Below are 72,089 nucleotides of genomic sequence, written 5' to 3' on the forward strand. Positions count from 1 at the left end.
GTGTTAACAGCATTGGGTTGGCTGACCAATCAGTGAATAGATTTTGAAAGGACAGAGATCCTCCATGTGCCAAGTTCAGCACACCTAATATAAAACAGCTACAAAGCTTAACATTTCCGCCTTCCATCAGTTATAGAGCATAAGGCATATTCACAACATACTTAACGATCTTTCCTAGAAGAAACTTTCTGAGTAGTTGAACCCATTGTAAACATATACAAACCTTTCAATAGCACAATGGCAGTCCTCCGTGTCTTCAATTTAAATTGAAAACAGATTATAGATAGATGGACTAGAATATTTAAATGCACCCATATCTGATCCAAGAACAAGGCTATGACAAGGAGAAAGGAGAGCAAATAAAGCTAATAGAGAGGCAGCCATGTGTTGTAGAAAAGGAGGAAATAACTCAAATAGAAAATCCACTTGAATAGGTGAAAGAGTAGGCCATGGAAAGAGCAACAGCTTAGCTCAGAACAGGAGCAGAAGTTTGAAATTAAGAGAAAAAAATATTAGAGATTGAACAGATGCAGAACATATGGCGATGTTATACATTACACATTCAAAACGTGAGAAAGGCTTCAGATTAGAAGATGACAATTTTCTTCTATTTTTTTCTTAAAGAAAACAGATTATAACATTCATAAGTTTCACATCCAGTTTAGAAAATTAATAAATTCAAATCTTATGTGTTTACCCCTGAGAAGATCCTTTAAAGTATAATTTATTGACTGGCACTTAGCTGAACCAGCTTTCAAGTATCTGTAATTGGTCTACATGGAGACCAAAGAATAAAACTATACTCTTACCCAGACGTTGATCAATAGAAAGGGATAAAAAATAAAGGCAAAGGAAAAATCAAGGGTTTAAAATATAAGAAAAATCGGAAAAGAGTTCTTTGAACCAGTAGTAGAGCTTTGAAATCTTGAAGAAAGGAAATTAAAAAAGAATGCAAGAGGAATTGTGAGAAAACAATCAAGAGATTAGAAGATCATACTTGCAAGAAATTACTTGGCTTGAAGTATTTGAGAGAAACAGGAACCATCAGTGGAGTCAACATTCTTTATTAACAGGTTATCATACCAGATAAAATATGAAATTATAAATCCATAAATATGGTAGAATTTACAACCCTACACAGAAAGAAAAAAAAACAGAAAGAAATCAAGTCCTGATTCTGAAAGCAATTACAACTCCAGATTGAAGCAAAAAGGGGATAGAAGCAAAAAGTATAAATTATCTACAGGTAAGATTTTCATGAGCAAAATAATATGAAGCAATATACCAGATCAGTGGATACCTTCATATTGGCACATTAGTCCGGGACAAAGTTAAGGTGGGGCTAGATAATTACTTTCAGCAAAATCATGCAATGTGCGATGTGCCCGGGCCCCCCTCATGACCACCCCTGCTAAGTTCTTGCTTCAAGGTCCTTCTAAGTTCATCAGAGTCCTGTAGAAACACTTTGAAAGCAACAATAAATAACTCTAAAATGCAACCCCTCAAAACAAAAATTAAAGCCATTATAGTATAGACCTGTAAAAGTAGCATCATCTGCTTTCAATGGTACCACGCATTGCCAAAGTTTCAACATAAATGGGTCGTGTAGCCCCCATGCGATGAGCACGACTGATTACTTGTTCCTCCATGCTGATCAAATGCAGCATACTGAGTTAGACTTCTTAGGGATAAGAACATTACTGAGTTTAAGAATGAAAAAAGAATAGATTGAGATGCCTTTCAACATAAAGATATGGTATGTTGAATTAGCACATGACCAAACAAAACTGAAACAACATCATATACATGGTAAAACAAGTATACCCAATGACATTTTTACCTTCTGTCCCAGATAGGTTCCATCAAAAATACATGTGTCACAAAACTCAAGTCAAGGCCTAAGGCTGCACTGCCATCCATAAGCAGAGCCATGCAATCTGGATCATGCTGAAAAGTAGTGAGAGACTTCAACTGCAGCAGGAGAAAGAGAATTCAATTCATGAAGACTAAGATAATAAAATAAATAATGAATGAAATACACCAAGACCTTGTTACTTAAATGCATTGGACTGTACATTCCAGCATATTTTATACCAGCACCTGTTAACTGCAGACATCAAATGGTAATCAATGCTTTAATTTTGGAAGCAACATGCAAATTTTTTTTCTCTCTCCCATTTTTAAAGGGGGGGGGGGGGGGGGGGGGGGATTGTTCGGGTGGTACCTGTTGTTCAATTAAATGTATATGCTCAAGAAACTGAGAAATATAACTGGTAGTATCCCATGTGATTTATCACTTGACTCAGAATTGACCTGATGGTGCGCTAGGATATTCTGAATGGCCTTTTTGGTATGACAAAAGAACCTCATCAAGGGGGATCACATTTTCATATCCATCCAGGTAATAACCTAGCTTCTTATTAACCTCTTGTAGAGCCTTCAACTTTTCCACAAGGTATGCAACTTTACTGCTAGAAGTTGCATGCCAATCTGGATCCCAGTTATCCTGAGAAATAACAAAATAACCAGATTAATATCGAAATAAAAGCATTTTCACTCGTACATGTCCACACACGTGTTTTTTTGTGTGAACTGAGTGAGAGATTAGTGAGATCAATGCATGCCTGTTTGTAAGATGGCTGTAATTCTATTAGATCCATGGGAACAGGCCACTTTGGATTAGGGTTTTCTGGATATGGCAATGTATCAGGGTTTCTGCATTTCATAAGGATTACCACAGCCAGGGAGAGTGCATCTTTCACTGTCAAGAGCAACACAATCAAGGCATAAAAGATGCCTACAGGGTGTGATAACTGGTAAACGGCACCATTCTTGGCACCTGAACCCAAAACACATAAACAAGTCATGTCATATTCACACAGAAAATAACTTAACCATAGCACAGAAACAAGGAATTTCAATTTCCACCTGAAGCAGTCACCTCCATTCAAAAGAGAATACTTGATGAAAACATACTCTTCAGAAGCAGGGTCCAGCCCTTGTTCCACTAAAATATCCATTGTTTCCTGGATATCTCGACCAGCAGTTGTCATTTTAATATGTCCAGCCACACAACAAGATAATCTCACATTCCTAATTGTATTACTCCTGAATCTCCATTGTTTTGGGTTCAGAAGTGATTCAACATGAGAGGGATCATTCCAGTCAGCCATCAAAATATTGCGATGAAACTGTAACTACCAGCTCGTTGTAAGTTTTTGCATGTTGTTCGGTAAAATCAAGAAAAATCACATTCTCTATACAAGGAGGAATAGATTGCACATCGATTTTCCTTGCACTAATCATGCATCTACGAAGTAGCTGCAGGAGACGAGCTCTTCCTTCTTCCATCTCTGCTTCAAAAGGCCTGAGGATACCAGCCTCCCCACAATTTTGGTCTTGTCCATAGGCCTGTTCATGAAGAAACTTAAGCATGGGTTGTAGATGAGATACTTGACTGTTGGGCGTATTTGGAGTAGGAGTTCCAGTCAATAGCCACCTATTGGTAGCTGCTAAAGAAATTGCCATCTTCAATTTCTTTGCCAAGCTAAGACTAAAACGAAGTGGTGTGACCTTCATCTAGAATTACTCTAAGCCAGTGGACTTGCATCAGTGGGCTATTCATTTGGGAGCCCCACTCTGCACCTAAACGATTAAAGGTAACGATGACAACATCAAAATCCCAAGCAAAGGTTAGGAGCAGGTGGTTCCATTAGATCAGTCCAAATAAAAATTCGCAGCTGCCCAGGTCTGACATGTTTCACAAAATTTGGTTTCTCCAGTGATCCACTAAATTTGCAGGAACCACTATAAGAGTTGCTCTTTGACAAATATAACCTGGATACATCCAGTGGCTTAGTTAGAGCAATTTGAAGTGCAGTTGTATCGAATGCCAAGCTCCCAGAAAGAGTAGATGGATAGTACCATCTACTTGTACTCCCTTTCAGCCTTTCCAACAAGGCCAAAAGCCTCAAAGATTTTACGGTATCCATAAAAATTTCCAGTCAAACCAGCATCTACCACCGGGAGTCTTAGCCCAACGACTTGCATTTCTGCAAGCTTTTCATTTGAAAGAGTAGCCAACCATGTTAAAGCCTTCTTAGCTTCAGAGTTTATGAGTGTGAAGTGCTTTTTCAGCACATTTCGAAAAAAAACTACGTTGTGCTCCTTACCCTGTGGCATGCCCTTAGTACCAAATCCTGGCAAATCAGTTATGGATCTTTTGTGATCTGAGGATTCCTGAGGAACATAGCAACTCTGATGTAAAAGATCAGCATTCATGCTGCAGAACCATGCAGCAGTAGCATCTAGAAGAATTCCATCAGAGAGCTTTCTCCACTTGCCACATGCATCACACTGCACCCAACTTTCATTTGACTCGGAAAAACCAGAAGTAGCCTCTTTGGATTTCATGTAACTATTGGACAGGCCAGAGAATAAATCAACTTGCTTTCTCATAGAAGCACAAACAAGGCTGCCAGATTTGGAAGTGTGTAGCACCATTTGCTCTTACCTTCTTTTTGTTTGCCGGCAAGGAATTTCTCCCAAAAGCATTCAATAGATCTCTCTTCACACCACTCAAGCTCCTTGTACATCGCATTACATGGGTTGCTGATAATTGATCAGTAAGAGGAGTATGTGTTGATCCATGATATAGTCCAAAGGCTATCCTTCCTCTTTTAAATAAGAAAGTTTCTGATTTATCAGCAGAACTAACTTCTGGTGAGAGCTTGTCATGAGAAAAATTTCCCTGCCCATGCAGACCGATAATTCTCTTCCATGGTGATAAACAGCTACCTCCAGTAAATTTGTCAGAACTAATTTCATAGTAGCCACATTTTTTGTCAGAATGATGTGTATAACACAACCCATCTGCTCCCTCAGGTGGGTCTGCTAACATCCCTTGTGTTTTCAGAATAAGAGAGAGGGTGGTTATTGTCTTCCCTAAACCTGGTTCGTCACAAAACATCCCACCCCGAAAATCAGTGACAGTTGGAACCACTCCAGTTGATATTTCCCCTGAAACAGCATTTAAGTAGAAATTGCATCCGTCTTCAGTTAAAAATTCCATGTACAGAGGATGAGGCAGAACCTCAGGGTTACGTTCCCGATGTAGCATCCACTCAACTGCTGCTTGCTGGTGAGGGTAGAGCTTAAGCTTCATACCTGGCATGATTGGTCTAGCCAAACACCTGAAATGGCAACAAGTGGCAGCCACTCTGAGAAGATCCCGAGGACTAAGTAAGGTGAGCACATTATCCAACACATCATCAGAGAGATCCCAAATACCAGAACCCAAAGAAGGATTTGCAGGATTGATTATGGTAGTATATGTCTTTCCTTCCTTACCAATAGCACGAAAGCTCTTAAAAATTTCATAAAGTTCAAACAACTTTCTTTTAATGGGGTCTGACATACTGCAGTGTGTAGTGCATCCAAGAACATGACAATCAGGATGCTTCCAAATGCTATCATCTCCATGATCCGGTTTCTTCTGATCATGGCAACACGCCAGCAATGAGTTCCGCTCTTTCCAGTCACAACTGCAATTAAAAGTAAGGCATAGAAACACTTTTAGTAGTTGACATTATATGTAAAATACTTCTTGTTTTTTAGAAATTACAAGCTGTTTACAGCTTGGGTGCAGTTATTGTCTCGAGCTTCAAGGTACAAGGGAAAGGGAATTCCCATGACGTCAAAGAAACTAAAATAACATACATCCATAATAAATGCGGTTGATACCATCAATACACTGAAGAATATTGGCATGGATCTAAAATAACAATGCATTACCAATGTTATTCGTGCAATTTCTAACTTGTTCTAGAGAAAACTTACTGCCTTGGTGATGCCACCAAAATGAGCAAAGCCATGAAGATGCCAGCTATGTAATGTTGAAAATAAATAAACAAATGCCAACACTTTAATTGTTTTCTCTACGTTCAACATTTTGGTGCTATTTGAACTATACACTGGTCAGAAATTACCACCAATGGATCTTTTAGCCTGTCTGCAGATCATCCACCCACCTACTCACCTATCCAACCATCCATTAATCCATCTACTATCTATCAATCTATCAACTATCTATCTATTTATCAACTACCTATCTATTTATCAACTACCTATCTTTTAGAGTATAACCAGTATTCAAGCATACTTGATGACCCTCGTTTTAAGTAATTAATTGAGGGTTACCACGGTAACTCAGAATGCTGTGCTCTAAATAAGACAATGAAGAGGTTGAGATTCCTCAAGCTCAAAAACTCATTCAAAATCTTCTCACTTTCTACTCCCTCTCCTTTCAATCAATTTTATTCTCAGGAGTTCTCTCCTCTCTTCTTCTCTTTATTGCAGAATGTAGAGTCTTTACTTTTCCTCTTTTTGACATATGAGATGTAACAAAACTTGGGTAAGAAGGCCCTAGATTTATAATACTATCTATCTCTCCCAATTCATCCACTAATTAAGTCATAAGAGCAAGAACCTATCTTTGTAAGTAAAAATCAGAGAACATAAGCATGCATTCAAATCAATAAATAGAATTTCCACCAATTTAACAGCAACTATCAAGCTTATCCACATATTCTGAAGCTCAAGTTAACTGAAATACAAACCTAAAAACTAAAAACACTCTCAAGAAATGGCAGAGTACATGTTCCCCATACAAGGAACACGCTGCTCAGGAGATAACCAGCACTCTCATTTTGAAAAATAAAAGAAAAAGAAAATAGACTACTAGCAGACAAGAATAGCATTTGGATGAAAATGAGTAATGCACCAATTTATCATTTCACACAGAAAGTGAGGTTCTTATAGCCAAAAGCATCCATTTAAGAAAATTGGGGTCTCTTTCAATGGCTAACAAACACACATGGCTAGGATTCTACAGTCTGCAGGGCAATTTATCACAAAAATACAAGTAAAGATAACAATGAGTCAACCACATTCGTTTTCTGCTGGAATAAAGTGGAGGCACACAATTATGCAAGCCACAATATTCTCAACTACTTTTGTGGATGCTCTTTTGTTCAGTTTAGTTGCCTAGCGTGGATGGGTAATGCATACTGATAAAGTTATCTCCTGTGAATGACTTCAATAGCAGATTGCAAGTTGGAATCTCTTGAAGCAAACCCCATGTTTGGACTGTGTCAAACAATATCAATCATACTAGAAACTGTAAGATAATTATAGTCTATGATCATATCACTGCTCCTATTGCTACTCCAGATCTGTACATGAGATCTCTGCTTCATATGCCTCCCAGATGCCACAAATAATTTCAGGACCGAATCAGTATTATCCAGTCTTGCTTTTCTTTTATGTTTTTTTGGAGGAGGGAAGGGGGGAGGATTGGGTCCATGCATCAGAGTGTAGTTTCCTTCAACTAGTGAGAATCAAAAGTTTTAGATAATTACTTTTCATTCTTCTAATTGGATCTCACCTCTATTTTTCCTAAAAGTCTTCTGATTAGTTCTCAGTAATTCTCTATCAAGAGGAGGGAAAAGTGTTTTCTTCCTTTCGCTAATTAGACGTACACAAAGGAATTGTTAAAGTTTTTCTTCTGGAACGATTTATTTTATCACAACTTTGGAAGTCATTTAAAAGGTCAAAAAGAGTGGGGATTCAGAACCTGCTCCACATACTCTTGCCAACCAATTTGCATCTGTTGATGATTGTCATTCTTAGATATGCCAATTTAATCTTTTAAAATAATTGCGTGGTGAGCATAATCCATATTATATCTCTAGCGTATTAATTCGCAAGAGAAACGCACAATAGGGTAAATAAGTACCAGTCCACATTCTAAATATTTGAAGTATAAAAAAGCAGCACATTACCTTAAATGCCGGAACAAGGAGGCAGCTATCTGTCCAGCTTTAGGAAATTGCCATCCGGACCAGACTGCTATTGGTAGAAACACATCGACCAATATCACAGCTCTTGCTTCCGCATTTCGAAGCAGAACCTCAACGACTCTTGCCTCAATTTCCAGACACTTATTCAACTTCAAAGCGTGAATTTGATGCACGACGCTCAAGCTGTCGCCTACTAGCCCCATTGCCCTCTGCCTATTCCTTGAACCACCCGAAACTCGACTTCTGCTTAAACCGGAGTTGGAGAGAGCAGAAGAATAACGGCCTGCATTCACTTCCTGACCGTTGTCAGGTGTGGCATTATCCCTGGCTTTGATAGGCATGAGCGAGTATAGGCCGTCCTCGGAGCGAAAGCCGACAACAGAACCTTCCCGGAAGAGTGACAAGCGGCTCCCAGCAGTCAAAGCCTCAGAGACGGAATTTCCTAGAATTTGCAGGGGATTCACAGAAAGCACGGCACGAAGGAAGCCACAAAGCTTGTGGTGCTGAAGCTGAAGGTCATGATTCTCAGCCATAGCCTACAGGAGAAACCGAATTTTCTTAGAAATAAGGCTTTCAGGTAATTAATTGGCAACAGCAGGCGATTTTCTTAGAAATAGGGCTTTCAGGTAATTGGCAACAGCAGGATAAGCAAACGCTGTTAGAAAGGAAGAGGCATGGGCGAGGAAGAGCGCGGCTCTGTGACGAAAAAGCGGTTCGACTTCGACACGCTCGATCGTCGATACAAAAGGAGGACGGAAAGCGGGAGTGAGAGTGGAAACGACCAGAACGGCGGCATTGGCATGTGATAGAGCACGACGACTACCTATTACATAGCCGTTCATGTACGAACGTACAATTCGGCGGATGCAAGATTATTAGGTCCAATGAGTAAAGTCAAGGATCCATGGGCGGGTGAATTTCTCATAAAAAATGCAATTCAATCCTCAACATATGCGATATGTACTTGAGAAGAAGAAAAAAAAGTGTCCCAAAGGATTTGTAATGGTCCATAATCCTAAAACAAGTTATTAATTCATTCTCAAAGTTGTTCAATCTACTCTAGTTAAATGAGACTTATGTCAAACCCACAAAGGTCCAAATATAACTCAATTCTACAAAAGTCATTATAAATAGCTAATTCTCTAATAGCCTTTTTGTTTTCAAGTTCTATCTCTAAAGTAAAAAAGAGATTGTGAGTCATGGTGGACCATAACAACATTTGGTGGTAACTTAGTCGAGCCAAAAATCATTAAATAGATAGTTTCTAACGGTAAAAAAATTAGTCATCTGATCAGAAAATGAACCTTTTCTCCCTTAGCAAATGTTGATGAAAACTACGTTAAACAATTATGAGAAAATATTTTAAAAAAAAATTAACTATTGATTACAATGGTAGATCACTTACGTTGTTTAATAGCCTAATCAAACTTGATCGAAACTCAAAAAATAGTTTTCCAAATTTCTATCTAGCATCACTCGATGTATGTTGCTTACAAGTGTGTTTTTGTTGGCTCAAGTTCCAATGTTGTTTTGCTGGCTTGGGCATTCGAACATCGATTGACATCTTGATGCTAGAAATTCTCCAAACTATCATTTCTAGCATTCAAATTTCGATGGGCATTCGAATGTCTAAAAATTTGTAAGTGTGTTTTAAGGCTTCACCATTTGAATGCCATTTGGATATTAGAATGCCCACTAATTTAGGGGTGTCATCGAATCGAGTCAAACCCGAACTTGCCTATGTTCAAGGTGGCATTGATTTAAATATTTCGAACTCAAGCTCGAGTCGAGCCCAGCCTCAAACCTAGCTCGAGCCGAGTTCGAGCTCCAACTTTAGGATTTGGTTTTAATTTAACTGAAATTTATATAGTTGGAGTCCTATATATCTATCTATCTATCTATCTATCTATATATATATATATTGGGAATTACTCTATTTAATAAGTTGGATGGCTTCCATATAGGTCATTTTGACCTTCACAACAATACAAATACAACTCCCTTCTCATAGGGAAATCGTTTTGACCAAATCTGTAAGTGATTAACATTATTCATTCACATCTCTATCATATGTAAAAAAAAAAAATCATAATTTTCCTTTTTTACAAAGATTCTTTTAAGTCAATTCCACCACAAAACAAACAGTTCACTCTTGTTTAAGACAATTTAAGAACTGATAAAGGTATTGTCCAAAGTCAATTCCAACACAAAACAAATAGTTCACACTGTTTTTGCATGAACACTAAATTCTAAAAGACAATTTAATTGATAGAGGACTGCTTACAGTTACAGGCAAGGGTAGCTTCGAACCGAGCTGGCTCGAACTCGGCTTGATTCTGGCTCGGTTCGATTCAGGATACCCAAATCTCGAGCCAAGTTCAAGATCCGGGATCGGCTCGTTTAAATTAACGAGCCGAGCTCGACCGAATCAAGGTTCGACTCAAAATCTAGAGAGTCGACTCGTTAATTTAACGAGCGGCGCAGGATTCGGGGGAGTCGGAACAGAGGAGCGGGACTGGAGCACCGAGCGGAGCGGGAGCGAGAACGAGGGGGGGTGGAAATTCTTCCTCCCCTCGTCACTGTTGAGCCCCTCCGACCGCTGTTGTGGCCGCCTCTGTCGTCGTCGACAGCTGCCTTCTGCCTTTCTATCGCCGCCGCTCGATTTCTTCCCCTTCGTCTGCCTTCGCTTTTGTTTCTGTCGTCGCCACCTCCGTCGCAACCCCCCCATAAAGTGAAAAAAAAAATTCTTAAACTCTCCTTCTTTATGGCTCTTGAAGAAATTAAAAATACATTTTAGTAGAAATAAGTTTATAGGGACTATTAGTGTCTCATTTTTTTGTAAACATTTTTCTAATTGAAAATTCTTTTTAAAAATATCATATAATTTTCTAAGTAAGATTTTCTTGCCAAGATTGGCTAGAAAACCGTATAGAAAATTTTTGAATAAGTATTTGACAGTTGATGTTGTAATACTTTTAGCATGAGGCAATTTTCATAGCAATTTTGTGTTAGACATTTTATTTGATTAAAAATGTATCGATAAGTATAGTAATATATTAGATTGATTATTAACTTTTATTTATTTCCCTAGAAGAGGCAATAAGAAGTCCATTTAACTTTCCCAAGAAAATTTTAAAATATTTCTTGTAATTTTCCAATAAGTCACTAATAGTAATAGGATTTTATTTAAAGGTTTTTTTTGGAAATATGTATAATAGGAAAAACATTTCTAGTTTTTCCTAGAATATAAATTTTCAACTAGCGGCACTAAGGAGGCCATAGTAAATTTATGGCTAGATTCAAAAATTACAAAATAAGCTAGACAACATTTGGAGTAAAAAAATTTAATATTGGTGCGTTCTAATCTATTATTGAAATTTAATTGTGAACCTCCCCTGTAATTCTTTTTTTAAAATGTATGCATAATTTTATATATAATTTATCTGACATATATAGAGTATTAAATGTAGGTTAAGCTCGAACTCAGTTAGAGCTCGATCTCAAACTCGGTTAAAATTATTATGCTTGAGTTCAATTATAATTTTAGGTTCGAGACTAGGGTCGGCTGAGCTCAAGTTCAAAATATTTTAATCATTCGATGCCACCCTTATGCCCAATTTTAAGTAAAGGTCATTCCCAATTTGATGTCAAATGTATGCATAATTTTATATACAATTTATTTGACATGTATTTTTTAAAAAAATTTAAATGTATGTTGGAGCACAAACTCGAGACTTATATTTTTTGAAAAGTTTTAAATGAATGTTGAAGCTCGAGCTCGGCTCGAACTCGGTTAAAATTATTAGGTTCGAGCTTGATAACAATTTTAGGCTCGAGCTCGAGTTCAAAATATTTAAATCAAGCTCGGTTCGAACATAGGCAGGTTCGGACTCGGCTAGTCTCGATGCCACCCCTAGTTACAGGACATATTAGTTTTATGGGGTTAAGAATTACAAAAAAATTGTCGGTTAATTTCAGCGACTAACTAACCAATAGAAAATAAACTTATACCTGCTAAAATAAAATCTCTGACTTCTATTTAATAATCAAACACAAAAAAAAAATCATTGAAATAACGTACCTACTAAAATAGAAGTTGAAATAACTTTCAATTATGCAAAAAACTCTAACAACTTTACGAAATAAATAGAGCTCGAGCCAGATATGAGCCACTAGCCTTACTGTCCTTCTTCTAATTAGTGTTGTTGTCCAAAACCAGCCTTTATTTTATCTGTCTTCATCGTTAGATCATCGTCATCGAACATCAAAATCCCCAAATGTCCATTTAGGGACCACCAAACTGACCAAACCTTTGATCTGAGAGATTGTCAAAAGATGACCACCGTCTTGATCAATGGATTGTTTGGATAAAAAATGGCGGTCGCCCTCGTTCAGGCATCCATAACCCATTAGTGGGTGGCTTTCATTTTGGAAGAAAAGTCAGTGATTTAGCTTGGGAAGACAATAATGAATCTTATCTTGCTTTGCCAGAATGACTTTTCTAGTTTTCTAACTCTTTATCTTTCAGTAGAAAGGAGATAATTATTCCAACTTTTTGTACCTCTAGATTGTGGATTTATTGACTCTCGTGCATGAATTCCGGCCCATCTTCCTCTTCGAAACTTGAACCTCACTTTCTTTTCTTACAATGTGAAGAATATGAATGTCATTTTGATGATTGTTGTGTAAACACAAGCAACAGAATTGGAATTGGGAATCAAGAGCACTGTAAGCGGAAGGAAGAAGATGAGAGAGGAAGAAATCAGAGAAGAACATCGAAGAAAAAGATATAAAATAGACTTAAAAACAAAAAGTTACCTAAACAAGCAGATTTTGGTTCGATTTTTCTCGCCAAGAGCAACTGATTTTCCTCCAATCTTCCTGAGCCCGAAATCCCCATTTCCCTGATTCCCGAGCTCGAAATTGCTGATGTCTACTGCATATCTCCTGCATCGCTGGTTTTTCTTGGGCCCTTGTTAAGTTAATGAATTGGCATGTGAGCTTTTGAACCGAACAATGGTTCGCTCGAGCTTTGTTTGTTAACTTAAACGAGCCCAAACTCGATCTCTAATTCAATTTGAGATCGAGATAAATCGAACCGAACCGAGCCGGAACTGAGCCGATCTCAAGCAGTTGGTGAACCGGCTCGGTTCAATTCCACTCCTACCCACTATTGTTGGGGCACTGCGTTAACTAAAAAGTTTGTCTAAACTCCATTTAAACTACTTGGTTAGTTTACTTGTTTGTTGTTGTCAAAATTAGGTAAAGGGGGGATCTTAAGAGCAACTCATCTAACATTTCTCTTTCTTTTTTTTTTATGATGGCAAACATATTTAAAATTTTAAGCTCATGGTGAAATATGCATGCAATGAATAATCCTATTCTTCTCCTTGAGTATAAACCACTTTAAGCAATTAGATTTCTTTAATTTCTACATAGACTTTACTACTTGGCTCTTTATCCTAATTTTATTTATTTTGCCAAGTGTTAAGTCCACTGAGGAACAAATCTAGAGGAGTGAATAGGTGTGTTAACTTTGTTACTAATTTTTTATTTCTTTTTATTTGAGTTGTGTGTTTTCTCCCTTTTTATGTTTTCTAACTTGCAATCTAGATTTCACTTTCAATACCTATACTAAAAGATAAATCATATAACGTAGGACTTCATAGTAGTTCACAACTCTCTCTGCGGAGTGTTAACCCATTTCCTAGTTGTCTACACCTCAGAGTTAATAGACTATGTTCGAGTTGTCAATTGATATCTATAGTAGATATAGTAGATCACAGTTCAGCCCAATTACAATTTTTCCCATACAAAAACTTAGGCATTCAATTAATTACTACAGACAATTTACAATAGCATACTCTTACATAGATTTACAACTGCAAACTAAACACATCATAGACCCACATAAGGATTTGTAGTAGCTCACTAAGCTACATGCATAGACCCGCATAGGGATTTTGTTAGTAACCAACCAAGTAATTCAGCTTAGACCCACAAAAAGGGTTGTTTAGTAGCTAGACCTTAGCCACAAAGGCTTTTCTCAATAATGTGAGATGAGAAAAGATCTTGACTACACAAGGTTCAATCGATGCTTGCAAGGATTACTTACAATTTAATACAAATAAAATTCTTATTAGATTGAGTTTACAACACAAGCACAACTGAAATGTAGAACCGCTCCTATGTACCTAATTCATATAATAGCCACTAAATAGGTCTTTGTATGAGTGAATTTCAAAATTCAATCTCAAAATAAATATTGGATTGGTTTTTCAAGTTGGAGAAACACATGTAGCTCAATGCAAATGTTGTTTTCATAATTCAAACCCAAAAAACAACTCTAAACAAGGCAATTGGATTTCACAGTAAGAGAGCTCTAATTCAGAGATATTTGACTCAATATGATCAATTGATTTCAAAATACTTGCACATAGATACTTGGATTTTAAAATTTCAGCCACAAATATTTAAAATGATTTAAATACTACTTCAAATCCACCTGCTAAAATGGATAATATGATTTCAAAATAAGAGGAATATTTTGGCAATGATTAAGGTAAAGTAAATAAAGATTTCAAAGTAATAACTTAGAGAGAAAACTTAAATAACAAAAAAAAAAAAAGGTTTACAGAGAAAATTAGTGGTTGTTTGACTTACTAAGGATAATCTAAGTGCATGACAACCATTTAACCCAATAAGAGGGAGAAAGCTTTCTATTTATATTTGTCCACTCCATATGTTCAAATGACCATGACAATGAAGGTCATAAGAGAAAAAAAAAAAAAAAAGGAAATCCTTGCACTATCAAGAGGACCCTTCAACCAAATATACACCATCCAATTGCTTGAGAGAGTGAAAGCTCTCTTTTAGAGTTGTTCACTCAAATGCTTAAACAACTAGCTTAATGAAGGTAAAAAAATTTGAGAAAACAAGCCCCGCCAAAAAGATTGTTAAACCATATAGATAACATATGAATGAACATGAGAGAGAAATGACTCTATTAGAATTCATCTAGCTAACCATCCGAAGGGATTAAAGGAAAGGAAAAAGGGCAATGCAGGAAAACTATGCAGATAGTTAGAAAGTGTTCAAACAGATTAGTCTAGAAAATGTCATGGGAGAAAATTTAAAACTTTGATTCGACCACTACAGGTCTCCAAGATTTATAACTGACCTGTAATTGTGACTACTAGTGCAAAATGTTAATTTTATTTGCTTAGCTTAATCATTTCTCCTTTTCTTGGGCTACCCTTTTCATTTTTGACACCAAAATCAATGATTGAACATGGTTAGGATGAAGCGCACAGTGAGGAAAGATCCTCCTCCAAGTGAAGAAGAGTTTTGTGAAGAAATGCCTAAGTGGAGAGATCATTTCCGGTCAAGGAATCAAATTAGTAAGTTCTTAAAGTCTTTTGCTTCCAAGGGTATGGTTGAGCCCATTGGGCTCGACCTTGGATTTTGAAGTAGAGAGGTATGAAGTTTTGAGGAGGCCTTTAGGCCATATATGAATCTATTTGAGTGTTAAAGCCCAATGTATCCTGTTGGAAGATAGGGCCCAAGCCCACATGACCAAGGAATGCCCATATATCCAAGTGTATTAGAAGATGGGCCCAAACCCATATGACCAAAGAAGACCCATGCATCCAAGAGATATAGAAGATGGGCCCAAGGCCCATAGATCAAAGAGAAGGCCCATAGGCCCACATACAATGATGTCATGATGGTAAATAAAGGGTCATCTCATACAGATGGCATTGATATAATTAGGTTAAAGTTCCAAGGTTAAACCCTAAACCCTAAGTTTAGGGGCATTATTGTAATACAATAGTTTCATTAATCTATAAATAGAGCTTCAGGGAGAGGGTTAGGAAATCAAGTCCATAACCTTTTCTTCCTCTGGTTTTCTCCTAATGGGTCTCTCTCCCTTTTTCTCCATGAACTAATTCATGGAGTTCTGAAAATCAATATATCCCACATTGGTAAAAGTTTTATACTCAAATTTGGAATTTGAAGAAACTTCACTAGGAACCCTCATGATCACCTCCTATGAGAAGAAGATTCCCATTGCCATCTATTTAGAAGACATCAATTGGATGTTTTGGGAATCTCCACCGATGGACTGAAGATATCAAGGAGATTTGTTGACAAGATATGCCACTTGACTATCCTCAAAACATCCAGGATGTCATCTCCTTGGTATTTTGCTAGATAGTCATAAATTCCTACAAGATCAAAATTAAGGATCTCAACATGGAACTACGATTTTTTTATAGAAATTATGACCTATATCCTCAATCTGATGAAGAGCACATTCTCCCGACTAACAATGACTGATACCTTTTGGTTGTGAGCGATCATGCACCACATGACAATCGACTTTGGGTACTTCATGGGTTATAGGATGTCAGCCATATCATGAAGCACTTAGGTCGATCGGTTTCCATTTAGGCAATAGATCACCATCATTCTTCATATCTTCGGGGTTGACTTTACTGATGAAGAGAGTGTAGATACTATGAAGAAGATGAGCATTTGAGAAAGAAAGGTTGGAAATTTTGGGTTTTCCAAGTGAAGAAGTGGATGGGTTCCCAAGGATACCATTGGAAAACTTCAACTCACGAAGAAGGCTCAGAAGATGAACCAAGCTTGGATTGGTCTCAAGGAGAGCAACATGAATTTGTCAGGAGGAAGAGGATTGATGCTACTTCCTCATCCAATTGACTCCAAAGGCAAGAGGATGTCATAGAAGAATTCAAGGTTAGGCAGCAAGAGCTAAAGGAGGGCCAACTTGAGCTTTTGTCCTTTCTTCATATCATCCTCAGCCACCTTGCACCTCCTCCACCAGAGTATTAGGTTGACCTAGAGTTGATTTATGTAATTTTTTACTTATTTATATGTAATCAACTCAATTTTGTACTAAATTGATTATTTAAGAAATGAATGGTCTAGAGCCATTTTCGCTTCACTTTGTATATCTTTTTGTTTATGACTAAAAGGGGGAGAAATAACGAAAAAAAAATTTGAGGGGAGCTAGCTAAAAATTTAATTCAATCACTTGAATAATTTTAATGGCCCTGACACATATAGTAAATGTTATTTTTAGTTTTTCCTATGTTAGGTTTTGTCATTATAAAAAAAGGGGAGATTGTTGACCTAGAGTTGACTCACATCCATATTTTGATGATAACATAACTTAATGTTGCTAACAATTATAAATTTAGCATTTCAAATGATTTTCTTTCAAGAGATAAAAAATCGGAGTCTTTATAAAAGAACCAACATATGCATCTCAAGACCTTAAGCTCTATCGATGCGTCAAGTCATCTTGAAGAAGCACTTACACGTGAATGTGTAACAAAGCAAACCCAAAAATTCAAATTTGATGTGCAAATGACATTTTTTGAGCTTCAGGGCATATTTCATCCACATCATTGTTTTATCGATGCATATCAAAGTTCTAAACATGTTAGAATCACTTAGGAAAGTTTTTTATCATGCTTTGAAGACTAGATTAGAAAACTAGCACTGGCATGAACAATCTTACCTGCTAATGAGTGATCATCCAGAATGCAACCTGACAAACATATAAAGCATGATCGATCAATCATGGTGTTTCATCAATCAAACAAAACTTTGCTAGAATGCACTATAGAGCATAGTAAGTCATACCTATAGTCTTGATTGACCATCCAGAAGTGTGCCAAAGAGGGAAACAAAGCATGATCGATCATACACAATTTATTGATCGATCATACTTAAGTTTGCATAGCTAGAGCGTCAATGCAAAATCAATCGGTCGGGGTAGACTTATTGATCAACTTAAGTTTTCTAATAAGCCAGATAGGCATTGATCGATCAATTAGCCTATTGTTTGACAAAAATATAGTTATTACATAAGATTGATTGATCATACTTTCACATTAATTGATCATTGTGCTATCAACTTTTTTGCAAATAGCCAAATAACTACTAGTTTGGCTTAGGAAAGTTATAAATGCCCCCACTAAACGTGCCTTAGAGATATTATCAAGCATTTATTTACAAACTTATTGTATTCGTGCTTCAAAGTTGGAGGCTTGGAAATTCCAAAGGAGAAGGTTGTGTCTCCATCAAAATCAAGGGTATAAGTTTTTTTTTATTAGTACTTTTATCTTTTATTTCATAGGTTGGTATAGAGCCTTTAATTATAGATAGAAGAGTTTGCTAGAGCTAGAATCTAGATCATAAATCTCAAGTCAGATTGTTGTAATTGTGTATTTGAGCATAAACGTGGCTTAAAAGAAAGCCAAAATTTCTTTTGTACAAATTCTAGCTAATAGAGCTAATTAGTGGAATTTTCCAAGTAAGGGCCCTTGGGTGGTGAATACAACTAAGGGAACATTGATAACAAAACATCTTTGTGTTATTTTGTGGTGTGTGTATTTTTATTTTTCATATTTTCTTTAATTTTAAATTGGCACACTAAGTTTAAATTTGTAAAAACTAAACTCGATCTCTCCCCCCTCTTGAGAGGCCACCTGGGCCAACAAGAAGATTACCCATTAATTATTCTAAGGTGATAGTCTAGACTATTCTAATGTCATTAATGGTTGTCATCTAGGGCATCCATTCCTTAATCTAAGGACTTAGTCCACTTTTTGTTTCCCAATGTATGTAGACTCAAGTAGAGCAAGTCTACTCACAATTATTTTAAATCTCTCACTCATACTCTCCATGGACTCACCAAGTTTTACCTTAGAGTTTCTATATTCACTAAGGATAATGTTCACCAAAGTTGCTTTCTCTTTAAAGGTACCCTCATGGGTTACTTCAAGTTTGTCTCACACTTGATTGACACTAGATGCACCAATTGCTCTTGAATACTTTGTAGCTCTCAAGGAGAACTAAAGCATATTCAATGCTTTGTGATTTAAAGACACCTTTTCTTCATCAATGTACACACAAACTTCTTTCTGTACTTCCTTTTATCCTTATTTCTTCACAGGAATGAAGGGTCCTTTGGGGGTGAGTTCTCAAAGGTAAAAGTCAAATCTTAGTAGAAAATGTTTATCCTATATTTCCACTAGGTATAATTGTTTTCATCAAGCAAGGGAAGTGGTAGAAATGTTGACGTGAAAAGGCTTGGAAGTTTCTTGAGCTATCCATAAGTGGATCTTTAATACTCAACTTGAAACCATGCAAATCGGAGTATACATTCTCTTATACCACTTGATAGATCCTATAAGGAAAAACTTTGTACAAGGGGCGGGGGAGGGAGGGTGTGGATAGGTTTATCAAATTTTATTGGCTAATTCAAAATTTTACTCTAACAGTCAACACGCAAGTAAATGAACCATGCAATGAAATAAACTATCTACTGATGCATCCAAAAGAATCACAACTATTTTAATAATGGTTCACAACTTTCTATTCAGATTGGTCATCCACTCTAAAGGTGTTTGAACATTAGAGTTAATTTATTATGTTCAATAGCATAATGACATCTACAACAACAAACCACAAAGGTCTAATTATAGCATTTGATCACTCTTGGAACCGATGGTCAGTAGCAACAAGGCACAACCACCTAGACCCACATTTTGATTTTTAACTACCTATCAACTAATCCAAACTTAATTGATAGGTTTACACATGCAAATATTACTAGCGAGTTGGACTTACAATTTCAAAAGCCATTGACCAAAGAGCAAAATATTTATTATGTTTTTACTTTGGAATCTTATATGCTTAACATGATTCTTGCTAGATTCTCATGGCATTGCTTTGATATCATCAAATTTGTTCTAGCAAGTAAATTTGAGTGGCATTTGTATGATTTGAAACTGTTTGGGGCATTTAAAAAGGGGCTACTGCACAAAATTGATTGGTTGGGGGGTGGGGGGGGGGGGGGGGGGGGGGGGGGGGGAGGGGGGGAGGGATTTTCAAAATTTGTTCATCATTGAAATTATATTTTTGTAATATTCTGATTGGGCTTGATCTAGTAAATCTAAATACTAAAATTTAGATCGTTGACTAGTGTGGTTGTATTGTGACATCATATTTAGTTCAGGTGCCTAGTTTGATATTCTCACATTTGACCCCATCCATTTTATCGAGTTTTGTAGAATTTAGGACTCCTTCATAACGATCTCGAGCCAAAGAGGGAGAGGAGGAGGAGGAGGAGAAAAAGAGAAGAAGAGAGAAAGGTGAGAGTTTAGATATCAACTTCCAAGAGAAGGGAGAGGAGAGTTTGGACGAATTTGAGAAGAGAGGAGAAAACTTTATGCTCTACCTCTTAGCCAAGGGCTTCTATTTATAGTTTTTTTACAATGCCTTTAGGGCTACAACATTATAAGAGAAGAGAATAAATAAATAAGTAAATACATCTTCATGCCATCTTTATGAAAAATCTTCTTATTTACCAATATGCCACCTCTTGGATGTGGGGGCTTAAGACCCCCTTCTAACACTCCCCCTCAACTTGGAGGAAAAAAATATCATAAATACCCAACTTGCCACATATAAAAGATAGGATCTTAGACGTAACCAGTTTAGTAAGAATATTCGCTACTTGCTCTTGTGAGGAAACATGTTTAAGGGAGATTATACCCGCTTGAAATTTCTCTCATATAAAGTGGCAGTCTACCTCAATGTGTTTGGTCCTTTCATGGAAGACTAAATTCGAAGTGATATGAATAACTGCTTGGTTATCACAATATAAACCCATAGAATCTCCTTTAGAAAATCCTATTTCGGTAAAAAGGGACCTGATCCATAGGACTTCACTGACTGTGTGAGACAAAACCCTATATTCTACTTTTGCATTAGATCTCGCAACCACATTTTTCTTCTTGCTTCTCCATGTAACCAGGTTCTCTCCAATAAGAGTGCAATATCCAAAAGTGGACTTCCTGTCATCAGGTGATCCAGCCCAATCTGCTTGTAAGAAACCTTCTAAGTTGAAGTGGCCATTTTTCTGATAAAGCAATCCTCTTCTTAGGGCTCCTTTTAAGTATCGTAATAAACTTTCCAAGGCTTGACAATGGGTAAGTTGTGGTTTATGATGTACTGACTCACCATACTTACAGTATATGATATGTCTGTTCAAGTTACCGTGAGGTAGATAAGTTTGCCCACAAGTCTTTGATATTTGCCAATAACAATATCTTCTCCAGAACTTGCACATAATTTAATATTCACATCCATAGGTGTGTCAGCTAGGTGGCACCCCATCATTCCTATTTCTTCGAGGAAGTCCAAGACATACTTCCTCTAAGATAATATTATCCCATACTTGGACTGAAGAACTTTTATGCCTAGAAAATAATTTAGAAGTCCAAGATCTTTAGTTTTAAATTCATAATATTTCATGTTTTTTACTTCTTGTATGCTATTCACATCATTGCCAGTTAAAACAATATCATCAACATACACAACCAATAATATCTTTCATTTTGAGGTATATTTAATAAATATTGAATGATCCATTGAGCGCCGACGAAATCCAAACCGTAGTAGTGCTTGGCTAAATTTATCAAACCAGACCCAAGGGGGCTGTTTAAGCCCAAATAAGGATTTCTTTAAGTGGCGTACAGACTCCCCCTCAACCACAAAACCAGGTGGTTGAATCATATAAATTTTCTCGCATATAACACCATTTAAGAAATCATTTTGACATCGAGTTGATAAAAGGGCCATGAAGAGTTAGTGGTAAGCGATAATAGGATATGTACCGAATTTAACTTGGCAACAGGAGAGAAAGTTTCCTCATAATCCACTCCATAACATTGAGTGTACCCTTTAGCAACGAGGCGGGCTTTAAGGCGAGCAACAGACCCATCCGAATTATGTTTGATGACAAAAACCCATTTAAGACCCACCGGTTTCTTACTTGTGAGAAGCGGTGCTAAGTTCCATGTGTGATTTTCATATAAGGCTTGCATTTCCTCATCCATAGCCATCTTCTATCCTAGATATATTAGGGCCTCCAAATAGGATTACGGAATATAGATGGAAGAAAGAGATGCAAGGAATTGATAACATGCGGAAGACAAATGATGGTGAGACATAAAGTTGGATATAGGATGAGAAGTATTACAAGTATGAGGTTTTTTTCTTATAGCAATGGGTTGAGTATCAAACTGTGGACCAAATGGAATAGGGGAAGGACTTACCTCGATAGGCTCCGAAACCACAGGTGTGGTGTCGGTCGATACTTCAGGGGACGGAGTAATATCGGCATTAAAGGGCACAAATGGACAAGGAGTGATAGGAGGCAACGACAAACTCGAATGAGCTTCATTCGAGGAATAGAATGTAGTGTTTTAAAAAAATGGTCACATCGCTAGACACTAGTAACCGTTGATGGGTAGGATTGTTATAGACATAATCTTTTTGGGTGCGAGAGTAACCCATGAAAATGCACTTCGTAGAGCTAGGAGAAAATTTAATTTTCTGAGGAAATGTGATATGGACAAAACAATCAAACCCAAAAACCTTTTCGGGAAGATAAAATGGGTCTTCCCTAGGAAATAATACAGAATATGAAGTCTTATGACTACCTTCCTCTATTATAAATAGAGGTTCATGTACTCTGATTAGAACAAGCCAATAAAATATTTTTCTTTTCCATAAATTCAACATGGTATCGGAGCAGTTCTATGAGTTGACATGGTCAACCCACAAAGGTAATGTGATCCTTTTCTCTAAACCGTAAACCCTACGTCTAGGTTCGTAGTTATTTTTTTAATCCCTACATCTGTAGTTATCTTTGTGATTTTCACCTATATACTGAGATTTTAATATTACAATTTATATATTGACGAAAAAATATTTGAGTCTACTTTCCTAGGAAAATGTCTTTTTCCAATCGGAGTTATCTATAGAGAGATATCAATATTTTAATAAGCAAAGGTCAGATTGCAAAAGAGGTTTGAGTAGGAGCAGAAACCTTAAGCTTCCGAGGTATTTTATGCTCTCAAGAACTAAACTTTATATGGAGAAATATATATCCAAAGAAATATCTATAAGTCTATTCTTTTACCTATTCAACCAATTTATTTATTTGAGTTATCTACAACGAGAAATCTATATTTGAAGAAGCAAAGTTAGATTTCAAAAGAGGTTCGAGCAGCAGCAAAAAACTTCAACTTCCGAGGTATTTTATGCTATCAAGAATGAGACTTTATAAGGAGAATTATATATAAAACGAAATATATGTAAGTCTATTTTCTTACCTATTCCAAAAACTCTCGGTATGAGTTTTTTATAAGGAGATATTGATCTTGGAAGAGTTAATGGTCATTATGGAAAAAAAGGAAAAATAGTACTTAGTTCGGCCAAATGACAGAGACCGAAATTTATAAGATTATTTATCTTCTGATAATTATATTTTATGAAGAGAAGTTATACTTGGATGAAATTTATTTAATTCTATTTTCATAAGGAGAAAATTTCATATCATTCTGATATATTTAAAATTATATTCGCATTGGAAGAATCAAAGGTCATGCTGGTATTCTGATGTATTGAAAAATACGAATTTATGCTCTTTGTTTTGCATCACTATTTGAGTTGCTATATCAGGAAAATATCTCACTTCTCCCTGGTTTAAGGGTTTATTACTACATCTTTGTTATTTGGGTTTACTGCTGCATCTATGATATTTGGATCAAGTTGGGATCACTACCATTACGTCCTAGCTTGAGGGGGAGAACTAGAAGAAGTACAAGAAAGAGATATTTTATTCATATATTGTGGATAAGTTTATGTGACCAAAATATTCAAGAAAGGGGGAGCACAAAAGATGAAGCTCATCCATCAAATAAAAAATATTTACATCAGATTATGATTATTTCACCGGTCCTTCTACAAGGTTTATTATTTTGGTTTGTGTTATATATGTTGGAAGATGGGCGTGTTACATTACAACTGTTGTTATTATGTCTCTTTGAATGAGACATTATTATTGAAGAAGAGGTGGCCTCAGTACCTTTTCTCATACCATAATTTATTTGACTCTCGAAAATATCATGGTTGGGACACCTTGAGAATCAGTGCCCGAATTGGGATACCTTGATAAATTTAACTTTTAAAATATCACGGTTCAGATACCATGAGAGTAAGTGTCCGAATTGGGACACCATTATAAATAAACCCACAACGCCCCCCTTCACCCCTGTAATGGCTTTTATTACTCCTACCACTTGAGAGTCGTTGTCCTGTGGAGGGACACGGTGGTGGATACTTCAGAGTAATGCCGATAGACACACTACCTATAGAAGACGGAGTGTGCCCTACATCCAGCATTAGGACTGAAGTATGGAGCAGTATCTTTCCGGCTAGGAGTGATTTTTACTCTCAGTTATATTATGCCAACAGGGCCTCATGGAAGGACGTAACAGCGTGAGGAGGAGTATTAGAAGTTGAAGGCATATTGGAAGATGTGCCATTTTATACAAAAATGTTCTATACATCATTTGCAGCAAGTTGGGAGTTCATGATGTTCTCTCACCCCCAGCTTGAGGAGGAGTGTTGGAAGATGGGCTCTAGCCCACACGACCAAGGAAGGCCAACATATCTAAGAGTATTATAAGATGGGCCACACGACCAAGAAAGGCCCACAAGATGGGCCAAAGCCCATAAGTAGGACCCACCATGATTACCATGAGCTGATATCCTTATCACATAAGTTAGAAGATCAAGAAGGACTCACAAATGCATCTTTATCTTATGGTCACATCCTAGAAGAGTTCTAGTTTGAGTTATATTTGTCTTTTATCTATATTGTGTTATTTAATTATGCTAGTACTTATCTTTAAGTGTTAGAGTTTGGGTGTAATTGGGACAAAAGTAGTTTTATTATAATTGGACTCTACTACATTCCTCTATTATAAATAGAGGTTCATGTACTCTGATTACAACAAGTCAATGAAGTATTTCACTTTTTCATAAATTCAACAATGAGTTTAGGCTTGACTGCCTAGGGTGTTGCTAAAAATCCCTTTGGAATCCTAGTGTGTTATTGTAGACAAAGTGAGACTGTGTTATTGTAAGTTGGCCGGAGTAATAAATTGAGTAGTGTAAGTCCCTATGTGGTAGCATTGTGAAGAGAGAAATTTAAAGCATGAAATTAATTATACCAAGGAAGAAATAGTGAACTGTTGATTTCTAGGAGAGAATAAGAAGAGGAAAAGAAGAGAGAAGAAAGGAATTGTAGCTCCTGGGAGAGCGGAGAGAAGATATCATGAGAGAGCGAGAGAGAGAATGGACGAATTCCAAGAGTGGAATGAGGCTCAAGTGGCTAGAGTTTGATGCTCTCCCCTAGGTCCATTGGGCTCTATTTATAGTTGTGGAGAGATGTTTACTACGGCAACAGTACCATTAGGGCTATATCTCTTAAGACGAACACTACAAGAAAATGGGTTTACCAACAAAAAACCCAATAGCGAATTTAATTTCGCTGGGAGAAGTACACTTATGTCAGCAAATCTCAAAAATTCGCTAGGAGAGCTCTTCCTGTGAATTTTTCAGGTTCCTAGGAAAAGCTTCTAGCAACGAATTTAACAAATTTGATGTGAGAAAGTGCAAAGCTCCCAGTGAATTTAACAATACACTATGAAAGTTCTAAACCTTTCTCGGTAAATTTTTTAATTCGGTGGAAAATATACTTTTCCTTTTAATTGTTCCATTTACTTCTTTTTTTCCTTTTCTACCTCCTCTTTTTTCCTAGTTTTGCTTCTCCAACTTCGTCCTTATGTAAGAAGAGAACTAAATTGGAAAAGTAGGAAATTTATATTTCTCCCAACAAATTTCATAATATTGCTGATTTTTTTCCATCTGTGTTTTTTTCCTTTTATTCCTTGTGAAAGAAGATAATCAAATTTAAAAGGATAGGAAATTTGAATTTTTCCTTGAAATTTTTTAATTTTTGCTAGGAAAATATTTTTTTAATTTTCCCTTCTTTTTCTTCTTCTCCTTCTTCTCTTTGTTTTCCTTGTGACAGAAGAGAGAAAAAATGGTTAAAATTGGTAATTAATATTTCTCCCAACAAAATTATGAAATTCGCCCGTAGAGATTTCCTTCTTCCAACGAATTTTTTAATTTCACTAGGAAAAGTTTTTGAAAGTTTCCCTTTACTAATTTATTCCTTTTATTTATTCTTTCTTCCCAATCTCCCTTTCCATATTTACATATTTATTCACATCTCATGCTCATAAACCCTCATGTAATTAAATCATTAATTAGCTAATTCAAGTGGAATGAAAGAAAAATAACCTTCTTACTTTCATTTTTGTTTCCTTATATAAATAACTATCATATATTTGTTTGATTCTTTAAAAAAATACACCCATTTTAAATAATCTTTCTTATTAATAAAATATTATAAGTGTAATCACACGTGTAAAATATTTAACAAGAAGCTATGGAAAAGAAGAATTTTCTTTTTTATTCTTCTTATTTCTTCTTGACATTAAAAAATGGTTAAGAAGTTACCTCTTATTTTAATTTTAATTTTATTATTTATATTTTTCTTACACAAATAGACCAAATATAAAGTTTTTATCATAATTTCCACTATATTATCATAATTGCCAAAATCTCATTGCAACGAAAGTAGAACAAATAAAAATCCCATTACATGTGCATGAACCCTTATTTAATTAAAAACTTTTGAATTTAATGGAAATATTAATTGGTTAATGTAATAATTACCTATAGATTAGTGATTAATTAATCAATAAACTAATTATTGTATTAATAAACCAAATAACTCATTTAATGTAATAAAATTATTTATTGAATTAATACTAGTTAATTAATTAGCAATTAATCCATTAAATAATTAAATAATTACTAATAAGGTAAGTAAATAATTAATTACCCCAACATCTGTGCTAATTAACTAATTAAAATATTTAATATAATAACTAATTAATTATTTAATCAAACAACTAATACTTAATTAAGTAATTAATTTTAAAATTATAATTATATAATTAAGTAATTAATTGAGTCAATTAATTAACTTAATAAGATTAATTGAGTCACAACCAATACTATTTAATTAATTAGAAATTAATCTATTTAGTAATTAAATAATTATTGATCAGGTAAGAAAAAAGTTAACTACCTCATCATTTGTGCTAATTAACCTAATAACCTATTTAGTATAGTAGTTAATCAATTATTTAATCGAACAAGTAGTAATTACTCAATTTATTAATAATTTAATATTCTAATAATATAATTAACTAATTAATTGATTCAATAATAGGATTAATGTAGTAGGTTAGAAAACCAAAATGAAATATTATTTGATTGCAGCAAAGTCATGTTCACCATAAGAATTGGAAAAGACGAATTATCAAATCGACATACCATAGCTGGCATAGCAATAAACAAGATCATTGATCAATTGAAACATAAGTGTAACCAATTGAAACGTTAAGTAACTAATCAATCATTTAGTGAAGTAATTAATTAACTAATGAAGTACTTAATCATGTCAGTAATTAAGTAGCCAATTGATTGTATTCGCTAGTCAATTACTTAATTGGTCGAATTACTTAAATTCTATAGTCAATTACATAATGCGATACACAATCAATATAAAGAAAATTGCATTTTCTTAAATAAATTGATAATATACTTAATCAACTGATAATTAATAATATATATTAATTAAGTATGCATTTAATAATTTAATAAACCTATAATTTTTCTTTTTCCTTTGCATTTTCTAACAACTAACAACTTATTGCTAGATTTTTTTTTCTCTTTTACTCATCCTTGGAAGATTAAATTAGAGTAAATTAATATAATCTGTATTACATATTATAAGCCTTTGACAACGTATTGCTAGATTTTTTTTTCTCTTTTACTCATCCCTTGGAAGATTAAAATAGTTCTATGCTTTGACCGTATACTAACTTGAAGAGAGAGAGAGAGAGAGAGAGAGAGAGAGGATTTACAAGTGACGTCACCAACGAAGAGAGTGAGGAAGAAGACTAATCACTCACTTGAGTAGAGTGGAAGAAAGAAGGAGAGAGTGACAAGAGAAAAACGACTTTAAAGAAGATAACATAGGTCATGTCACGTGGACCTCGATGTTATCTTTATCCATTCTTTCTTGATAACATAGGTCATGTCATCAGATGTCTGCTTATCTCTAGAATAAGACTGGACAAATAACAAAAGAATTAAATAAGTGAACTTCGAAGTGTTGATCTAAAGAGGAAATTGTAGAAAAAGTAGCAACGCGAGTGGACACTTGCTCTTGGATGCTCCTCTCCAACTGCTGGACAAAAAAGGATGTTAAAGAGAAAAAAACGGAAGACAGATGATTTAATAAAAAGGATCTTTTAAGAGAAAGTTGGAAACATATGTAACACAACTAGCCGTTCAATGTTTTAAACACTAACACAAATACTGACTCTCAATTGGATAAAATTTGATAAACTAAAATTAAGTCAGAGAAATCAGAGCCTTAACGGGTAATAACAGTTTCCACTTGTAAGGGCTGAAGCAAATAGCAAATCCACAGAAGATGACACCTACTATGAAGTTTCCTAGCTACCACAGAAAGGTATTCACAGCTTGGAAGACGTATGAAACCCAAGAATCAAGATAGTAAGTCACATGCTGTCTGCTGTCTGCTGTCCATATTTGATACCTTTGTCTTTATTTTTCTCGCTTTTAAGTGTTTTTTTCTTTCTTTTGGTTTAGTCTCTGAAGAAAAGCAATGAAGCTGTGACTAAGAGTAAGAGCTACCTGCATAGCGTGGCAACACGGAAACATACTAAACACTTCATAGCAAGTTGAATGTTCTGTCTACATGACATATTCAAATGTAGTTTGTCTTCAGCCATTCATTTTGACAAGGAAACTGACCGAATGTGAATCAGAAATTGACAAAGTTTTTCTCCTTCAAGCTTTCAACCGTGTCCTTGAGCCCCACCTCCAGAGGGATGAACTCGATGCCCAAGGCTTTTGCTCTCTCCTTTGAAATCTGGTATGTCGGCTCATAAGGATTGTCATCAACAGATCTGCCAACAAAGAACTGAATAAATCAGACACGATTTATATCTCATTCAATGACTACACAGATGAAGTTTAAGGTTTAACTTCTTCTAGGCCGCTCAGCTCTGTGTATTCAGATTAATCATTAGTGAGGTCAAACAGTGACTGAATAAAACAAATTACGTGGAAGGGGAGTGAACATGTATGAATTAGGAATGCAATCACAGAAGCATATGGAAACTTAGCAGAAAGCTTGGTCTCGTTGTCCTAAAACAAGACCTAGATTGCTTGAGAGTTACTACAGTACTTTCTGCACTCATGTATCCAGATGCAAGAGCTCATACTAAAAAATAACATTTTAAAAATCTCAACAATTAGTCAAAATATAAGCGGCACCCCACTGTAAGCTACTATCATCTGTTGTATTTTCAATCTCTTAACTGTGTAGAATAACTCAATGATTCCTTGTAGAAACTTCAACAATTGAAACCACGATAAACAAAATGAACTAAAATCTTACTTTTCAGGGAGTGGCAGATTGGAGTAAAGCTTTTGTAAAATGTCTACAATATCCGAGTAATGAGCAACTCTTTCAGATAAGCAATATCTTCCACTTGCTGAAGAAACCTCGTATGCCAGAATATGTGCCAATGCAACATCTCTCACATGAACCCAGCCAAATGTTGCATTAGGAAATGTAGTAGATCCTAAAGGAAGTACAGTGAGTAATTTACTTAGCAGAACAAACCAAGTTAACCTTAAAAAGAGTAAAATATACCACTTATTAAGTTCAAAATCGCCCCAGCACTTGTGTTGAGGGTTGGTTGCAGGAGAGGACCAATAACCATTCCTGGATTCACTGTGACCATGTCAAGTCCCTTCTCCTTAGCAAACTTCCAAGCAGCCTCCTCTGCTAATGTCTTAGAGAGTTCATACCAGGCCTAGAGATAAAAATAACATTTGGGAAGAAAGAAAAGAAACATATTTAGGAGCTTATTGAACCAACTTCAAAGTGATAAAATATAATTCAAGCATCTAAAACCCAGTGCAAGGAAACTTGCCAGAGGCTACAATGACACTACATTTTTAAGCATCTGATTGGGCAATCATCGTATAGAAACTATTAGAGTGGAATAAGAAAATGGTATATTAGTGATAAATATTCAATCAATGGCCTAAGTGGAACCACACCAGATGTTTGCACTATAACCCAAATTCCAAATATTAACAGAGCACAGCAGGGATGTGCTTGCAGAAGTAGAACAGTAGTTTGAACAATTCTGCAAGTAAATATATTAATCTAGCAAACAAGATAGCAAAACTATCTTAAATTTTTACCTTCATCGATCGACATAACTCTGGATTACTGAACCAAGTCTCATCAACCACTACATCTGGAGTTAGTGGCTTTCCTGTTAATTGAACTGCTGCAAGGGAGGATGTCACTACCACCCTTTTAACTGAAGAAGCTTTTGCACAGGAAGCAAGAACATTGAGAGTTCCTTTAACTGCAGGTGCAATTAATTCAGCCTGACATGGAAAATAAAAAATCCAACAATTGATCAATATGCGGATTGGCAGACACAAATTGAAAAGTTACTTTCAAAACATATACAAGAACAACAGAGGGAAATGTGATTTGGATATTTCAATCTATAAACAAGTATTCACAATCAAAATTTGATTGTTAATCTGAAGAAATCAAGTTTGGAAACAAGGAAGGCTATATAGACCTCCTACTATAAGACCTTGGTCCTAACAGTTTTGTAGATTTCTATATACCAATACATGCATGGCATGTACATGTCTGTCAAAGTCTCACATTGCGTAGGCAGATTACTCAACTTAATAATGTCCTGTTCAGATAAGACTTAAGCTTCTAAGGCTTGATTGGGACTTCCATGAAACTATTGAGAATGACTGAATCTTGTCAAGAATTAGAAGTTCACTTAGATCTTTTATTAAAATATGAAAATACATTTCTCCATAGTTGATTTCGCCTGTTTGATCTACTTCAAAACTACCACATTGGTAAACCCCATTCAGAATGTTTCTTAGTCCATTGGTGGAATGTAGACTATAAATCCCTATCCATGACAATCTAAGCGCTTTCTTATTTGAGTAAACCAGACCCAAGAAAAGCCATTGCTAATGCTTCAGAAATTTGCAAGGTTCTGAAAAATCATATCGATTTTTGTCTGTAGTATCAACCTCAGGATCTGTGGCGGCAAGAAAGAAGGGAGATGCTGTGTGGAATACTCCCTCGCAGCCATCTACAGCTGCATCAAATGCTCCCTCCTCCAATAAGTCTGCCTTCAACAGATGTAGCCTTTCAGGAGCTCCTTCCAGAGTTCGCAAGTGAAGCGTCTTCTTTGGATTGTCTGCAGTAACGAGAATACAGGTAATGAATAAAAAACGGAAAAAGTGACATCAAGCAAGTAAAGCCAGATCTGAATCAAAATATCATTCTTTTACTTTCTCATGAAAAAAATATAAACAAATCCTAGCAAGTTGGATCTTTTCTTTTCCATATCTTTTGCCCTTTTATACCTCGTTTCTCTGTGCACTTTTTTTTAAATCAAATTTCCAAATAAAGGCATAATTCGACATTTATCAACATGAACTGATCCTCTTTTCTCTGCGCCTGTCACACTTAAAGCCGATTCGCTTAGAAAAGCCTTCATGCATCGTCTACATCGATCATAGTTCAGCGGCTTAAAGGTAAAGATATCACTGACAAGTGTACTAATGGTAGTCTTGCTTGCAACTGACATTTCGCATATCGATCTTGATCAAGAATATGATCTCTCCCTCTGGTGCGCTAAAGAAAAAGAGGATCTCATGTATATAGATGTCAATATTGAAAGTATAATCACGTTTCTATTGCAGTAGCACAGAAAATACTAATACCATTTGATATTTTCAGTTCACATGCAGTTGCGTTTAGCCGAAAAAAAAGCAACAAACGGAAAAAGTCGGATAGAAGTTCTCACCGGGATTGCGGACGGTGGCCTTCACTGTGTAACCCCGCCCAAGAAGAAGCTTCACCAGCCAAGAAGCGATGAAACCAGATCCTCCAGTGACGCAGACGACTTTGCCGAGTCCACTCATCGCGGTTTCCTTCACTCTCTATCTCAGGCTGATCAAAGGGAGGAATCTTCCTTCACACTCTTTTATCTAAGTCGAGCGTTTTCCATTTTTAAGGGGACAAGAGGCTGCTCTCTCTCTCTTAAAGTCTACTTCGCTTCGATCTTCTTTGAGAACCAATCTTTCATTTTGATATTTTTAATTATTCTTTAATTATTTTCTTTATATCTCACACATATTCTTTAAAGAAATTATTTATTTTTAATAAAAATTCTTTTAAAAATAACATACAAATTTAATCTATACCATGATAACATACAAATTTTTAATGCAATTATGATGATATTCTTTGCGATGACATGGTGCAATTATGATGATATTATTGGTAGAAGAAAACAACATACAAATATAATCAGAATATTTGTACTCATTAATATTATTGGCCCAAGGCCCATCCCAAAATGATTAACCAAGTTAGGAAAACACTTTTTCAACTAATATACATAAGATCTTTGTACTCATTAATCTATGTGAGACTATTCTTTAATAATAGAAGTCGTATTTGAGACCTAGGGACATTGAGTTCCCCCAAACCATGTCTAATAAAGTGGCAAGACCATTCAACCTTGCATAGTATAATGAGCACGAAGATTAGCTCGTGTAACATAATAAAAGATGTTATTTTTTGTTGATATTATTTTAATTTTACAACCGAAAACACAAGAAGGAGGTGAAGATGCATTCGTTGTTGATCGATTCAAAATTAGAACAAAAAAGAGAAATTCTTCTGCCCTAAGGGCATGAGTCTCTTGTCATAGTAAAAAGTGACAATGGCAACGATTGTCTTTCAAAGGGCATAATGAGTTTGATGATTAAAGAAGTCAAGGTATGTTTTTTGAACTATTACAATTTTAGCTAATTATAGTCAAGATATTGCTCATGTTATTTTACATAATACTCCAAAAATCTCAAATTAGTTACAGTAAATGTTCAAAAGGTATTAGTTTATGTTGCTATCGTTGAAACAACTAATGTCTTTATTAAAATTTTTGAAGATGTATTATTTTAATACTCTATGTTTATGTGCATTGAGATATGTCAAATAAAGAATAGCTAATAGCTACTCTATGCTTATTGAGTTTTTTCTTGGCATAGTACATTTTTAACACCATTACTATGAAACTTTAAAAAAGGCATTAAGTAGTTGTGTCCTAAACATTGATTAATCATACCAAGATTATAAGGACAAAGATATGACAAGGCTACTAATATGCATGGAGAGTTAAATGAGCTTAAACCAAAGTGCATATTATATTTCTTAATGTTTTAAACATCAACTTTATTTAGCTATAGTTGTTGTTGTTGTTAAGACCAATATCAAATTGTTTTATTCTTTAACTTGCTTGCTACCATATTTAGCATTGTTGTAGCATCATATGTAAGCAACGTGACATCTTTCTTGAAAAGGAAGCTCTACAAATAACACTAGCACTATATAGTGAAATTAGCAGTGGAAGAGGTTTAACTTATAAAATAGGTTTGAAAAGACTTAGTGAGATTCATTGAGGTTCCTATTATAGTGCACTGATTCATCTAATTTTTATGTTTGCATGTGGTTAATGTGACAAATATTGTTATAGAAGTTGCTGAAATTCAGATTAATGAGTTGAAACATTGATGTTATTAGAAACAATATAAACATATGATTTTGTCATTAATTTTCATTTAATAAAAAGAATCTTAGGAATCACAAACATTGCAAAGAAAATATGAGATATTAACAATGTTATGAGATTAGTTAGTATTTTCATTATCCAAATGTATTTTCTTTAGTACAATTAATAGTACTTGACATACACTTATATCATTAGAAACTTATATCATCAACGTATACTTTATTTTACTTAATTAAGTAGAATCACCCAACTTGCTAACAAGATAGTTGAGATGGAAAAAAATATAGTCTATTTATTAATATTGATATTGCCCGTTACTACAACTACTACGGAGAGAACATTTTCTATAATGAAAATTATGAAAATTTAATGACTCAATAGAATGGAAGATCAATGTAATAATGGTAATTTGGTGATACACATGAAAAAGGTTGTGTTTGATGAGGTAGTAATAAGGTAGTAGAGTAACAATTTCAAATATGAAAAGTCGTTGAGGCAAACTCATTTATGAAAAGTCTTTTATGAACAATGTGTTATTTTTTCAAATCCTATTATTATATAATTAATCTGAAATTTTAGAACAGAAGTATTTTTACTAATCATTTTTATTTCAAGACTTCCCCCCTTTCCCTACCCATTTTTTTGGTTCTACCACAATATGTGTGTAATTTTAAAAATACACCACTTAAAAACTTTCAGATGCAAGTATGGGAGTACAAAAATGTTGCAGAATTCGCAAAGATGTGATTTAGGTATGGGTTTGTGAGCAAGAATAGGGTTAAAAATCCTTTCCTTTTATTGAGTATTCATGAGATTGGGGTTCTCGAGGTGGGTTTTGCTAACCCGACCTCCATTGTTGCCATTCCTACTTAACGTAGAAATTGATAAAATTGCTTGCCTCCAAGATTCGAGAAATTTTAGTAAAAATAATATAATTTATTAAACATTTAGTAAAGAGGATTTGTTTATTTATCTCAATAGATAAGTGTTGTGTTAAGTCAATTGTTATGCACTATTTTTTAAAAGGTAAAATTTTAAATAGGATATCCTTAGATAGCATATTCAATTATGTCCTTTTCATGTCAATAGGTCATTATAACCTTTTGATTAAAAAAATTTAATAGATATTATTTCTTGGTATAATAATTTTGATTTTGAAGTTTTTATATTTTAAAAATAGTAATATAATCAATAGCACATGTGTATTTGGTAGGTATCTTATTAAATAGTGAGGGTTAACAAGAGGGGAGCCCTTCCCCTTGTCGCTCCTCTCTCTAATACATCTCACTAACAAAACGAGAAAGATGGGGGAGTGGAAGACTCCTTCCACTCTGTCACATCAAGAGGGCTAGTTTTGCCCCTTCATGCAATCATGAAAATAAAGGAAAGGCAATATTTCCCCTTCTTCCCCTTATGCCTCCATTTCTCTTTTGTTTGTGTTGTTGAGTAGTTATGGAAGAGTCTTACATGACTTTCGCAATAAAAAGTCTCACAGAGCCACAATTCATATGGTTGAGTCTTACAGGAGTCTAATGGAAAGAATTCTCATAGAAGTGTCTAAGTTAAAAGGTGTTTTTTTCCTATTTGAATCTTCTATTCATATTCAGTTGTTTAATTACTCTAGAATTTATCTTTAAGTGTTGAACTTAGGTGTAATTGAGACATAGGTATATTAATTGTAATCTGATTCTACTTATTTTCTCTAATATAAATAGAGGGTTATTGTACTTAGGTATAATCAAGTCAATGAATTATTCTCTTTTCTAGAAATTCAATATGGTATCAGAGTAGGTTCTTTGAGTTGACTTAGTCAATCCAAGACAATATAGCACTTACTCAAGTGTGATCCTTAAGTTTAGTTTCATTGTTTACTCGTTTAGTGTAGTCCTATATGTGTTTCAATTAGATTTTCCAGTTCTTTTGTTCCCCCTAAATTTCTACGTTGTTGTAAACTAGTTATTTTTCACTAGCTTCTTCTTGTTTCTTAGAACCTATTGTTGCTTTATCCTTTACCTACTGCCCTTCCTAGATGGTCACAAGATGTTGTGCTTTATCTGCCTATTCAATTCCGTCCACTTATCAAAGTTGTTTCATCAATGTTCACCAAATCTCCCTTTAAGGCCCAAAATCTCTTTAGCAAGCAACTTGATTTGCACACAAGGCACTCCTATTGTTTTAAAATATCCCAAGAAAGTAGTCGATTCAAGTTTGGCACATGCGAATCAGTAGCCAGTGAAAAGAATCCCTCAACACTTCTTTTATAACTGTATTTCCGGTTCATAGTCAAATGGAAATTCTTGTGTTGTTGATGCTAGAGGAAGTTGTAGGTCTAGTTTATCATTGATTGTGGTCTCTCCATTTCCCCCATCTTTGTTTCCTTTATTTGTGGTGAAGTAGTAGTGGCTAAGATGGGACTAACTAGCTGGAGGCCAAGTTCTTGCAATAAAGAAGTGATAAAAGGCATAAGTGAATTTGAGCAGAAACTTGAGCTCTATCAAAGGTTAAAGAGATCATTGCACCTTTAGCTATCAAACTGAATTCTTGATGAAGAAGAACTCTATCCAGCAACCTCTTTGATTTTTCGAATGAGTCCTAGTTGGAGGAGAATAATTGAGTTGCCTAGAAGATAATTGAGTTGTCTTTCTTCTAGGAGAAAAACCAATAAACATATGAAGAGAGCCAATAGGTTCTTTGAAGCCTATATCTAAATTGACAATTTTTTCTACATTCAGAAGAAGGATCTTGCCCTGCTTTGATGGATTTTCTATAAATGGCATTGTTGAACCAGCAACAAGTCGAAAGGTTTTAGCTCATGATTTTTGGTGATGGAGGAACAAGGGAAATGACCTTTGCAGGCATCTCATTGGAGTGTTTGAGAAGAAGTATGAACTTACCATTGGCATTGAGGTTCATCCTTTGGATTTATTCACGGATTGTGTTAAGTTTAGTTTTCATTGCTGGGATACAACTAGACAAGATAAGTTTTCATGGGCAGTGTGCCAATATAATGTTTGATGTTTGTTAGATTTATGATCCCATGATAGGTACTCAGCCAAGAGGGTGACAAAAAAGGAGAGGATGAAGGAAGAGAAGAAGAAAAGGAGAGGATGAAGGAAGAGAAGAGAGAGATGGCTAAGGAGAAGAAGAAGAAGAAGAAGAAGAGAGAGAGAGAGAGAGAGAGAGAGAGGGGGGGGGGGGGGGGGGGGTTTGAGAGAAAAGTGTAAGGATGAATTTGATAAAGAAGAGGAGAGACTTAATGATCTGCCCCTTGCCTTGAGTCTCTATTTATAGTATATGAAGAAGGTTATAATGTCTACATTACCTTTAGGACTACAAGCTCTCAAAAGGAAAAGATATAAGTAAACATACATCATCTTCTGTATTTACACCCATGTGCCATCCATATGAGAAGGACACTAATTTACACCCTTTGCAATCTCTTTGATGTAAAGAAGGTATTTACCTTAATGCCCCTTAGAGATGTCTTCCAACACTCCCCCTCAAGCTGAGGAGAGAAAACATCGTAGATACCCAGCTTGTTGTTTATAGTGGTTTGTATCTTGGATGTGACCTGTTTCATGAGTATATTTTCTGCTTGTCCTCTAGATGAAATATATTTGGGAAAAATGAAGCTAGCCTGAAATTTTTCTTGTATGATGTGGAAATCTACCTCAATATATTTTTTCTCTCGTGGAAGACTAGATATGAAGTAATATGAATGGCTTCCAAGTTCTCACGAGTTCCATAAAGGGTCTTTTTGTGGAACCCTAATTTAGTGAGGAGAGATTTGATCTATAGAAGATCACTGACTACATAGGCCATAACCCTGTATTCTACTTCAGCACTAGATCTAGCAATCACATTATGCTTTTACTCCATCTAACTAAATTCCCTTCAACTAAAGTGCAATAGAGGTGGACTTCTTGTCATCAGGTGATACTACCCAATCTGTATCTGCAGATCCTTCAATGTTGAGGTGACCTTGACATTTATATAGAAGTCCCTTGCTGAGAGCTCCTTTTATGTAGAATCCTCTAGAGCTTTCCAGTGAATAACTTGTGGTTTATGCCTATACTAACTAAGCACACTTACGACATATGCTAAATCTGGGTTGTTTACTATATGATAGATAAGTTTGCAAGAAGTCTCTGATATTTTCCTTCATCCACATATTTGTTGGAGCTTGAACACAACATGGTGTTAGCATCCATAGAAGTATCTTCCGGTTGACATCCCATCATCCATGTGTCTTCTAGCATATCAAAAAAATATTTCCTCTGAGATAAGATAATTCCATATTTTGATTGGAAGACCTCAATACTCAAAAAATAGTTTAGAAGTTCAAGGTATTTTGTTTTGATTTCCTTGCATATATTCACTTTGACTTCTTGTATTCTTTTCACATCACTACAAGTTAAGACAATATCATCTACATAAATCACCAATAATACCCTTCCCTTCGAGGTGTTCTTGAAAAACACAAAATGATCAACTGATCATCTATGGAATCCGAACCGCAACATAGCTTGGCTAAATTTGTCGAACGAAGCCCGATGAGACTGTTTTAAGCTGTATAGTGATTTCTTCACTCTGCATACCAACTCCTCCTTAACCACAAAACTAGGTAGTTGATGTATATAGATCTCCTCCTTGATATCACCATTTAAAAAGGCATATTTTCATCGAGTTGATACATGCGAAGAAAAATTTACAACAAGTGATAATAGGATTCATATAGAATTTAAATTGGCCACTAGGGAGAAGGTTTCCTCATAATCAACTCAATAGCACTGAGTGTAGCCTTTAGCAATGAGACAGGCTTTAAGACGAGCCATAGAATCATTGAGATTGTGCTTGATGGTAAAAACCCATTTACAGCCCATGGGTTTCTTCACGGAAGGAAGCGGAACCAAGGTCCATGTTTGATTCCCATATAAAGCATTCATTTCTTCTTCCATTGTTGCCTTCTATCCTAGATGTCTCAGAGCCTCCTAATATGTCTGTGGGACAGATACAAAGGAGATGGATGCAAGAAATTGACAACAAAGAGAAGACAATCGATGGTGAAAAACAAAAATTGGTATAGAGATGAGAAGTTGAGGGCCAAGCCACGTGCAAGTCCTAGGTTCCTTTTTTAGAGCTATGTGCCAAGTATGAAATTGAGGGGTAAAGATGATAGGTGAAGATGGGCTTACCTCAGAGGGATCTGTAAACTCCATTGGTGTAGTATCGACCGTTGCTTTAGGGGTTTGAAGGAGATCTTCATGCGCATTACGCAGTTCATGTCCTGGTGTCGTTAGGGGGCGCCGAAATTCATCTCATGTACATGAATATACATGAATCAGAAGTTCATGTCCCAAGAGTAAACGGCGGAAAGCACTTTCCGCCCGATTTTGAGAATCATCTACATGACTCTCGCGCGGGGCTGTCTTTCGGGGCTCTCTTTGTCGCACACCTCTCTGCCATTGCATTCCCGTAGCCCTCTCTCATTCTCTGCTCCCTCTCTGCCATTGCATTCCCGCAGCCCTCTCTCATTCTCTGCTCCCTCTCTCATTCCCGCAACCCTCTCTCGTCTCCAATCCCGCAACCCTCTCTCGTCTCCATTCCCGCAGCCCTCGCTCGTCTCCGTTCCCGCAACCCTCTCTCATTCCCGCAACCCTCTCTCATTCTCTGCTCCCTCTCTCGTCTCCATTCCCGCAGCCCTCTCTCATTCCCGCAGAGCATGGGAGGTCGAGCTCTATTGCAGAGCTTCTCGGCCTCCCTCTCTTCTCCCTCTCGGCGTACCGTCAGAGCGCCGCCTCTGTCGGCATTGCCCGCCGCCGTCGCCTTTGCCTAGCCCATCCCCGTCGCCATCGCCGTTGCCTGCTGGCTCACTGCAAAGGAAGACGAAGATGTTTAATTTTTCCTAAGTTAGGAAAAATTAAACTATCTTCATAAAAATCATTAATTTATAATTTTTATTTATAAAATAATTATTTTGATTTTACAATTACTATATTAAAATAGTGATTTAATATTCGTAATTAAAATGTTGTTAAAATAAATATTTGATAAATTATTTTGGCATAATTATCCGATTGCTATAGTTAATTAAACCAATGGTTTTAAATTTTGTGATAATATATTATTAATTAATAATACATAAAATATATTTTGTACAAATATATTGTGTGTTAAAGTTATGATTAGATCAATTTTTTCTCTTAAAATATTCATTTTTAGGTTAAAGTATATCATATGTTATTAAGAAATTAATAACTTAACGTATTACTTTCGTTTTTTTATTTATAACGTTATTTATTTATTATTTGTAATTAATCATATACATATTTCATTGGCTCATGTAATTATCATATTAATGCATAATAAAATATCAAATTCAATTAATAAATATATTAATATATTTATTTATACATTAAATAACTTATTTGCGTAGTAATAATGGTTGTTTTACCTAATTTGGGGTTTAAGGATTATGTTGTAATTAAGTGCACTGTAAAGGTTTAGAGATTCTCTTGTTTTTAATGTTTTTCTCGTGTTGGGGCACTAACACTGGAAACTGTTTTCCAGTGCACATGAAGTTGTCAACACTAACACCAAGTGCGAAGATGATCTTCATGTACATGACTGACATGATCTTCATGTTGGACATGAACTTGATCTTCAAGAATCCATTTGGGGCACTAACCCCCCGAAGAGACTGATTGAGAATCAATTAAGAATCATTGCCCTGTTTAGGGCCTTCCTTGCAGAGGAATTTGACCCTCCATTATAGGAGCTAATCAAGCTAAATCATTCATTTCCTGTACAAATCAAATATCTTGTTATCAATTGTAAATGCATGTAATTGGGATATCACTCTTATAAATTAATGAAAGCATAGCACCAGTGTGGTGAATTTTTAAATCGTTCTCATGGTATCAGAGCTCCATTTGGATTAACATCCCATGATCCTCATGGCCTCAAAATTTTCTTCCGATCTCCTCCCCTTCAACGCCTTGATTCATATGGTCAATATCAAGCTCTCGTCCTCAAATTATCTTCTATGAAAGAGTCAATTTCTTCCCCTTCTTGATAGCCAAAGATTACTGGCTCACGTCGATGGCACCCTTGAGCCACCACCTCCGTTTGATCCTCCCTCCTCTCAGACTTCAAATCCCAAATTTCAGGCATGGAAAGCGATGACCAACGCTGCCTCAGCCTTCTGCTGTCGTCTGTTTCCAAAGAAGCCATGGCCGAAGCTGTTGGCCTGACCACATCCCGAGAGGTGTGGATTGCTCTAGAAAATTCCTTCAACCACCGATCGAAGGCTCATGAAATTCGTCTCAAAGACAACCTCCAACTGATGAAGCGCAACAGCTGTCCGGTCAGCACATATGCCCGTGCGTTCAAAGCACTGTTCGACCAACTCCATGCCATCAGTCGTCCCATTGATGACACCGACAAGGCTCATTGGTTCCTCCAAGGTCTCGGCCTGGAGTTTTCCGGCTTTTCCTCAGCCCAAATGGCCAAAAAACCTCTCCCCTATTTTTTCGATTTGGTGTCCCATGCCGAAAGCTTCAAAATCTTCTAGAAATCCTTCGAGCCTTCGGCGACGGTGACTCCCAAGGCTGCCTTCACAGCCAATCGAGCTCCCTCCCATCGTTCCATCGGCTCCTCTGGCCCGAATCGTGGCCGTGGAAATCATCATGGCAATTCTTCTAGCCACGGGTAGAGCCCCTTCTTCAATCACGACTAGGGCAATGGATCGGGCGGCAATTCCGGCCATGGCCAAGGTCGTTCCACCATCAGCTACCGTCGCCGACCACCGCGCTCCCAATTCTGCCCCTAGGAAGGGCATTATGCTGACCGTTGTCTACAACGGTACTCTAAGAAAGACGACTCTCGCCAAGAAGCACGTTTCACTGAATCATTTAATTTAGCTTCCTCTATGTCCGAACATGTATCTTTGGACTAGTTCGTCGACACTGGAGCCTCGGCCCACATGACCCCGACCCACACTTCTCTAGATCATTCTGTCACCTACACGGGTAAGGATTGTGTAATTATTGGGAATGGTGTGTCTCTCCCTATTACTCATACCGGTCATCTTTCCCCTTCGTCAGATATTAAATTATTAGATGTTTTGGTGGTTCCCCATCTTACTAAAAATCTTTTGTCCATTAGTAAATTAACGCATGATTTTCCTTTATATGTTACATTTACTAATGATTTTTTACTATTCAAAATCGCCAAAGGGGAAAGGTGGTGGCAACCGGTAAACGTGATGGAGGCTTATATGTGCTAGAGCGTGGCAATTCAGCCTTTCTGTTTGTTTTAAAAAATAAATCTTTGCATGCTTCCTATGATTTATGGCACGCTCGTTTAGGACATGCTCATTATTCCGTTCTTTCTTTCTTAAATAACAAGGGCCAACTTCATCTTACTTCGTTATTACCATCTCCAAAATTATATGATACATGTCAACTATCCAAAAGTCATCGTTTACCTTATTTTCGCAATGAAAAAAAGTCCTCTCATGTGTTAAATTTAATTCATTGCGATATATGGGGTCCTTCACCCATCACATCGCATTTGGGGTTTATCTATTATGTTTTGTTTATTGATGATCATTCTCTCTTTACTTGGATTTATCCGTTGAAATTGAAATCTGATTTCTACAATCAATTTCAAAATTTTGTGGAAAACCAACATTCCACTCGTATCAAAATTTTTCAAAGTGGTAGTGCCGAATTTATTGGTAATCGTTTTCAAAACCACCTTCGTACTTATGGAATTCATCATCAGCTATCATGTCCATATACCCCTGCTCAAAATGGTCGCGCTGAACGCAAACACAATCATATTACTGAAACTGGTTTGGTTCTGCTATTTCATCCCATATGTCTACTCGCTTCTGGGTTGACGCTTTTAACATGCTGCCTACATCATCAACCGCTTACCCACACCACTTCTGGGAGGTTAGTCCCCTTTTGAAATTCTTTATGTCTTTCTCTAGATTATGCAAATTTTTATCCTTTCGGTTGTCGTGTTTATCCATATTTACGTGATTATATGCTTCATAAATTTCTTTGCAAAGTCTACCTTGTCTCTTTCTAGGATATAGCTCCTCGTACAGGGGTTTTCGTTGTCTTGATCCCATCACTTCTCAGATATATATCACTAGACATGCTCAGTTTGATGAAACTCATTTCCCATCCTTAGCTTCTTCTCAAGCTCAACCCCTGTCCTCCCTCCAATATTCCAATTTTCTAGAACCTAGTTCTTCCTCTCCTGACATACCCCCATCTCTTCCAGCACCCCATTCCCGACATATTACTCCATACGGCTCTCGTTCGTGTGTTATTTGTACTGATCCTTCACTTTTAGTCTTTCATCGGCACTCTGACATCCTTTATTTGCTCTTATATGTTGATGATATTATTATTATGGGCAACAACCCCTCTCTTCTTGATAGCTTTGCCAGCAAGCTACACCCACCGCACGACATCCTTGCTCGGGCTCAATTACTTGACAACAAGCCTGTTTACACTCCTATGGTGGTTTCTCAGCATCTATCCTTTGATGGTCAGCTATTTTTGGATCCTACTCTTTACCGATTTGTTGTTCGTGCTCTTCAGTATTTGACCATCACGTGTCCCGATATTTTTCATGTTGTCAACTCAGTGAGTCAATATCTACACTCTCCCACTGCTGACCACTTCCTTGTTGTTAAGCGCATTCTTCGGTATGTCAAAGGCACTCTCCATTATGGTCTGTCCTTCCGTCCATCTGCTTCACCGGGATCTTTAGTTGCTTATTTTGATGCTGACTGGGCTGGATGTCCCTGACACTCGCCGCTCCACCTTGGGTTACTCTATTTACCTTGGTGACAACTTAGTCTCCTGGAGTGCCAAGAAGCAACCTACAGTTTCTCATTCCAGCTGTGAGTCTGAATATCGTGCTCTTGCTCTCACTGCCGCCGAACTTCTCTGGTTCACCCATCTTCTTCGTGATCTCAAAGTTCCCATTCCCGAGCGGCCACTACTCTTATGCGATAACAAAATCGCTCTTTTCTTGAGCTCCAACCCTGTTGTCCACAAGCGGGCCAAACATGTTGAGTTAGACATTCACTTTCTGCATGAACTTGTTGTTGCTGGAAAGATTTGCACTCAATATGTGCCCTTTCACTTATTGGTTGCAAATATCTTCACCAAAAGCGTCTCCTGGCCTTTATTTCAATTTTTTTGATTCAAGCTACACGTTTGTCCTAATCCAACGCTTAGCTTGTGGGGGGTTGTTGAAGATACTGCCTTAAGAGACTGATTGTGAATCAATTGAGATTCATTGCCCTGTTTAGGGCCTTCCTTGTAGAGGAATTTGATCCTCCATTACACGAGCTAATCAAGCTAAATCATTTCTTTCCTATACAAATAAAATATCTTGTAATTAATTGTAAACCCCTATAATTGGGATATCACTCTTATAAATTAATGAAAGCATAGCACCCCAATAGTGTGGTGAATTTTTAAATCGTTCTCACACATCAAGTGGCCCAACAGGTCTCAGAGTTGTTTGAATCGATGAGAGTCCTAGAGGAACATCTTTGGAAGAATAAAATGATGTGTCCTAAAAAACATTAACATCCCTAGAAATAAGTACATTATGAAGAGAAGAATTATAATAGACATAACCCTTTGGGTATGTGTGTAACCAAAGAAGATACACTTAAAAGACTTAGGATCAAGCTTACTCTTATGGGGGGGGGGGTGGGTATGACTTGAACAAAACTTGTGCATCCAAAAAATTTTAAGGGAAGAGAGATAGGATCTTCATTAGGAAATAACAATGAATAAGGGAATATAGTATAAAATACCTCAAAATTTGGAGCTCTCTGTTACTGGTCGAACCTTTTCTTTGCAATCTGACCTTCACTGCTTCAAATATCAATTTCTCTTTGTAGTTAACACCGATTGGAAAAAAATTATTTTTCCTTGACAAGTAGACTCGAATATATTTTCTTCAATATATAATATGAAATGTGAATATAAAAATCCTAACGAGTTTAGGGACAAAAAAGAGATAAATACGAAACCTAAAATGCTTGAAATAATAGATTAGAAAAGGATGACATTATCTTTGTGGGTTGACCGAGTCAACTCACAAAACCTGCTCTCATACCATGTTGAATTTATGGAAAAGAGAAATACTTCATTGATTTATTATAATCAAAGTACATGAACTTCTATTTATAATTGAGGAAAGTAGTGGAGTCCAATTACAATAAAACTACCTTTGTCCCAATTACACCCAAACTCTAACATTTAAAGATAAGTCTTAGCTTAATTAAATAACTCAATATAAATAGAAGACAACATAACTCAAACTAGAACTCTTCTATGAGAACGTGACCTTAAGATAAAGATGCGAGTTCGTGACTATCTTTGCGGGTCCAACTTGATCTTCTAATCAGCTCATTGTTATCTTTGTGAGTCCTTCTTGATCTTCCAACCAACTTGTGGTTATCTTTGTGACTCTCACTTGATCTTCCAACTTATGTGGTAAGGATGCCAACTCAAGGTAATCATGGTGGGTCCTACTTCTTATGGGTTTGGGCCCATCTTTCCTTGGTCGTGTGGGCTTGGGCCTATCTTCTAACACAACGGACTAGTTGGATTTGAGATCAAAATCCCTTTGGTAAGAAAAAATAGTCATAATCTCAAGGCTGATCCTATGCTCGCATGCTGGGTGCGGGAGGCTGGAGACACGAAGAACCAGAAACCTCCTCGACAAAAAGCCCAAGACGAAGATCGTCGGCAAAACTTGGTCATGCGTCGTGCTTATGGACTTGGGCCAAGATCGATGGACGATGAGTTGGGCCCGTTTGGATAGATCTTTCAAAATGATAATTTTATTTTTTGTCTTCCTAGGCATCACAAACATCTCTTCATTTTGTTTTACATGAAGGCAAAGGATTCAACTGTCAGACAGTGGAGACTTTCTTCTCAGGAACTATGCAAAGAAAGCCAAAGAGCTAAAATATTCACGGAGTTGATGTAGATGACTTAAACAATTAATCAGACACTCTAAAAGTTTCTAAGAACTATAAAAAAAGAATCATCAATATGACAAAGAAAAAAAAGGTTTCTTGAATCCTGAAAGACCATACTACGAGTCTTGAAAATCAATGCTTTGATACCATGTCGATTTTCAGGACTCCATAAATTTAGCTTATGGAGAAAAAGAGAGAGATACCCATTCGGAGAAAATAGGAGGAAGAAGAAGTTATAGACTTATTTTCCTAACCCTTCTCCTGAAGCTCAATTTATAGATTAATGAAATTAAACTATTACAATTATGCCCCTAGAACTTAAACCTAATTACATCAATGCCATCTCTATGAGACTCTTTATTTACCATCCTGCTATCATTGTATGGACATATGGGCCTTCTCCTTGATCTGTGGGCCTTCCTTGGTCTTAAAGCTTTGAGCCTATCTTCTAACACACTTGAATGTGTGGGCCTTTCTTAGTCACATGGGCTTGGACCCATCTTCCAACTGTACCCAAGACTCAAATCCTCAGCTTAGCTTCTCTTCCCTCCTTTTATGATATAAGTGCTACACTTTGACATATCTTGGATCCATCCACCACCTACCAAGTTGATGTCTCTTCAGCCATGTACTGAAATAATAGAGGTGGAAATTCTAGTGATCAGGGACGAGGAAGAAATACTAGCGATGGTTGTGGAAGAGGTGGTAGAATGGACAAAGATCTTCTCGATCTAAAAATCTAACTTGTTCTCATTGTGGGAAAGTAGGTCACATAGTAGACACTTGTTGGAAAATCCATGGGAAACCAGTCTGAGTTACAACCAACCAAGCTTCTACCAATAGTGGGGACAAGGTAGAGAATAGACCAGACATATCTAAAGGTTAAAAAAATATATCCGAAGAAGATTTAAACTTCAATGGATGAAGAGTATGATGATATCTACCTCAAAAAAGACCCCTCCCACTACAACATCTACAACTATCTCTGGTATGATCTCAGCTACTTCACCCTCTCCATCCAGGATTATTGACTATGCAGCCTCTGAGCACTTGAAAAGTAATGGTAACCTTCTGAGTTCTATGTCCCCTTGTTTGATTGATAAATTTGTTTCCATAACAAATAGATCCCAAACCAAGGTACAAGGGATGGGGTCCACATATGCTACACCTACATTACACTTACAAGATGTGCTTTTTGTTCCTCAATTTTATTTAAATATTCTATCACTAGGTCAATTAACAAAAAAAATTAATTGTTCCATTACTTTTTCTCCTTCCCCTTGTGTCTTTCAAGACAGACACTTAAACATACGATTCCATCATTACAGTCTATTTCTCATTTGAATTGTGAGAAAATGTCAACTAAGTAAATACCAACAAAGTACTTACTCCCCTCGAGGTGAAACTAAAGGTGTTGCTCCTTTTTCATTACTTCATATTGATGTGTGGAGACCACCCTTGAGCATATCGAATATTTCTCATTCAAAGTATTTTATTATATTTGTTGATGACTTCTTTCGGGTTACATGGTTTTTTTTACTTAAAGATAGATCGTAGGTAGTTCCTACTTCATATATTTTTGTGCTATGATATCTACTCAGTTTAATACCACCTTAAAGGTTCTCCACACATATAATGCAAAAGTATATATGTCGAGAGAATTCTAATTTTTTTTGCAACGATAATGGAATCATACATCAAACTTCTTGTGTCTACACACCAAAAAAAAATTAGTGTAACTGAAAGAAAAAATAGACACCTTCTTGAGGTTGCTTAGGCCCTTACTCAACATATGCATGTGCCCCACTTCTATTGGTCCCATGCTATCCTTATGGCATGCTTTCTCCTTAATAGGTTGCCATATTTGGTTCTGAATGATCAATCACCCTTCTCCTGCCTCCTCCCTACTAAAGACATATTTTCCCTTCCTATGAGAGTATTTGGGTGTACTTGCTTTGTCCATGTAGCATCTCCTCATACGACTAAATAAGACCATTGGGCTATTAAATGTATATTTTTGGACTACTCTCGTACTAAAAAAAGGATACTTATGTTATAATCCTTCCCTCAAGAAAATGTTCATTTTCCAGAGATATGACCTTTTTTGAAGAACAACCTTTTTATTCATCCACTGGTGGCCCACCTGGTTTCTCTCCTACTAATGAGTTTCCTAAGCATGTTGTGCCTATCAAAGACTCAACAAATCGTGGTCGTGATAGCTTATCTGTTCAGCCCCTTAAAGCATTGGCTGATACATCACTTGTGGAGTCTCCAACTCCTTTAGAGGTAATTTCTCCTTGTACTCGTATTTTTTGTCCTCCCTTTGACACACAACCAATTGCTCTTCGAAAGGAGTTGATGTCTTGCACACGAACATCTACCTCTAACCCCATCTCCAATTTTTTGTCAACTCATCGATTATCACCATCTTGTCATTACTTCCTTGACTCCATATCATCTACCTTTGTTCCTCGGTCTTATCAAGAGGCCCTTCAACATCCAAGTTGGAAAACGGTGATGGATGGAGAAATGATCGCTCTACTTGAGAATCAAACTTGAACACTTGTTCCCCTCCATCTGGGAAACAACCAGTGGGCTGTAAGAGGGTCTTCACTATTAAAAAAAATTGGATGGTTCTAGGGCCCACCTTAAAGCTCACCTTGTAGCAAAAGGTTACACTCAATGTTATTGTGTCGATTATGAGGAAACCTTCTACCCCGTTGACAAGCTCAACTTAGTATGTCAATTATTATCTCTTGTTATTGACTTTTGTTGGTCAGTATTTCATCTTGATTTGAAAAATGCATTTCTCAATGGGGAGCAACCACCTTGCTATGTGGTTGAGGGGGAGTTGGTATGCCATTTACATAAATCTTTATATGGGTTCAAGCAGTCTTCGTGAGCTTGGTTTGAGAAGTTCAATCTAGCCATGATTCATTTTGGATTCTCCAGGTGTTCTATGGACCATTCGACATTTATCAACCCACTAAGAAGGGTGTGCTGCTACTTCTTGTATATGTGGATGACATTATTGTGACAGGAAGTGATACTAAGAATATAAGTCAAATTAAACAAAAGAAATGTAGTGAATTCAAGATAAAGGACAAGAGACTCCTCAAGTACTTCCTGGGTATTGAAGTCCTTTAGTCCAGGCATGGAAATATCCTATCACAAAGAAATTATGTACTTGACATTCTTAAAGACACATGAATGATGGGATGTCGCCCAACTGACACCCCGATGGATACAAATGTGAAATTATGTAAAAACTTTGGTGAGGATGTTGATGTGGGCAAGTACCAAAGGCTGGTTGAAAAATTAATTTATCTTACAGTTACTACGCCGAATATCTCATTTGTGATTAGTGTTATTAGTCAATACATACACAAACTTCAAATCTCTCACTAGAAGGCACTAGAGAGAATCTTTAGATACTTGAAGAGGATCCTCAGATACTTGAAAGCTTTGCTGATGCAGATTGGGCTGGATCTTGGAATGACAAAAAAATCACATAAGGGTATTGTACACTAGTCAAAGGCAACCTTGTGACATGAAAAAGTAAAAAAAAAAAATGTAATGGCAAGATCCCGTGTCGAGGCAGAATATCAGGCTATGGCACATGCGGTAAGCACTTCTATGGATCAAATCCATTCAAGCAGAAATGGGTTTTAACAAAAATGGCCAGATAGAACTCCCATGTGATTTAAGTTGCAATACACATTGCTTCCAACCCAGTCTTTCATGAAAGAACTAAGCATATTGAAGTTGACTGCCACTTTGTCAAAGATAAGCTGGAAGTAGGCTTTATAAGTCTAAAGCATGTCTCATCTCACAACCAACTTGTGGATATACCCACAAAAATAGTAAGCTTGAAGGTTCTCTCCACTATGAGCACCAAGCTGGGAATATACGATGTCTTCTCACCACCAGCCTGAGGGGGAGTTTTAGAAGGGATCCATGTGGAGGGGTGGCATGATAGGTAAAAAGGAGGAAGCTCTCACCCACATTTAGGGGTGGCAAAGGAGATAAATAAGACAAATTTCATAAGGATGACATAAGAATGTAATTATGTAAGAAGCTTTATGTCCACTTATGTCTTTTCTTTCATAAAGCTTGTAGCCTTGAGGGCATTAGTCATTGTAAACATCCTCCTACAACTATAAATAAGAGCCTTAAGGCATGGGGTAGAGCACCGAGCCTTTCCTCTTCTCACTCTCATCCCTAGCCTAGATTCTCTTCTCCCACGGGTTCTCTCTCTCTTTCTCAACCAATCATCCCTCTCTGGCTCTTCTCTTCTTCTCTCTTCTTCCTCCTCTCTTTCTCGACCACCTTGATCGAGACTTCCACCATGGAATCCTAAATTCTACAAAACTTTTATACTAGTGCCTTTACATGGGTTTTTTTTATCACCATCCTTTGAGTGACAAACATTACCTTGTGTTTGAAATCCTTCGAGGTTGGTTTCAACTCCTTATCACCCATAATTTTTTTATTTGAGAGTTTGTGTTCGGTTAAGTACTTATCCTTGGGACACCTTTGTTGAAGGAGATAATTAATATTATTATTTTTTTTGTTTCAAACTAGTCTCACTATCATTACCGTCCAACTTGAGGGGGGAATTATAGGAGAAGTATAAAGGATAGGCTAGGTAACAAAATCTACTGAAAGAATTTTTTTCTTGAAGACCAAGAATCTTTTTTCATGTAAGCTAAAGTTATGAACTCCAACTTCAGAAGTGTTAAAGCGTAAGTGTAAAAGAGTCTTACACAACTCTCACAACAAGAAGTCTCAGAAAGCAACAATTATTATAGTGGGTCATATAGACGTCTCAAGGAAGGAAGTCCCACAAAAGTGTCTTAAGTAAAAAGGTGTGTTAGTTATTGTAGTCTTCTATTCATGCTTAGTTAGTTAATTACTTTTGGACTTATCTTTAAGTGTTAGACATTGGGTGTAACTGGGACATGGGTAGTTTAATTGTAATCTGATTCTACTTGTTTTCTCTGTTATAAATAGAGGCTCATTGTACTTGGTTATAATCAAGTCAATGAATTATTTTCTTTTCCAGAAATTCAACAGTTTGAACAAAGAGGAGATTCTTTATTGAATGTGGAGGAAAAATGAAGAGGGGTGTTGCCCCTCCTTGTTTTTGTTAGTGGGATTGTGGTACTCTCTCTTGGATCTTACACCATTAGTTCTAAGGATTTATTATCGTACTATTAAGAGAGAGACAACCTCGAGTTGGAAATGTAGGTCTCAAGTTCCCCATTGAGATAATTTTGATGATAAGAATATTTGTTATTAATGATGTACATTAAGAATATCTTAACAATACAAAATCCCCAAAATAAATCTGTAGCAATACATCCACTTGACTGGTCATGGTTGTACAAAAAGAGAACAAGTAGCTCATGTTAAAAAGCACATTGTCAGAATGGCCTAGTAGCATTATCCTACAGGACAAAAAGAGAAAACTCTCAGGAAGCAAGGTTTTATGACTCGGCATTGGGACGCAACTCAGAGTTGCCCAATCCCAAGTCGACTCGAATGAGTTAGTTGGTCGGGTTGCCCATATCTTTCTATAAGGTGACTCGACTAGAAAAAACTTTCAAAAAATAACTAAAATAATAAAAATGATTCTTCATTATGGTATATAATATGTTATATATAGTTATCCAAATATTATAATTATTTCTAATGCATAAATTTAGTGTGTGATGGGTCCATCATGACTCATGACTAAGTATTTCTTTGGCTGAAATAGAAGAGCCAAGTCCTTCCTAGGACTCCAATCTCTCAATCCAAAATTTGTTTCAACTCACGCAAGTAGTGATTTGACTCGAAGGGTCAAAAAATCGTATGACCTTATGGTTCCCAACTCGATGGTATCCTCTAATGATTTTTATACCCAACTCCTCCGATCCTCTCCCCAACTCGGTAATATAACCTTCACCAAAGTAGAAACTGATACAACCAAAAATAATATTAACTTAAAATATCTTCATTTGAGTTGAAAAGGATTGGCTGAAATAAAAGGATCGAACATCTCCCTACTACCCAAGTCTCCCAATGCAAAATCCGATACAACGCGATGAGTAAAAAAAAATCTATTATTATAAGTAGCATTAATATTTTGTTATTAATAAATAAAAAAAATTATATAGCTATTATTATTACATAATTAATATGATTATATTTATTACTTTAGGGTTTATCAATTATTAGTCCTAAAATTTATTGATTTTGGTTTCCTATTGTTATTATTATTACTTTATTTAATGTAGAAATTTCAGAACCTTATTCATAAAAATGTGTGGGTGTAACATACTAATATATGAATTAATCAAATTTATTACTTATTCAATTATTTAGAAAATAAAGCAATTAAAATTTTATAATGGACAAATAAAAACATAGATATAATTTCTTATTCATTATTCATTATTTAGTGAGAATAATAAGTTTAAAATATGATAAAAATAAAAATTAATTATTTTATACAATTTATAGAATTTGATATTATATGTGTACATAATTAGTTAAATATAATAATTATTTTTAGGAATAAATATAAATTATTTTAATAATAAATTATAATATAAATTAGTATTATTAAAATACTTATTGTTAATTTAATTATTAATTAGCATTATAAATTATAATTGATATTAATTATTAAATCCCTACTATTTTATTAATGTTAATATTTTTTAAACTTGTTGTTATTTATATTAATAAAAAAGTTTTTAAAATTAGACTACAAATATTAAAAGATTATTGAAACCCTTACGACATGTACACTCCATCATATACTATATTTCTAATAATATTATTGTTTTAAATTAATTTTTACTAATAATAATTAATAAATAAAATTTCACTTAATTTGATTGATTATTATACTTAATATTGATTATTAATAATTGTTATTAACTATTAATAATTTAGATTTGATTGATAATTTAATCTTTCCTAAGTTTAAACATAGGAAATGAAATTAAAAAATCATCGAGTGGGAGGAATGGTTGGATTAGGAGGAAGAAGGAAGATGGAGGGAGAACCGGGAAGATTCATTGACTCCTTGGCATGTGCTAGATATCCAGGCAGATGACTAGACGACTTTGGCGACAATGGTATGACACTGAGTTGATTGAAAAACTGACATTGCCAATGTTAGAGAAACAAGGTAGGAAAGGAAGAAATGGAGAGAGACATCAAAGAAGGGGGACGTTGCAGGAAGTCAATAGAATTCAGCACAGAAATGAGTTGGGAAGGGAGGGTAGCTGATGGGTGAGGTAGAAACTATTGAAGTTGAACGAATGGCATCTCTTGTAATTGAGTGAGTGAGTGGCGTAAGATATAATTATGAGAGTTTTTAAGTCCTTTTTATTTTACTAATGTACTAGGGTTTCTACCCTAAAACTATAAATAAGAATTGAGGGGAAGGCCATAAAAAACTCATGCCCTCCAAGCCTTTTCTGTTCCTCTCTTGTCTCCTGTGCTCCTAGTCTTTTTTTCCCTAAACTCTTCTTATCTTCTCGTCTCCTTCTCTCTTCTTCTTCTCCTAAACTATGGTTCTTCTAAGATTGAAACCCTAGAATCTAACATGATATTAGATTAGGGATTCTATGATTTCCAATAAAGCTGCTCCAAAAGTGTTAAAAGTGTGCAAAGGAGGAGTTTTTTTCCAGCCATTAAAGGAAGCAAGGTGTTGGATTTTTCAAATTCCAGCAAGGTTCTAAATCAGATAAGTGTTTTCTATCCATTGAAATTTGTTTTAATTCAGCCAAAATCAAATCCTAAACATCCATAGTGTGTTCTAATTTCAGTTTGCATTGAAAATTGTCCTCTTTCCTACTCATGCATGGCTGAATTCCGCATTTTTAATAGGCAAACATAGCTCTATTATAATCTTGAAATTGAAGCAAAAAAATTCAGGCTTTGAATTTTGAAAACTCCCTCATGTTGTTGGCTTCAATCTCCTCTTGTTGAATATTAATTTGGTTTTCAAATCAATAAAACCCTAAAGTAGGGTTTGAGGTTAATTGTTGAAGGAAGTTGTTTGATTAAGTCAGACTTCACTCCCACTTTAAAGGTGTTTTTTTTTTGTAGGTTAATTATCAATTTTTTCAGCATTGAATCAACGTTTAACTTTCTGGAATTGATTGACCTCAAGTTCAAATTTGAATATCATAATTTTCTTCATACATGAATTCAGTTTTTTCATAGAGTTATATTTCATCTATTCAACCATACTTTGTGAATTTTTGTTGACTCTAATTCTGAATTGTGTGTTTGTTTAGCTAATGTCTTAAGTTAATTATAAAATAAATTGCTTATAATTAATTTAGCATGGTAGAAATCTCAAGTAACTCCTCTTTTTCCTCATCATGTGGTGATTTTTAGCAAACATAATCCTCTCAAGGGTTTGAGTAAGTAACTTTCTTGGTATCAATTTTTCAGACATATTTTTTATTAGTAGAGACCTTGTTGGACATATAAACCAGACACCTATGCATGTTGATGAACCTTCCTCTCACAAGTAGTTGAAGGAAGATACCTTAGTTATCAATTAATTAATAAATAATATGAAAGAGCAAGTCACAAATGATATTGTTAACTTGGAAACACCTAAGAAAACCTGGGACCGTGTCTTGAATTATATTCTACTCCTGATAGCCTTCAAAATATTTTAACATAATTCAGAAGATGTGCATGACAAAGTATAAAGATAATCTTCATGAATATTTTGCCAGGTTCTGATGCCTACTACAGGAATGGAAGGTTGCCCAACCTTATTCAATTGATCTAGCAACTCAAGTAAAGTAAAGACAGGAATTGGTCTCAACTATATGCCTTACAAATATACGACCTCATTTGGATATTTCAAAGTCATAAGTACTTATTTATTTAGTCAGACTTCTACATGATTAACAGAGCCTCAAAAGGAAAGTGAGGGTGGTGGTATCCATGATCTTATTCAAGACTCAGAAGTTGAGGTTGTTTAAGTGGTTGATATAGAGGATGTAGAAGGGTGGTTGAATTGGTGTATCAATGGTTGAGGATGAAGACATTGAAGAGAATGTAGAAGAAGAAGATGAAGTTGAGGTAGAGGATATGTCCGATGACGAATAAGATGAAGCAAGAGAAGAAGAAGTTGAAGTTGATGGAGAGGTGGAAGAAAGAAATGAAGATATATGATGTTTGTTACAATGTGGGACCCACCATGGTGCACGTGCTGGTGGGACCCACAATGAGGATGTAGGATGCCAAGAAGAGTCCTCGCCCAAGCTAGAACGAGTTAAGAAGATAAGAAACACAAGATGAAATGAGTTAGAAGACTTGAAGATCAAGTGGAACCCACAAAGATACCACGAGCTGGAATCTTATCAATATGAACTGGTAGATCACGTGGGACCCACAAGGATAAGGCCACGAGCTGGCCTCCTCCCTTATGTCCACGTTCTTGAAGAAGTGTTATAGTTCAATTTATATTAGAACTCTATTAGATTGTGTTATCCTTTCGTGGTAGACTTATCTTAGAGAGTTAGAGTTGGAATGTAATTAGGAGATTTAAAGGTTAATTATATAAGGACCCTATCACTTCCTCTACTATAAATAGAGGTGTTGTAATTCAGAATTAATCAAGTTCTATAATTCTCTCTTGAGTAAATCTCTCTCTCTTTGCTTGGCATACACCTTGTTCCTCTTCTCTTCTTCTCTCTACCTGAGAGCCTGCATCCCCTTTCTCCTTTTTATTTCTCTCTTCCCTTGATCATAATATTGGAAAAGCAATCCTAAATTGAACATGATATCAAAACATTAACTTTAGGATCCCTACATCAAAAGGAATACTCTAAGAAGATATGATCAACAACACTCATTGAAGGCTCCTTGTGAAGGAAGATCAAAAAGCGTGAGATAAGTTCCGTCAGTATTTTTTTATTACTTCATGTTACTAGTTTCCAGATTTAGAAGATGATTTAAAGATGAGTATGTGAATATTTGTCATCTGATGAGATTGTGGATCTGAATGTCTCTCGATCTAGAAGAAGCTATCAAAGCAGTTTTGTCGGTTTGTAATTTCTTTTAATCGAGACCAGTCCATGATTAGATTGTTGGAAAAAAAATTGTGGGAACAAGATTCCCATGATATAGAGGATTGATATTGAGTTTATTATGAGTGGCTATTTACTCAGAAAAAAATCAGAATAATGATTGTTTAATGCCAATGCTAAATTTCTCCATGCACCAAGTTGTTTGAAGAATACTACTTGGATATTTTGATTAGAATTTTTTGGAGAATTATTTTTGTTGAAGTGCCTATTATGGCTGAAGGAAATGTGAGGAGCAAAGGTGGTATACTCAGAATTACCATAATACCCGTAAGAAGGGTATCAAATTTTATGAGTTGGTCCATATCGGTCGGAGGTTTCTTATAACAAATGACCTATTTGGTCATCTCACCAACCGTGGACCACCTTTTGATCAAGAAGACATTTTTTATAAGAAATGGTTAAAAAATGATACCATTGTGATTAGTTGGCTAATCAAAAGCATGGAAAAATTGTGGAAAGAATGCACTCATTGTGGAGATATATCCATTACAAGGAAAGAAGTTACAGTGGAAAAAATGGTAACTATAGGGAAATATGTTATAATGCCAACGACAACTCAGACTTGACAAGGGTAATCAAGCCTTCGTAGGTGATACAAAGGAGGATCAGCCCACAAAATCAACTTAAAAGAAAAATTTTACTAATGGAGAATATGAGCTATTTCAAAAAATGATGTGTTCTTCTCCAAGTTCCTCGTTAAATACCGCTGCCACCATTGCTTTAGGTATGCTATCTGCCTCATCTTCATTCTGGATAATTGACTCAGGAGCCTTCGAGCATCTTACAGGTAACAAACATTTATTACATTTTGTATCTCCGTGTTTTTTGCATAAGTTTGTTATCATAGATGACAGTTCTCAAACCAAGGTTCAAGGGAAAGGATCCACTTCCGTTACATCATCACTTCCGCTCACTAATATTCTATTTGTTCCTACCATCCCTTTGAACCTGTTATATGTTAGTCAGCTGGGAAAGTATTTTAATTGCTCTAGAACCTTCTCACCCACTTCGTGTGTATTTCAGGATCTTATAAAGAAGTAGGTGATTGGTGGAGGCCGTGAACAAGGGGGGTTATACTGCCTGGATGTGCTAAAAATAAATACTGTTTCTACCAGTGAAAATGAGACAAGGCTATGGCACAACCGGTTGGGACTTCAATCTTCACAATCTCTTCATTATATGTTTCCTACTCTTAAAGTTAGGTCCGAGTTCAATTATGAAGTTTGTCAACTGAGTAAACATCAAAAGAGTACATACTCACCTCATCAAGAAGTCAAAAGTATTACTCCATTTTCATTAATTCATACTGATGTATGGGGAACCTTAAGTATCTCAAATATTTCTCAAGTTATGTATTTATTTCATTTATTGATGACTTCACTCATACCACTTGGTTGTTTCTATTTAAGGAGCGTTCTGAGATACCATTGATTTTTAAGTCTTTTCATGCTATTGTACTCACTTAGTGTGGTTAGAACATAAAAATACTTCGGTCTGATAATGCCAAAGAATACATTTCCAAAGAACTTGATTCTTTTTGTCAAGAAAATGGCATTATCCATCAAACATCTTGTGCCTAAACTCCTAAAAAAATGGTGTAACTGAATGAAAAAATCTTCATATTGTTGAGGTAGCTCGAGGTTTATTATATGACATGAAAGTTCCATACTTTCATTGGCCTCATGAAGTCCTTACCGTATGCTTTCTTATAAATCGTCTACCATCTTCCGTTATTGGTAATAAATCTCCTTACTCTATATTGTTACCAAATGATGATCTATTTTCACTGCCCTTGAAAAACTTCGGGTGTCAATGTTTTGTCCATATTTCCTCCCCAAAACACAGTAAACTTGATCCTAAATCTATCAAGTGTACCTTTCTAGGATACTCTCGTACACAAAAAGGTTATGTTTGTTATAATCCTACTATTCAACATTTACTTGTGTCCAGAGATGTCGCATTTTTTTAAGATTCTCGATATTATTCTGACAATGCTCTTCCAAGTTTATCTTCAGTACTAGGTTCTCCTCGACCTGTTGTGCCTGTGCTACAGAAACTTCTTAGCCCCCAGAAACACTGACTGAAACCACACCTACAGAGTTTATGGATCCCACTGAGGTAAGTCCATCTTCTCCAGTTATTTTTGGCCCACAATATGAAACTCGTCCTATCGCACAATAAAAAACAACCCAAATCATGCACCACACCCTCTATGTCTCATCCCATATCAAATTTTGTGTCTCATCATCGTTTGTCTCCTGCATGTTGTCAATTTCTCTCTGCTATTTCTTCCATATCTATACCACATTCCTATCAGGAGGCTCTCAAACATCCAGGGTGGAAGTTAGCAATGGATGAAGAAATGCAATCACTTTATGAAAATCAGACATGGGATCTAGTCGCACTTCCATCAGATAAGAAACTCGTCAATTGCAAATGGGCACTTCCATTAGATAAGAAACTTGTCGATTGCAATCCGAATGGGTATGTGGCTTGGCTGAAGGTTCGCCTCATGGCTAAGGACTATACACAATGTTATGGAATTGATTCCTTGTCTCCAGTGGCAAAAATGAACTCGGTACGTGTGTTATTATCTCTGGTAGCTAACTCTTCCTGGCAAAAGAAAAAAATCCTTTTTGAATGGGGACAACAAAGAAGAAATCCCTGGGTATGTGATTGAGGGGGAGTCTGTATGTCGACTAAAAAAATCTCTGTATGGTCTAAAATAGCCCCCTCGTGCATTGTTTGAGAAATTTAGTCAAACCCTCATACGGGCAGGATTTTACAGATGCTCTGGAGATCACTCAGTTTTTTATTAAAAACACACCTTGAGGCAAGGTAATTCTTTCAGTATATCTTGATGATATCATTTTAATTGGTAGTGATTCTGAGGGCATCTAAGAAACAAAAGAAAAAATATGTGTTGAATTCAAGACAAAGGATCTTGAACTACTCAAATATTTTCTGGGTATTGAAGTATTACAATCCATACATGGGATTACGCTATCCCAAATGAAGTATGCCCTTGATCTACTGGAGGAGATAGGAATGCTGGGATGCAAACCAACAGACACTCCTATGGACTCAAATACAAAATTATGTGCAAGTACTGGAGAAGATGTAGATATCGAGAAATATCAGAGACTAGTAGAAGACTTATTTACCTGTGTGTAACAAGGCCAGAAATATCATATGCAATAAGTGTGGTGAGTCAATACATGCACAAACCACAACTTAGTCATTGGCATGCACTTGAAAGGATATTACGACATCTGAAAAGAGCTCCAGGAAGAGGGCTTCTCTATAAAAATCATGGTCACTTCAACATCAAAGGATTCTCAGATGCAGACTGGGTTGGATCCCCGGATGACAGGAAATTTACTTTGGGATTTTGTACGATGGTTAGAGGAAATTTGGTTACATGGAGAAGTAAGAAGCAAAATGTAGTAGCACTGTCCAGTGTAGAAGCATGATACAGAGCCATGGCACACACTCTTAGTGAACTCCTATGGATAAGATCTTTTCTCATTGAATTGGGATTCTACAAAGAAGCTCCGATGGATATATATTGTGATAATCAAGCAGCAATATACATTACATCGAATCCAGTCTTTCATGAAAGAACAAAATATATTGAAGTAGATTGTCATTTTATACAAGAAAAGTTCCAAGCAGATCTTTTATCTCAAAAGCATTTATCATCACAAAGTCAGGTTGTAGATATTCTCACTAAGTCGGTCACTCACAAGATTATGTCTACCATCTGCATCAAGTTGGGCATCTACGATGTTTTCTCACCCCCCAGCTTGAGGGGAAGTGTTACAATGTGGGACGCACCATGGTGACCAAGTTGGTGGGACCCACCATGAGGACGTGGGATACCAAGAAGAGTCCTCACCCAAGTTAGCACGAATTAAGAAGATAAAAAGCACAAGCTGAAATGAGTTAGAAGACTTGAAGATCAAGTGGGACCCACAAAGATACCACGAGCTGGAATCTTATCAATATGAGCTGGAAGATCATGTGGGACCGACAAGAATAAGGCCACGAGCTAGCCTCCTCCCTTATATCCACGTTCTTGAAAAAGATTTGTAGTTCAACTTATATTAGAACTCTATTAGATTGTGTTATCCTTTCATGATAGACTTATCTTAGAGGGTTAGAATTGAAATATAATTAGGAGATTTAAAGGGTAATTGTATAAGGACTTTATTACTTCCTTTACTATAAATAGAGGTGTTGTAATACAGATTTAATCAAGTTCTATAATTCTCTCTTAAGTAAATTTCTCTCTCTTTGCTTGGCGCACACCTTGTTCCTCTTCTCTTCTTCTCTCTACCCGAGAGCCTTCTTCCCCTTTTCTCCTTTTTCTTTCTGTTTTTCCTTGCTCAGAATATTGGAAAAGGGATCCTAAATTCAACAATGTTCCTAGACAAGAATAAATCAACAAATTTATTTCATGGGTCTACAATATTATTTGTTTATAAAATTATTAATTTAAACATCGTTAGTGTTATTCTTTTTTTTAAAACAATGTTATTGATGCTATAAAAATACTCTATTTGCAGGTTAATCTAATATGATGCCTCCATGCCTACCTAGGGTACGATAGGCCACACACTCCCAACATCATTCGAGATGGCATCAACACCACCACCATCTGATAACGAGTTACGTGGGAGGGATGACCATGTCACAAAGACACAAAGTAAGAAAGGCAACTAAACCCCTCTCTTTTATGTTAAATTATATCTTTTCAATGGTAATTTATGTTATATGTATATAGATACATCCACATCATCTCCATCCACATTGGTGCGTCCATTGACATCAACTCCATATGCATCCCCGTATATCAGGCAATCATCAGGCCTAAGCTGGGGATCCATAGTTGATGAGCTAGTGGTAGATCTCGATGGAAGGAAGATCCGAGTAGAGTTATGAGATGAGCATAGGATGGAATTGGGACTCCATACTGCCATTTTCATTGATTGGGTGGGCCACCAACTGAGGACTTTTATGGAGGTGAAGGTGGAAAAGTTCAAATCCTACACTGAGGATCAGATTGATTTACAAATTATTTAATTAAATTTTATTTTTACTTTTTCTAGTTTACAATGTTAAGGTTGATAATGTTTTGTGTTATAGGAAAATTTTAATGTCGATTTCACTAGTAAGGCAGCAACATGAGCAATTGTGCATTCTATATTGGGTGTTGCATTTCAACAGCATGCATGGGCAAAATAAGGAGCGTGGAGGCCACCCCATGGCACTGTCTTCTTCTTATAGAGGGGTTTCCCATGAGGACCGACAATGACTGTGCTTGAATGTGTTTGAGAGAGAGAGGTTCAAGGTGATTAGATTTGTATATATTTTGTTTTAAAATATAATTTATTTCTTATTTTACTCATGTCTAATTTTCATTTACAGAGACATTCCCAACTAAATGTCGAAAAAGTTAGAAAACAAAATGTACAAGAAACCATGGGATGAAAGTTTTTTATACATATTAGAGTGAAGATGGTACATATGTTTAATTTGGAGTATGGTTTATTTTAAATGTACTACTATTTATATTTACATATTTATGTCCTTATAAATGTGCAGGGTACATATTGCTCTAATATCGAGCAACTTTGGCTTACTCATCGGTCCAATGAAGGTGAGTGGATTGACGGATCTAAAGAAAAATATGTACGTAGAACTTTCTTATAAATATTAAAATTTTAAGTTTGAATCATTATAAATTTTCTCCTTTTATTTTTCATAGGAGAAGATGCAACAACTAGTCCAAGAGGCACATAAGGCTGGTGAGCAAGTTAATGAGAGTGCCATTATGTGTCGAGTTTGTTGGAAGATGGGCCCAAGCCCACACGACTAAGGAAGGCCCACATATCCAAGTATGTTGGAAGATGGACTCAAGCCCATAAGATATGGACCCACCATGATCACACGAGCTGGTGGGACCCACCATAATCACGTGAGGTGGCATTATGAGTCTTACACAAGAAGTCTTATAAAGCCACAATTATTATGGAAAAAGGTCTCATAGAAGAGTTTCAGTTTAAAGTTGTTTTAGTCATGTTAGTCTTCTATTTATATTGAGTTATTTAATTATGCTAGGACTTATCTTTTAAGTGTTAAAGTTTCAGTGTTATTAGGACAAAGGTAGTTTAATTGTAGTTGGACTCTACTACTTTCCTCTATTATAAATAGAGGTTCATGTACTTTGATTATAATAAGTCAATGAAGTATTTCTCTTTTCCATAAATTCAACATGGTATCAGAGCAGATTCCATGAGTTGACTCAGTCAACTCATAGAGATAATGTGACATTTTCTGATTTATTATCTCTAGCAGTTTAGGTTCGTATTTATCTTTTTTTTTTTTCTGTCCCCATACCCGTTATATTCTTTAGGTTTTCACCACTATAAATATTTTTTCATATTGTAAATTATATATTGACGGAAAGATATTCGAGTCTACTTTCCAAAGAAAAATAATTTTTCTTCCAATCGAAGTTATCTACAAAGAGAAATCGATATTTGAAGCAGTGAAGGTCAGATTGCAAAAGAGGTTCGAGCAGCAGTAGAAAACTTCAATTTTTTAGCTAGTTTATGCTATCAAGAATGAGACTTTATATGGAGAATTATATATCACAAGAAATATTTGTAAGTATATTTTCTTACCTATTCAACCAATTCTCTATCTGAGTTTTTTATATGGAGATATTGATCATGGAAGAGTCAATGGTCATACTGGCAAAAGGAGAATGAGTACTTATTAGGCTAGATGACAGAGACCGAAATTTATTTGATGAAAAAAATTTATACTTGGATGAAATTTATTTAAGTCTATTTTCATAAGGAAAAAATTTCATATCAATCTGATCTATATTTAAGGATATATTCGCATTGTTAGAATCAAAGGTCATGTTGGTATCCTGTTGCATTGAAAAATCCGAATTTAAGCCGAATCATTTCATGTGTTCTTATTACTCTTAAGGACTTCAATATTTACCGGTTATCTACTTCTATACTATTGCAAATTTGGTACATGTTGTTTGGGCATTGGCCCATTTCCGCTGCTGCTATTATGTCTCTTTGACTGAGATATTATTATGAAAGGACTCTTCAGTTGCTATCTATTGTCAGCATTAATTATCTTGATGAAGATTTGAATAAACAACATTGTGGCCCCATCATCTTATCATCCTTTGATTTCCATTATCATTTTATTGTTATTGTTATTACTACATCTATGTTATTTGGTTCAAGCTGGGATCACTACCATTACCTCCCAGCTTGCGGGGGAGAAGTACAAGAAGTACAAGAAAGAGGTATTTTATTCTATATAATGTGGTAAGTTTTATGTGACCAAAATATTCAAGAAAAGGGGAGCACAAAAGAAAATTGAAGATCAAGAATCTTGACTCGCAATAATAATTGTGGTAATTAATGGTGATACCTGACTTTGCTCGACTCAATTCTATTTATCCGACATGATTATTACTTTGAGGTATTTGTAACATATTCGTTAGTCAGCATTTTATTTGGTGCAACTCACATTGGATTATTTCATGGGTCATTTTACAAGGATTTTTATTGTTTTGGTTCGTGTTATATGGACCCAAGCCCATTTCAGCTGCATCTATTGTATCTCTTTAGATGAGACATTATTATTAAAGAAGTGGTGGTCTTAACATCCTATCTTCGTCTTTACCCATTACACATTGGTTATTTGGCAACATTTCTCCTACCATCCTTTATTTGACTCTCACATACCTCTTTGGGCCAACCTCTTGTGTGTTTCTTCGGTTGGGAGTTTAAGTCCATCATGGTTGGGTGTTTTAAGTCCATTGAGACTTTTTTTATATACCTGTGGGTCTTTTATCGCCATCTTGTGAATGACATGCATTACCTGCTTATCATGTCTTTTATCGTCATCTTGTGAATGACATGCATTACCCACTTATCACGTCTTTTATCGTTGTCTTGTGAATGACAAGCATTTATCACATATCACGTCGTTGTCTTGTGAATGACATACATTTGTCACCCATTTCTACCTATGAGAGTCGGTGCCTGGGTTGGGACACCATGATGGAGGAGCTTATTACTACATATATGTTACATCCCCCCCTCCCCCCCCCCCCCTGAATTGGCATTTATTACTCCTACCACTTGAGAGTCGTTGTCCTATTGAGGGACACGGTGATGGAGGATTTTTTATACACTTCTGAACACTGTGTATAGACCCACTACTTGTGAAAGATAAGAGTGCCTGTACCTGCGAATGATAGGCGTGTGCCTTACATCCAACAAGGGTTATGACTGGAGTATGGAGCAATGTCATATGACTTGGAATGATTTTACTCTCACTTATCTTATGCCAGTTGGGCCTCATGGAAGAGAGCACCAACATGAGGGGAGTTTTGGAAGTAGGGGTGGCATCGAGCCGAGCCGAGCCCGAACCTACTTATGTTCGAGTCCAGTTTGATTTAAATATTTCAAGCCGAGCTTCGAGTCGAGCCTCGTCTCGAGCCTAAAATTGTTATCGAGCTCGAGCCCAACGAGTTCGAGCCGAGCTCGAGCCTCAACATACATTTAAAATTTTTCAAAAAATATATATCGAATAAAATGTATATAAAATTATGTATACATTTTACATAAAATTGGGCATAACTTATATATATAATATGTGTATAAGATTGGGCATAACCTCTACTTAAAATTGAGCATAATCTATATATATAATACTTGTATAAAACTCGGTATGACCTCTACTTAAAATTGGGCATAATCAATATACATAATACCTGCATAAACACTCCATAAAATTGTCTATACATTCCATAAACACTTCATGAAATTGTTTATACACTCCATAAAATAATCTAAACACTCCATACACTGCATATCATTATAAATAAACTCCATACAATAATCAAACACAACAAAATTAAATAAAATATCACTATCAATCTACAATCACCCAAATAAAAACTATAAATCCTTTAAATAAAATCCTATTACTATTACAGACTTATTAGAAAATTACAAGAAATATTTTAAATTTTTCTTAGGAAAGTTAAATGGACCTCTTATTGCCTTTTCTAAGGAAATAAATAAAAATTAATAATTAATCTAATATATTATTATACTTATCGATAAATTTTTAATCACATAAAATGTCAAACACAAAATTGCTATGAAAATTGCCTCATGCTCAAAGTATTATATCATCAACTGTCAAATACTTATTCAAAATTTTTCTATATGATTTTCTAACCCATCTTGGCAAGAAAATCTTACTTGGAAAATTATATGAATTTTTAAAAAGAATTTATAATTAGAAAAATATTTTGAAAAAATATGAGGCACTAATTGTCCCTATATTTCTATTAAAAATGTCTTTTCAACATTTATTGAAAAAATCACTAATAGTCTCTAGAAACGTATTTCTACTAAAATATCTTTTCAATTTATTTAAAAGCCATGAGGAAGGGACAAAGAGTTTTTTTTTCCTTATTTATGATCTCACACGTAGGGGTAGCTTTGAATAAATTATATATAAAATTATGCATACATTTTTAAAAAATATAATGAAAGGGGAGGTTCAGGATTGAATTTCAATAATGGATTAAAATGCACCAATATTAATATTTTTTACTCCAATTGTTGACTAGCTTGTTTTGTAATTTTTGAATCTGGCCATAATTTATTATGGCCTCCTTAGTGCCCCTAGATAAAAATTTATACTCTAGGAAAAACTAAAAATACTTTTCCAATGATACATATTCCCAAAAAAATATTTAAATAAAATCTTATTACTATTAGTGACTTATTAGAAAATTACAGGAAATATTTTAAAATTTTCTTAGGAAAGTTAAATGGACCTTTTATTGTCTCTTCTAGGGAAATAAATAAAAATTAATAATCAATCTAATATATTATTATACTTATCGATAAATTTTTAATTAAATAAAATATCAAACACAAAATTGCAATGAAAATTGCTTCATGCTAAAAGTATTACAACATCAACTGTTAAATACTTATTCAAAAATTTTCTATACAGTTTTCTACCCCATCTTGGTACGAAAAATCTTACTTAGAAAAATATATGATTTTTAATAAAAAATTTCAATTAGAAAAATTTTTAAAAAAACATGAGACACTAATAGTTTATAGAAAATTATTTCTATAAAATTTATTTTTAATTTTTTCCAGAGGAAAAAGTTTTTTTTATTTTTTTATTTAATGATCTCGCACATGCGAGATCATCTTCTCGCGACGAAGGGGGAGATTATTTCTCCCCTGTTCTGGTTTTCCACCGAGACGACGCAGAGGGAAGGGGGTTACGGCGCCGGGGAGGACCTATCGTCGGGGATGACGGCCACGACGGAGTCGGGCAGCGACGGAAGCGGCTGTGACAGAAGCGGCAGCGACGAAAATAGAGGCGACGGCGAGGAGAGGAAGAAATCGAACGGACGGCCACAGAGGCGGCCGGTGAGTAGCTGCGACGGCGGTATGGACGCTGGCGAACAGCTACGATGGCTGTAGAGGCGGCGACAGAGGGGACGGCGGTGACGAGGGGGGAGGAAAAAAATTTCCCCCCCTCGCTCTCGCTCCCCCGCTCGCTCGCGATCCATACCGATTCATACCGATTTGACTCGTTCCGAGCCGGCTCGCGAGCCGACGAACCGAACCTAGCTTCGGTCGAGCTCGGCTCGTTAAGGTAAACGAGCCGATTTCGGTGCTCGAGCTTGGCTCGAGCTCGATAAATGACGAGTCGAACCGAGCCGGCTCGCGAACCGGCTCGGTTTGAAGCCACCCCTAGTTGGAAGATATGTAGGACTATCATTTTATACGAGAAGATCCTATACATCATTTGCAGTAAGCTGGGAGTTCATGATGTTTTCTCACCTCCAACTTGAGCGGGAGTGTTGGAAGATGGGCCCAATCCCACACAACCAAAGAAGACCCACATATCCAAGTGTGTTGGAAGATGGGCCTAAGCCCATAATATATGGATCCACTATGATCACACGAGCTGGTGGTACTCACCATGATCATGTGAGGTGGCATTATGAGTCTTACACAAGAAGAAGTCTTATAGAGCCATAATTATTATGGAAGAAGATCTCACGGAAGAGTTTCAGTTTGAAGGCGTTTTAGTCATGTTACTCTTCTATTTATATTGGGCTATTTAATTATTCTAGGACTTATCTTTAAGTGTTAAAGTATGTGTGTAATTGGGACAAAAGTAGTTTAATTGTAGTTGGACTCTACTACTTTCTCTATTATAAATAGAGGTTCATGTAATCTAATTATAATAAGTCAATGAATTATTTCTCTTTTCCATAAATTCAATAGAGTTCTTGGATCTCATTTTGGCAACATTAAGGAGTTGGGATTGTCTCAGCAATCTCTACCTGAGATGGATCAACCATCTTCGTCCTAATTGCCAGCACATATAGAGGATGAGTTACGGATAACTACAAAGGGGTTATGGACAACTAAAAAGCAGCTATCCGAAATTCAGGAAGATCAGAGAAACGTAAAATGTCGTGTTGAGGAGTAAGATAATAAGATAAAGAGCTTAAAGATGTAAATCTAAGTGGTTCTTTCAGCAAAGGTAGACTTATAGCCAACAGCCAGCACATCCTCTTCCCACAGATTGATTGTAGTTTATGTATTATTTTTTTAAAATTTTTAATTTTTATTGTTGTAACACAGTTTTTTATACTTCATAAAAATCTATTTAATAAAATAATTTTTTGGTTATACATTTTTTCTTGTATTTTTCACTTTTATTATTTTTATGAATCATTAAATAGGGAATAAATAAAATTATAATTTTTCTATTTACCATAATGCCACCCTACTCACGTACATATCATTTAACACTCCCCCTCAAGCTGGTGCTCGTAAATTGACTTTGGAACAATCTTGGTCAAGAAACTTGTGTACTTGAAAAGAAATTCTGATCTTGTGTTGCTTGAAAAAAATTATAATTTCTTTGCTTTCATCTTATTCTTATTCACTTGTTTCTTGTGTACTTCATCTTGTTCACATCTTGTGTTGCCTCTTACTTAGATATTCTAGTCACTTAAAATTTGATTGCCATAACATGTGGAATTCTTCATTGTTGGTTACCTATTTCTTGTACTTTTTCTTCTACTTCTCCCCCTCAAACTGGGGATCTCATTGTTCTTTACCAAGAGACCCAACTTGCACAAAATAATGGTGAAAGAAGAAAAATCACCCTAGCTCAATAACAAAACTCCAACTCTAGTGTTAAATGGTTGCTCAAATTTAAAGGCAGTCAGATCCATTTTTGGGTAATGAAAAAAGTCTACTCACTTTTTAAGTGTGACTCAAAATACCACTTGTATAAAAAAAAATTGATTTAAGTTGGATGTTGTGTACACACCTGGTCTTTGCAAGTAGTGGATCTACATGCATTGCTCTAAAGTGATTTTAAAAAACATGAATTGAAGAAAGTACTCTAAGGAATTAAGTACATGAATAAAAAGATATCAACTCTCGTACTTTAAACAAAAGGAGGCATACAATGCAGCTCTTCATACTTCCAAGTAAGAAATGTTGAATTTCTGGAAAGAAAAATATTTAACTGAGTTGTTGTAATTTGAGTAAAATGAGCCTCTCTTTATAAAAGAGGAAACTATTAGAATTTGATTACAATTAAACTACTCTTGTCCCAGTTACACCCAAAGTCTAATACTTAAAGATAAGTCCTACCACAATTAACATAAATACAAGACCAAATTAACTAAAACACCTTTAACTGAGAATTTTTAGTGAGACCTTCTTCCATGGGATCCCTCTTAGACTCTTCATCTGAATTCTAACTCTGTTAGACTTCTTGTTGTAAGAGTCATATAAGACTCTTCTAAACCTACTCATAGATACAAAATTTTCATCTTTTGTTCTTGTTGAATTTATGGCAAAGAGAAAAACTTTATTGACTTTATTAACTTATTATAATCAAAGTACATGAACCTCTATTTATAATAGAGGAAGGGAGTAGAGCCTAATTACAATAAAACTACCTTTGTCCCAATTACACCCAAACTCTAACACTTAAAGATAAGTCCAAGCATAATTAAATAACTCAATATAGATAAAAGGCAAACATAACTCAAACAAGAACTCTTCTAGGACGTGACCATAAGATAAAGATGCCTTTGTGAGTCCTTCTTGATCTTCCAACTTATGTGATAAGGATGCCAGCTTGTGGTAATCATGTTGGATCCTACTTCTTATGTGCTTGGGCCAATCTTGTGGGCCTTCTTTGGTCATGTGAGTCATCTTATAATACTCTTAGATATGTGAGCCTTCCTTGGCCGTGTAGGCTTGGGCCTATCTTCCAACACTCTCCCTCAAGCTGGGGGTGAAAGAACAACATGAACTTCCAACCTATTACAAATGATGTATATAATATTTTTGTATAAAAGGGCACATTTTCCAATATGCCTTCATCTTCCAACACTCCCCCTCACGTTGTTTCATCCTTCCATGAGGCCCAACTGGCATAATATACATGAGAGTAAGAATTACTCCTAGCCGGTAAGACATTTCTCCATACTCCAGTCCTAATGTTGGATGTTGGGCACACTCCGTCTTTTTCAGGTAGTGTGTATCAGCATTGCTCTTAAGTGTCCACCACCGTGTTCCTCCATAGGACAATGACTCTCAAGTGGTAGAAGTAATCATCGCCATTACAGGGGGTAGAAGGTTTATTTATAATGGTGTCCCAACCGTGATATTTTTTAGAGTTAAATTTATCATGGTTTCCCAATTCGGGCACCGACTCTCATGGTATCCCAATCGTGATATTTTTGAGAGTCAAATAAATTATGGTATGAGAAAAGGTATTGAGGCCACCTTTTCTTCAATAATAATGTCTCATCCAAAGAGACATAATAGCAGCAATTGTAAAGTAACACGACCATCTTCCAACACATATAACACAAACCAAAATAATAAACCTTGTAGAAGGACCCATGAAATAATCATAGTCTGATATAAATATTTTTTCTTAGATGCATAAGCTTCATCTTTTGTGGTCCCCTTTTCTTGAAAATTTTGGTCACATAAACTTATCCACAATATATGGAATAAAATACCTCTTTCTTATACTTCTTCTACTTCTCCGCCTCAAGCTGGGAGGTAATGGCAGTGATCCCATCTTGAACCAAATATCATAGGTGTAGCAATAAGCCCAAATATATTATGGACTCCATAGCATCTAGAGTCATTGCTAGACGTAGAACTTAAGTGGTGTCATTTTCAAGTTACGTTATGGGCTGGGTCTAATGTAATTTTCAGTTATGTGTGTGGGGCTCGTCATGGTTAGGGAAGTTAGCATAAGCTTTTGGGAAGTGTAAAAGTCATTTCTTCGGTAGTGTATGCTTTGGGGAAGAGTAAGCGACATGGTGGGAAATGTATGGACGTCATGGGAAAGAGAATGGCTTGGGAAATATATGGACGTCATGGGGAGTGAAGGGCTTGGAAAGTATATCATCATAGCCCTTCTTGTTATAAGAAGGAAGGTAGTCAGAATGTAATCAAGCTTTGATCAATTAAATTATAGCAAGGTTGGATTCTCCCTTTCCCTAACGAGCTCCAGGGAGAGTTTCCCTTCACAAGCTCAGTTATTCCTCCTTTCATTAATTCAGTATTCCAACTATTGGTCGATCAAAGAACTCCAATTCTCCTTCAATGTTGCATGTCAATCTGGAAGGTAGGTGTGATCGTTGGGTGAGTCGATCTATGGTGAGGGAACCTAACAATGTGGTATTAGACAAGACCACCGTCGGTGATTCCTCTTCCCCTACGGATGTGAGTAATCAGATGGATGAACTCAAAATGGAGACAATACTCTGTAGCTTCTGTCCCACAGAACTAATTGAGTTGTGGGACTCCTTCCAACAATTTTCTCTTCAAATGGAAGAGTTTATGGCAAGGGTCACTGCCCCTCCTGCTTACCTTCACCACTAACACCAACAGCCACCTCCCCCGCCACCACCAATGGCTCCTCTGCGCCCCGCCCACCTTGTTCCAGGAGGACTTCACGCCAACAACCCTTCAACAATGCTCAGGTACACTAAGTTGGACTTTCCTCCTTATGACGGGTCCACAGACCCTCTGATTTGGTTGCACCGGTGTGACCAATTTTTTTGGAACCAATGAACCCAGCCTGAGGACCGGGTTCCGTTAGCAGCATTTCGCATGCTTGATGAAGCAAACCTGTGGTATCACCAATTTAAATCTGAGCATCCAGTGCATAACTGGGACATTTTTTGATATTTTTGTATATTGAGATCTGGGCCTCCCGCCCGCAGCAATCCTCTAGGTGATTAAGTCAATCTGAAATAGACGGGTTCCATAGAGACCTACCAGAAACAATTTCAGGAACGACTTGGCCGAGCTAGTCCATATGTACGTCCCAATCAATATGTTAATCTGGCTTAGCGGAGGCACTTCGCCTCACCACCACCCCCCCCCCCCCCCCCCCCTCTTGAGCCAATGCTATGAATTTGGATGCCAAACAACGACTTACGAAAGACTCAATGGGGCGTCGCCCACCCTGGCCAGGCCGAGCAGCTACTGGAAACTCCTACGGCCATAACTCCCCTCTACGCCAAGGGCCAACTCCTACTCAGACCTGAGAGCTTTCCCGGTCCACTCCACCACCACAATACTTCAAGCGCCTTTCCAAATCAGAAATGGACCAGCACAAGGCACATGGGCTTTGTTTTTAACTGTGATGAAAAATATTTGCCAGGTCACTTATGCAAGCGGCTCTTTTGGTTGGAAGTGGAAGATCTCGAGGAGGCCTCCCCACCAGAAGATGAGGAAGTCCCTGAGGAGGAAGAACCGGTCATTTCCATCCATGCAATGACTGACTTACACATCACCAACACTATGCAAGTACACACGGGCATTCAAAATTTCCGGTTACTTGCCTTGGTTGATTCGGGTAACACCCACAATTTTCTAAGCCAAACAGCAGCCACCCAATTGGGACTAGAAATTCAGAAGAATTCTGGACTCTCTGTCTCAATAGCTAATGGGGAAAAGCTCACCAGCGTTGGTCTCTGTTCAGCAATGCAGTTTTTTATTGAGGGCCACCACTTTGTAGCGGATTTCTTGGTTCTTCCATTGGCCGGGTTTGATTTAGTATTGGGAATTAAGTGGCTCCAACAGTTGGGTCCGATATTGTGGGATTTCACTTCATTGACAATGAGTTTCACTTTGGGCCAGCACCACATCACCCTTCATGG

At 36.2% G+C, this 72,089-nt stretch overlaps 1 protein-coding gene and 1 pseudogene across 1 annotated transcript; both read right to left on the reverse strand.

The window, feature by feature from the left end:
• Nucleotides 1-1,139: 1,139 nt before the first annotated feature.
• LOC137956598 (F-box protein At3g54460-like) lies at nucleotides 1,140-8,645 on the reverse strand (annotated as a pseudogene).
• Nucleotides 8,646-28,629: 19,984 nt separating this feature from the next.
• LOC137955514 (phenylacetaldehyde reductase-like) lies at nucleotides 28,630-32,045 on the reverse strand. Its single transcript, XM_068802488.1, has 6 exons — nucleotides 31,859-32,045; nucleotides 31,077-31,246; nucleotides 30,204-30,395; nucleotides 29,644-29,806; nucleotides 29,386-29,572; nucleotides 28,630-28,891 (listed from the first exon to the last, which is right to left on the reverse strand). The coding sequence occupies exons 1-6, from the start codon at nucleotides 31,974-31,976 to the stop codon at nucleotides 28,747-28,749; spliced, it is 975 nt and encodes a 324-aa protein (XP_068658589.1). The 5' UTR covers nucleotides 31,977-32,045; the 3' UTR covers nucleotides 28,630-28,746.
• Nucleotides 32,046-72,089: the final 40,044 nt, after the last annotated feature.

This window comes from Aristolochia californica, unplaced genomic scaffold (assembly GCF_029961685.1).
Source record: "Aristolochia californica isolate CCGP_79_NKW_82.1479 unplaced genomic scaffold, dmAriCali1.0.hap1 SCAF_2, whole genome shotgun sequence".
NCBI classification, from domain to species: Eukaryota; Viridiplantae; Streptophyta; class Magnoliopsida; order Piperales; family Aristolochiaceae; genus Aristolochia; species Aristolochia californica.

Coding starts and splice junctions, on each gene's coding strand:
- LOC137955514 (XM_068802488.1), bottom strand. CDS start 31,976: ATGAGTGGACTCGGCAAAGTCGTCTGCGTCACTGGAGGATCTGGTTTC. Junction 31,247..31,858: donor GGCCACCGTCCGCAATCCCG/GTGAGAACTTCT, acceptor TCGTTACTGCAG/ACAATCCAAAGAAGACGCTT. Junction 28,892..29,385: donor AATCTGCCACTCCCTGAAAA/GTAAGATTTTAG, acceptor CTTTGTTGGCAG/ATCTGTTGATGACAATCCTT.